Consider the following 72089-nt stretch of genomic DNA (forward strand, 5'->3'; position numbering starts at 1 on the left):
GTGCACCCAATACAGGAGCACCCAGATTCATAAAGCAAGTTCTTAGAGACCTGTAAAGAGACTTAGACTCCCACACAATAATAATCAGAGACTGTCCGATTAACACCCCACTGTCAATATTAGACAGATCAACAAGACAGAAAATTAACAAGGATATCCAGGACTTGAACTCAGCTCTGGACCAAGCAGACCTAATAGACATCTACAGAACTCTCCACCCCAAATTAACACAATATACGTTCTTCTCAGCACCACACCACACTTATTCTAAAATTGACCACATACTTGGAAGTAAAACACTCCTCAGCAAATGTAAAAGAACAGAAATCACAACAAACTGTCTCTCAGATCACAGTGCAATCAAATTAGAACTCAGGATTAAGAAACTCACTCAAAACTGCACAGCTGCATGGAAACTGAACAACCTGCTCCTGAATGACTACTGGGTAAATAATGAAATGAAGGTGAAATAAAGATGTTCTTTGAAACCAATGAGAACAAAGACACAACATACCAGAATCTCTGGGACACATATAAAGTAGTGTGTAGAGGGAAATTTATAGCACTAAATGCCCACATGAGAAAGTAGGAAAGATGTAAAATCAACACCCTAACATCACAATCAAAAGAACTAGAGAAGCAAGAGCAAACAAATTCAACAGCTAGCAGAAGACAAGAAATAACTAAGATCAGAGCAGAACTGAAGGAGATAGAGACACAAAAATCCCTTCAAAGAATCCATGAATCCAGGAGCTGGTTTTTTGAAAAGATCAACAAAATAGATAGACCACTAGCAAGACTAATAAAGAAGAAAACAGAGAATAATCAAATAGATGCAATAAAAAATGGTAAAGGGGATATCACCACCGATCCCACAGAAATACGAACTACCATCAGAGAATACTATAAACACCTCTATGTAAATAAACTAGAAAATCTAGAAGAAGTGAATAAATTCCTGGATTCATACACCCTCCCAAGACTAACTCACAAGAAGTCGAATCTCTGAATACACCAATAACAGGTTCTGAAATTGAGGCAATAATTAATAGCCTACCAACCAAAGAAAGCACAGGACCAGATGGATTCACAGCAGAATTCTAACGGAGGTACAAAGAGGAGCTGGTACCATTCCTTCTGAAACTATTTCAATCAATAGAAAAAGGGAGAATCCTCCCTAACTCATTTTATGAGGCCAGCATCATCCTGATACCAAAGCCTGGCAGAGACACAACAAAAAAAAGAGAATTTTAAGCCAATATCCGTGATGAACATCGATGTGAAAATCCTCAATAAAATACTGGCAAACTCAATCCAGCAGCACATCAAAAAGCTTATCCACCATGATCATGTCGGCTTCATCCCTGGGATGCAAAGCTGTTCAACATACTCAAATCAATAAATGTAATCCATCACATAAACAGAACCAAAGACAAAAACCACAAGATTATCTCAATAGATGCAGAAAACACTTTCGACAAAATTCAACAGCTCTTCTTGCTAAAAACTCTCAATAAACTAGGTATTAATTGAATGTATCTCAAAATAATAAGAGCCATTTATGACAAACCCACAGCCAATATCATACTGAATGGGCAAAACTGGAAGCATTCCCTTTGAAAACAGGCACAAGACAAGGATACCCTCTCTCACCACTCCTATTCAACATAGTATTGGAAATTCTGGCCAGGGCAATCAGGCAAGAGAAAGAAATAAAGAGTATTCAGTTAGGAAAAGAGGAAGTCAAATTGTCTCTGTTTTCAGATGACATGATTTTATATTTAGAAAACCCCATCGTCTCAGCCCAAAGTCTCCTTAAGCTGATAAGCAACTTCAGCAAAGTCTCAGGATAGAAAATCAATGTGCAAAAATCACAAGCATTCGTATACAACAATAACAAACAGAGAGCCAAATCATGAGTAAACCCCCTTCACAATTGCTACAAAGAGAATAAAATACCTAGGAATCCAACTTAGGATGTGAAGGACCTCTTCAAGGAGAACTAAAAACCACTGCTCAACGAAATAAAAGAGGACACAAACAAATGGGAGAGCATTCCATGCTCATGGATAGGAAGAATCAGTATTGTGAAAATGGCCATATTGCCCAAAGTAATTTATAGATTCAATGCTATCCCCATCAAGCTACCAATGACTTTCTTCACAGAATTGGAAAAAACTACTTTAAAGTTAATATGGAACCAAAAAAGAGCCTGCATAGCCAAGACAATCCTAAGCAAAAAGAACAAAGCTGGAGGCATCATGCTACCTTACTTCAAACTATACTACAAGGCTACAGTAACCAAAACAGCTTGGTACTGATACCAAAACAGATATATAGACCAAAGAAGAGAACAGAGGCCTCAGAAATAACACCACACATCTACAGCCATCTGATCTTAGACAAACCTGACAAAAAGAAGCAATGTGGAAAGGATTCCCTATTTAATAAATGGTGCTGGGAAAACTGGCTAGCCATATGTAGAAAGCTGAAACTGGATCCCTTCCTTACATCTTATACAAAAATTATCTCAAGATGGATTAAAGACTTAAATGTAAGACCTAAAACCATAAAAACCCTAGATGAAAACCTAGGCAATACCATTCAGGACACAGGCATGGGCAAAGTCTTCATGACTAAAACACCAAAAGCAATGGCAACAAAAGCCAAAATTGACAAATGGGATCTAATTAAACTAAACAGCTTCTGCATAGCAAAAGAAACTATCATCAGAGTGAACAGGCAACCTACAGAATGGAAAAAAATTTTTGCAATCTATCCTTCTGATAAAGGGCTAATACCCAGAATCTACAAAGAACTTAAACCAATTTACAAGAAAAAAACAAACAAACCCATCAAAAAGTGGATGAAGGATATGAACAGACACTTCTCAAAAGAAGACATTTACGTAGCCAACAGGCACATGAAAAAATGCTCATCATCACTGGTCATCAGAGAAATGCAAATCAAAACCACAATGAGCTACCATCTCACACCAGTTAGAATGGCGATCATTAAAATGTCAGGAAACAACAGATGCTGGAGAGGATGTGGAGAAATAGCAACACTTTTACATTATTGGTGGGACTGTAAACTAGTTCAACCATTGTGGAAGACAGTGTGGTGACTCCTCAAGGATCTAGAACTAGAAATACTGTGTGACCCAGCAATCCTGTTACTGGGTATATACCCAAAGGACTATAAATCATGCTACTATAAAGACACAGGCACTATGTTTACTGTGGCACTATTCCCAATAGCAAAGACTTGGAACCAACCCAAATGTCCATCAATGATAGACTGGATTAAGAAAATGTGGCTCATATACTCCATGGAATCCTATGCAGCCATAAAAAAGGATGAATTCATGTCCTTTGACATGGATGAAGCTGGAAACCATCATTCTCAGCAAACTATCACAAGGACAGAAAACCAAACACCGCATGTTCTCACTCATAAGTGGGAGTTGAATGAGAACACATGGACACAGGAAGGGGAACATCACACACCAAGGCCTGTTGGGGGGTGGAGGGTTGGGGGAGGGATAGCATTAGGAGAAATACCTAATGTAAATGACGAGTTAATGGGTACAGCAAACCAACATGGCACATGTATACCTATCGGGGGAACCAGCCCCCAATATTTCAATGTAGGTTCTTTCTATTTTCCCTAAGTGTTGGCCAGTTTGAGAAATAAAGAGAAAGAGTACAAAGAGAGAAATTTTACAGCTGGTCCTCCAGGGGTGTCATCACATATTGGTAGGACTTTGATGATGACCCCGAGCCGCAAAACCAGCAAGTTTTTATTAGGGATTTTAAAAAGGGGACAGGGTGTACGAACAGGGAGTAGATCACAAGCATCACATGCTTCAAAGGGCCATAAAGATCACAAGGCAAAGGCAAAATTAGAATTACTGATGAGGTTCTATGTCCCACTGTGCACATATTGTTTTGATAAACATCTTAACAGGAAACAGGGCTCGAGAGCAGAGAACTAGTCTGACTAGAATTTACCAGGCTGGAATTTCCCAATCCTAGTAAGCCTGAGGGTACTGCAGGAGACCAGGGCGTATTTCAGTCCTTATCTCAACCATGTAAGACAGACACTCCCAGAGTGGCTGTCTATAGACCTACCCCCAGGAATGCATTCCTTCCCCAGGGTTATTCCTTGCTGGGAAAAGAATTCAGCGATATTTCTCCTACTTGCACATCCGTCTATAGGCTTTCTGTGAGAATAAAAATATGGCTGTATTCTGCCCGTCCCCGCAGGCAGTCAGACCTTATGGTTATCTTCCCTTGTTCCCTGAAAATCACTGTTATTCTGTTTTTTTCAGGGTGCACTGATTTCATATTGATAAAACACGTTTTACAATCAGATTTCATACTGTTCAAACATACATGTTCTACAATCAATTTGTACAATAGTGGTCCTGAGGTGACATACATTCTTGGCCAACAAAGATAACAGGATTAAGAGATTAAAGTAAAGACAGGTGGCTGGGCGCGATGGCTCATGCCTATAATTCCAGCACTTTGGGAGGCCGAGGCAGGGGGATCAAGAGGTCAGGAGATCGAGACCATCCTGGCTAACACGGTGAAATCCCATCTCTACTAAAAAAAATACAAAAAATTAGCTGGGCATGGCGGCGGGTGCCTGTAGTCCCAGATACTCAGGAGGCTGAGGCCGGAGAATGGCGTGAACCCGGGAGGTGGAGCTTGCAGTGAGCTGAGATTGCGCCACTGCACTCCAGCCTGGGTGACAAAGCGAGACTCCGTCTCAAAAAAAAAAAAAAAAAGACAGGCATAAGAAATTATAAGAGTATTTTAGGGAAGTGATAAATGTTCATGAAATCTTCACAATTTATGTTCAGAGACTGCAGTAAAGACAGGTGTAAGAAATTATAAAAGTATTAATTTTGGGAACTGATAAATGTCCATGAAATCTTCACAATTTATGTTTTTGTGACTCGGCTCCGGCTGGGCCCTCCATTCGGGGTCCCTGACTTCCTGCAACATATACCTATGTAACAAACCTGCATATTATGCACATGTACCTGAGAACTTAAAGTATAATAAAAAAAATACTGCTATATTGCCTTCCAAAAGGTTATATCAATTTCTACTTCCACTAAGAGTATGTGAGCCTACTTACTTCTTCACATCCTTGCCAACACTAGATACTATAAAAAGTTTAAATCGGCCAGGCATGGTGGCTCATGTCTGTAATCCCGGTACTTTGGGAGGCCGAGGCAGGTGGATCACATGAGGTCAGGAGCTCGAGACCAGCCTGGCCAACATGGTGAAACCCTGTCTCTACTAATAATACAAAAATTAGCCAGGTGTGGTGGCAGGCGCCTGTAATCCCAGCTAGTTGGGAGGCTGACGCAGGAGTCACTTGAGCCTGGGAGGCGGAGGTTGCAGTGAGCTGAGATCGTGCCATTGCACTCCAGCCTGGATGACAAGAGTGAAACTCCGTCTCCAAGTTTAAATCTTTAGTAATCATATGAAAAATACATCCATTACATCCATTTTATAGGCTTTTTGTGTTAAACTTCCATGCCTTTTGCCTGCTTTTCTATTTAATTATAATTTTCTTGTTGATTTGAAGCAGCTGTTTGTATGGTTTTTAAAAATAGCAATTTCTCACAGTATTAAAAATTGTATCCCCCTGCTTTTGTTATCTTTTTAGTTTTTTATGGTACATTTTTCATGAGAAAGTTTATGCAATTTAATGTACTGATGTTTTCCTTTATTATTACAGGGTATTATTTTATGCCTAGAGTCCTTCCCTCATTCTAAGATAATTATTTAAATTCACCAATATTTTCTTCTAGTAATTTAAGGTTCATATTTGCATTTAAATCTCTGCCCCAAAGGAAGGTTTTTTGCTCTATGCAAATCTGTACTCTTCAATTTTTTGTTATGATGAGCATATATTACTATTATAATTTTTTAAAACATGGTCACAAGCTAGTGTAGTACAGATACATCTTTCTATGAAAATCTTGACAAAAACAAAACCAATAGCAGATGTAATTTGAAAAACACCAATATGGCAAAAGAATGAAAGTATGCTTCCCATACTTTACTTTGAAATTTGAAAGATCACCATATGTGTGCCTCCCCCTGGTACCTTGAAACTGCTCTCTCATGTGTACACACTGTTCAGTACAAGGGGCCTGCCAGCTTGGTACTTACGGCCACCCTCCTCCTTAGTCAGGCTTGATCTCAAGCCATAGAGAAAAAGGAAGAAAATAAGTCTAGAGAAAGAGTAACAAAGTAAGATACAAGTAAACTGTTGGAAGCAGAATCAGCATTTACTGCCAGCCAGTAACAACTCTTTCTGAAATGTCTGAGATGCCCGGTAGTACAATGCATTTCTCTACTTCCACCCTAGGAAACGCTTCAAAGCCTCCAGTACTTCCAGTTTCAGTCTATAAACCTGAAGTGTCTCCACTGCACACAAAGTTAAGAGCATAGGTTTTGGAGCCAGACTGCCTGGTTCACCCTGGACTCTGTCACTAGCTGTTAGGCACATTGCTTGAACATCTCTGAGCCTCAATTTTCTCACCTGTAAAATGGGGATAATAGTAATACTTACCTTGTATGGATGTCCTGTGGATTAATTACCTGAGTTAATACATGTAAAGCACCTACATGCCTGAAATATAATAGTGTTCGATCAATATTTGCTATTATCTTTACCAGAGAATAGTTAAGTCTACATGAGCCACAAGTGCATTGCAGAAGTCCAGTGGAATAGCAGAAAGGAATTATGGGATGTCCCGATATTGCTGTTGACAGGATTGAAAAAATCATGCAAACTCTGCCTTTCTATTTTCCTGAACCTATAACATGTGGATGATTAGTTTCCTATTACAGCTAACAACTAATTGTAAAGTGCAATTAATATGCAGTTTGAGGGCTTCTATTATTCATGGTTCTTACTCACTTGACTTAAGACAGGCTATTTTTTCTCCAACTGACTCAGTGCTCTACTCACTACTATTGTGCAATAAAGTTAGAGAAAGTACTGAATCATTTCAAACCTGCTTATTGATGCTAAGATCTCACCATGTAATGACAAAAAAGATCTTAGTCACACAGCAAGGTAATGGTAGTGCAGTTGAGAATAAAGGAAAGTGTCTTACTTCGTGAGCTGCGCAAATGAGGTTCATCTTGTGATAATAATTCTCACAATAACTCTATGAAGTAAGAATTTTATAAAATTGTCCTAGGAAGTTCCCCTCCTATAAAAAGGAAAAGAAAACGGGACCATTTTAGAAGACTACCTATCGTATCTATCTGTAGGTATAAGTTTTTTCTGTCACCCCCCCCAAAAAACATACAATTATGCAATTAAGATGCATGAACTTATTGTTTTATTCCTTTTTCGGCTGTGCTTTCCGTCTCTGTGTGGTATGCTCCACTTTGGCTGAATTCTTGTGCTCATTTCTCACAGTTCACTATTTTATTCTTTGCTGTATTTATTCTGCTATTTGGTTTATCCAGTAGGCCCCTTATTTCAGTGATCATATTTTTTTTTTCTTTTCTTTTTTTGAGAAAGAGTCTCACTCTGTCGCCCAGGCTAGAGTGCAGTGGCAAGATCCTGGATCACTGCAACTTCCATTTCTGGGGTTCTAGTGATTCTCCAGCCTCAGCCTCCTAAGTAGCTGGGATTACAGGTGTGTGCCACCACACCCAACTAATTTTTGTATTTTTAGATGAAACGGGGTTTCACCATGTTGGCCAGGCTGGTCTCGAACTCCTGACCTCAAGTGATCCATCCACCTTGGCCTCCCAAAGTACTGGGATTACAGGCGTGAGCCATCACGTCTGGCCCATTTTTTTTTTTTTCCTTTGAGATGGAGTCTTTCTCTGTCACCCAGGCTGGAGTGCAGTGGTGCAATCTTGGCTCACTGCAACCCTCACCTCCTGGGTTCAAGCAATTCTCCTGCCTCAGCCTCCTGAGTAGCTGGGACTACAGGCACATGCCACCAGGCCCAGCTAATTTTTGTATTTTTAGTAGAGACAGGGTTTCACCATATTGGCCAGACTGGTCTCGAACTCCTGACCTCAGGTGATCTGTCTGCCTCGGCCTCCCAGTGTGCTGGGATTATAGGTGTGAGCCACCGTGCCTGGCCCCCTGGCCCATATTTTTTATTTTCAAAATCAATAACTGATACTTTAAAAACTACCTGCTATTGTGGTTGCAGTATCCTTTTATAGCTCTAAGGTTTTTAATCATAGTCCAACTTAAAATCTTGTTTGCTCTATTAACTGTTTCCTTGGGCATTCATACTTACATTTATTGGGTTTGGTGCCTGTCTTTCACAGTGTTGGTTTTCCTTAAAAGTCTCGTGATTCTTGGCTTGCTGCTGATCTTTGTGATTGCACAGCCCTGCTTGTGGATGAGCCAGGCCAGAGATGTCAAAACTAGCAGCCCATCCCTTCTTCCACCCCTCTTCTGGGTTACTATGTTCTGGAGCAATGCTTCCCAATCTTTTTTTCATTATCACCCTCCTAAGGAAACTCTGTAGACATTTTTTCCCTAATTACCACCTCTCCTTCATGAAATGTTAGTACCACAGATGGGCTACATCTCTGTGTACGTACTGTGGCCTGTTGGAGCCACAGACTATAGCAATATTTAGGTTTTTTTGTTTTCTTTCCCCAAAATTTCCCACCCAAGACCTAAGTTTTGCCCTGGTGGGAGTAATGTCACCTCCAGCTAAAAATCATGCTCTGAAGAATGTCCCTGTTTTTCTGCATTAAGTGTCCTACCAGTAAATGTTATTTTTGCCTTCTGCTTCCAAAGCAGTTGACCAAAGAACTCTCCTCTTCCTTTATCCAATGCCTAGAACATAAGCTAAATCCAAAGCTTAGAACATGTGAACATTCTTGCAACAACTCCTACCTGTAAAGTCTCTGGTACGCTAGGTTTTTTGTTGTTTTGTTTTTTAAATTAATAGACTTTATTTTTTAGGGTAGTTTTAGGTTCAAAGCAAAATGGAGCCGAAATTACATAATCCACCCACTCCCACACACAGCCTCCACCACCATCGACATCCAGCAGCAGTTTGGTACATTTGTTATCATCTGCACTAGGCTTTACATTATGTTTTAAACTGAGGTTTGCTCTGTTAATCTGATAATATGCTTTCAATATTTCTGGAATTTTAAAAAAATTTAGATATACTGATAGCACATTTTGTTATTTTCAAGCAATAGTATTAATTTTTCTCTCTCTTTATAACTTTTTGCAAACTTAAGGCATTGGAGCAGGTGGGTAGAGAGACTCTTCTGCACAGTCCTCCATTCCAATTTAATCTCCTAGAAAGATAGTTCTACCATAATAACAAAAAGCATGCAGAGAAGAGTGGGCAAGATTTAACTTTATAGACTATTGCTTTAAGTTGTACCAGAAGCCTCCACTTTATAGCTCAGTGATTCTTCTAAATTCTAAACGGCAAGCAAATTATTCTTAACTAAATATTCCATGTTGTTAATCAATAGTATCTACTAGCCTATACATGATAAAAGTAGGATGGTTCTATTTTTTGACTTTTTTAAACAGCTTTGAGTTATAATTCACATATCATACAATTCACTCAAAGTGTAAAATCCAATAGTTTTTAGTATGTTCACAGAGTTGTGAAACCATCACCACTATCATTTGAGAACATGTTCATCCTCCAAAAAAGAAATTTAATAACAATTAGTACTCATTCTCCATTTCTCTCCACCCTCCAAAACCCATCCTTTCTCCTCTACCCCTCCAGCCCTGACCAATCATGTATTTATTTGCCTATTCTGGACATTTTAAAATTCCTCCTATATAGCTGTAATTACATATTCTTTGACCAACATCTCCCAGTCCCCTTGTCCCCTAACTGCGCAAGCTCTGGTAACCACCATTCTATTCTCCTCTTCTACGAGGTCAGCTTTTTTAGATTCCACATATGAGAGAGTTCATGTGGTCTTTCTGTGCCTGACTTATTTGCTTAACACAATGACCTCTAGTTCTATCCATGTTGTTGCAAATGACAGGATTTTGTTCTCTTTTATTTTTTATATTTATTTGTTTATTTATTTATTAATTTTTGCGACAGGGTTTCAACTCTGTCACCCAGGCTGGAGTGCAGTGGCATGATCTTGGTCACTGCAGCCTCAAACTCCCGAGCTCAAGTCATTCTCCTGCTTCAGCCTCCCAAGCAGCTGAGACTACAGGCACATGCCACCACACTCAGCTAATTTTTTGTAGAGATGGGGTTTTGCTATGTTTCCCAGGTTGGTCAAGTGATCTGCCTGACTGCCTTGGCCTCCAAAAGTGTTGGGATTATAGGCATAAGCCACTGCACCTGGCCATGTTTTCTTTTATGGCTTAATAGTACTCCATTGTATATATATACCACATTTTATTTATCCATTCATCCATTGATGGGCACTTAGGTTGATTCCATATCTTGGCTATTATTATTATATATATTAATATATTATTATTCCATATCTTGGGTAATATATATATTCCATATATTGGCTATATGTGCAATAAACAATGGAGTGCAGATATCTCTTCAATATATTGATTTCATTTCCTTTGGATATAAACCCAGTAGTGGGATTGCTGTATCTTTTGTGAGCTCTTTCTTTAATGTATTGTATTTATGATTTTTGGAGTTTGTGATACATTTAATTTATATAGTGTGTTAAAATTATTTATTAGTACCATACATTTAAGCAAGTTCATAGAAAAAAGAACACAATGACCATTCAATTTTATTTCTATTGTTCTCTATTCACTTCTAATCTGTCATTATATATATACACTTGTTGCACAATTCTAGTACTTTATGCATATTATCTTTGTGTTGTTTTGTTAGTGTGTCCATTTACTTATAAGTTTACAAAGTTGCCATTTTTACTATCCATATAATTATTAAACAATATGGAATCACTGTGTTTACTAACTTATTAGTATTTAGAATGCTTCCATATTTTTATATTATTTCAGAGTATGAATACTATCAAGTAGTGTTCAAAAAAACTTAAACCAATTTATAATGTACCTTCAGCCCTGCCAAACGCTGTTCAAAATTTTTAACTCTTTTGGAGATTTTTAATTTAGCATTTTTTACATTGTTACTGCATTTTCCCACCTCACATCTGACTTCCTATCTGTATTGTCTCATGTATAAAAGTGTTTGTGGCAGAGTATATTCTTCCAATCTGTCTGTAGCAACCAAACAACCCACATGCTCTTCTTTGACACTCCTCTCATTCAGAAGTGAGATCTATGTTCTCCTCGATTCTGTCTGGCCTTGTGACTGACAGAACTGACACTGTGTGACCTCCAAGGCTAGGTTATAAAATGCAAAACAACTTCTGCTTGGGTTATTTTAATACCCTTGCTCTTGGAACTGGGCTACCATTCTGTAAGGAAGCCCAAGAAGCCAATGAGGAGGCCTAAGTGGAGCATAACTGAGGGCCCCAGCTTTCAGCCTGGGCTGTGCTGGGTAAGCAGCCAGCAGCAACTTGCTAGCCACATGGGTGAGTCATCTTGAAGGGATATCCTTCAGTGCCCAAACCAGCCACCCTGATGATGCTGTGGGAAAAGGCATCCTTGCTGAGTCTTGCCCAAATTAAAGACTGATGGGCAAGATAAATAAATAATTGTCTTTGTTGTAAACCACAGAATTTGGGGCTGGTTTGCTACTCAGTGACATGGTTCAGATGTGTCCTCACCCAAATCTCATCTTGAATTGTAGTTCCCATAATCCCTGTGTTGTGGGAGGGACCTGGTGGGAGGTAATTGAATCATGGGGGCGGTTACCTCCATGTTGCTCTTGTGATAGTGAGTTCTCACACGATCTGATGGTTTTATAAGGGGCTCTTCTCCTTTTGCTTGGCATTTCTCCTTCCTGAACCATGTGAAGAAAGATGTGTTTGTTTCCCCTTCCACCATGATTGTAAGTTTCCCAAGGCCTCCCCATCTCTGTGGAACTGTAAGTCAATTAAACTTCTTTTCTTTATAAATTACCAGTCTTGGATATGTCTTTTTTTATTTTTTATTTTTTTGAGATGGAGTCTTGCTCTGTTGCCCAGGCTGCAGTGCAATGGTGTGATCTCAGCTCACTGCAACCTCCACCTCCCGGGTTCAAGTGATTCTCCTGCCTCAGCCTCCCAAGAGCTGGCATTTTAGGCATGCACCACCATGCATGGCTAATTTTTGTATTTTTAGTAGAGACGAGGTTTTGCTATGTTGGCCAGGCTGGTCTTGAACTCCTGACCTCAGGTGATCCATGCATCTCAGCCTCCAAATTGTTGGGATTACAGGTGTGAGTCACCATGCCCAGCCTCAGGTATGTCTTAATTAGCAGTGTGAGAACAGACTAATACAGTAAATTGGTACCATAAAGAGTGGAGTGCTGCTGTAAAGATATCAAAAAATGTGGAAGCAACTTTGGAACTGCGTAACAGGCAGAGGCTGTAACAGTCTGGAGGGCTCAGAAGAAGACAGGAAAATGTGGGAAAGTTTGGAACTTCCTAGAGACTTGGAGGGCTCAGAAGACAGGATGATGTGATAAGTTTGGAACTTCCTAGAGACTTGTTGATTTTGACTAACACGCTGATAGAGATATGGACAATTAAGTTCCAGGCTGAGGTGGTCTCAGATGGAGATGAGGAACTTCCTAGGAATTAGAACAAAGGTGACTCTTGGTATGCTTTAGCAAAGAGACTGGCAGCATTTTGCCCCTGCCCTAGAGATCTGTGGAACTTTGAACTTTAGAGAGATTATTTAGAGTCTCTGGTGGAAGAAATTTCTAAGCAGCAAAGCATTTAAGAAGTGAATTTGCAGCCTGACAATGCAGAAGAAAAATACATTTTCTGGAGAGAAATTCAAGCCAGTTGCAGAAATTTGCATAAGTAACAAGGAGCCAAATGCAATCACCAAGACAATGGGGAAAAATGCCTCCAGGACATGTCAGAGACCTTCATGGCAGCCCCTCCCATCGCAGCCTCAGAGGCCTAGGAGGGAAAAATGGTTTCCTGGGCCTATCAAGGGCCTCCCTGCTGTGTGCAGCCTCAGGACTTGGTGCCCTGCATCCCAGCCACTCAGGCTGGGGCTAAAAGGGATCAAGGTACAGCTCAGGGTGTTGCTTCAGAGGTTGCAAGTCCCAAGCCTTGGCAGCTTCCAGGTGGTGTTGAGCCTGCAGGTGCACAGAAGTCAAGAATTGAGGTTTGAGAACCTCTGCCTAGATTTCAGAGGATGTATGGAAATGCCTGGATATCCAGGCAGAACTTTGCTGCAGGGACAGAGCCCTCATGGGGAACTTCTGCTAGGGCAGTGCAGAAGGGAAATTTGGGGCCAGAGCCCCCACATAGAGTCCCACTGGGGCACTGGCCAGTGGAGCTGTGAGAAGAGGGCCACTGTCCTCCAGACCCAAGAATGGTAGATCCACCGACAGCTTGCACCATGCACCTGGAAAAGCTGCAGACACTCAATGCCAGCCTGTGAAAGCAGCCACGTCGGGGGCTGTACCCTGCAAAGCCACAGGGGAGAAGCTGCTCAAGGCCATGGGAGCCCACCTCTTGCATCAGCGTGACCTGGATGTGAGACATGGAGTCAAAGAAGATCATTTTGTAACTTTAAGGTTTAATGACCGGTTAAGTTTTAATGACACTTTTATACATGAGACAATACAAATAGGAACTCAGCTGTGAAGTGGGAAAAATGCAGTCACAATGTAAAAAAAATGCTAACTTAAAAACCTCAAAAATAATTAAAAATTTTGAACACAGCATTTGGCAGGGCTGAAGATACATTATAAGGTTTAAATCCTATTGGATTTTGGACTTGCATGGGGTCTGTGGCCCCTTTGTTTTGGTGAATTTCTCCCATTTGGAGTGGGTGTATTTGCCCAATGCCTGTACCCCCATTATATCTAGAAAATAAATAACTTGCTTTTGATTTTCCAGGCTGATAGGAAGAAGGGACTTGCCTTGTCTCAGATGAGACCTTGGACATGTACTTTTGGGTTAATGCTGGACTAAGTTGAGAGTTTGGGGGACTGTTGGAAAGGTATGATTATGTTTTGAAATGTGAGGAAATGAGATTTGGGCAGGGATGGAATTATATGGTTTGGCTGTGTCCCCACCCAAATCTCACCTTGAATTGTAGTTCCCATAATCCCCATGTGTCATGGGAGGGACCCGGTGGGAGGTAATTGAATCATGGGGGCAGTTACCTCCATGCTGTTCTTGTGATAGCGAGTGAGTTCTCATGAGATATGGTGGTTTTATGAGAGGCTTTTCCCCTTTTGCTTGACACTTCTCTTTCCTGCCGCCATGTGAAGAAGGATGTGTTTGCTTCCCCTTCTGCCATGATTGTAAGTTTCTGAGGCCTCCTCAGCCATGCTGAGCTGTGAGTCAATTAAATCACTTTCCATTATAAATTACCTAGTCTCAGGTATATCTTTATTAGCAGTGTGAGAACAGATTAGTACACTCAGCAATAGATAACTGATACAGCATACATATGTCTTTTAACCACCTATTGAGTGCAATTTGGGATGTTGACATATATTTGTTTAATTATTTGAAATAGCCGCTTTTTACTTTTTTGAGATGGAATCTCACTCTGTTGCCCAGGCTGGAGTGTAGTGGCATGATCTTGGCTCACTGCAACCTCCGCCTTCCGGGTTCAAGCCACTCTTCTGCCTCAGCCTCCCAAGTAGCTGGGACTACAGGCAACTGCCATCACACTCAGCTAATTTTTGTATCTTTGGTAGAGACAGGGTTTCACCATATTGGCCAGGTTGGTCTCGAACTTGTGACCTCGTGATCTGCCCACCTCAGCCTCCCAAAGTGCTGGGATTACAGGCATGAGCCATAGCACCTGGCCCAATAGCCACTTAAAAAAAAAATCAGAGAGGAATAAAGAGAAGCAAGAGGCAGTCTAGCATAATGTATTAGAGCACTGGAATTACAGTGCCTGGAATTAGAGTCTAGAATTTGACTGCCTGGGGTCTAATCCTGGCTCTGCCAATTACTAGCAAATTAACAACAGATACTTTATCATCTCCTAAATGGGGATGATAATGGTAACCACCTAATTAGAAGCACTGTAAAGATTAAATTAGTTAGTATATATAAAGAATTTAGTCCCATGTCCAACCTATAATAAATACCAAATAAATCCCATTTAAGTGTTAACCATTCCTAGCAGTTACATATTTTCATATATATTCTGTATTTTGTTGCTTTCTCTTTTTCAAATTGCATTAAGACATACATGGTTTCTTTATTTTTATACTTTGTATCAGCTAAGATTCTGTATAGTACAATATTAGGAAACCAAATAAAGACTGATTTAAAGAAGAAGGAATTGTCTTAACTCACTTAATAAGAGGTCTGAACAGGGCAAGATCTGCAGTTGCTCAATATATCCTTTCAGTAATGCCATCATACACCAAGTTCTATCCAGCTCTTAGATTTGCAAATATTGGTAGCAAAGTGGCTAAGTAATCCCAAGCATCATATCCAGATATGGCAAAGTCTAGAGGAAGAAGGGACTATCTCCTCCTTGTGGGTACCCAATACAGAAACAAATACCTGGCAATATAACTGGACTGGAACGAATGTTTGGACATCCACTACAATGCCCACTGAACACTTTCAAGCATATACATCTTGTTTCTGGTAATATGCCCCATTTTATCGATAGTTCTGATTCCAGCTGGGTGTGGCGGTTTGCGCCTTTAAGCCTATCACTTTAGGAGGCCAAGGTGGGTGGATAGATTGAGCCCAGGAGCTCAAGACCAGCCTGGGCAACATGGCAAAACCTCATCTCTACAAAGAAAATTACAAAAAATTAGCTGGGCATGGTGGCATGTGCCTGTAGTCCCAGCTACTCATGAGGCTAAGGTGGGAGGATCACCTGAGGCTGGGAGGTCATGGCTTCAGTGAGCTGTAATAGCACCACAGCACTCCAGCCTGGGCAACAGAGTGAGACACTGTCTCAAAAAAAAAAAAGAAATTCATCTTCTACAAACCAATTTGTACTTCAATACAGAGTATCATCAACATCCAATTATAATTAATAACAAAGATGACCAGTTGGATATAAGATACTGCTTCAAGCTTTTGCAAAAGTCAATAATACCACTGATTATTTAATCATCCAGTTTTTTATTCACTTGTGCCTTGTAGGTGTTACAGGTAATTTTATATGGAACTCCCCAAATAGTGAAAAATGTAAATTATCTCTGAAAAACTGCAGGCTTTAAAATTGCTAATATTTTCTATTCTTTTTAAGTAAAGATCTCCTTTATTTGAACTCTTATAGCATTTATAATCTATACTATATGACTATCTTCTGTTTTGTAGAGTTTCTATCTATGTCACTTATGTATGAGTCTTTTCTTCCAACCATATTTGTCTTTTACTTCAAGGCAGAGGTTGTGTTTCATACTTCTTTTGTTTTGCTGCTGCAACTTGGACAGAGCTCAGCACAGAGCAGGTGCTCAATAAGCACTTATTAGTTAGTGTTCTCCAAGTCTTCCAGTGGTGACTCCTAGAATAGTATAGTGTTACTATGAGTGTGAGAGAGAACAGAGTGCATGCCTATAGTAGGCTGAATGATGATCCCAAAGATATAAGGTTCTAATCCCTAGAAACTATAAACATTACCTTACATAGAAGAAGGGTCTTTGCAGATGTGATTAAGAATCTTGAGATGGGGAGATTATCCTGGATTATCCAGTGAGCTGTAAATATCATTATAAGTGTCCTTATAAGAGAGAAGCAGAGGGAGATCTCTCTCTCTCTCTCACACACACACACACACACACACACGCACGCACACACACACACACAGAGAGAGATTGAGACAGCGAGAGGATCATGTGAAGGAGCAGAGAAAAATTTGAAGATGGAGTGAATGAAATGATAAAGCCACAAACCAAAGAATGTCAGGAACTGGAAAAGGCAGGCAACAGATTCTCACCTGGAGCATCTGGAGGGAGGACAGCTCTGCCAGTACCTTGATTTCTGCTTGGTGACACTGATTTAGGACTTCTTGCCTCCAGAACTGTGAGAGAATAAATTTCAGTTGTTTTAAGCCATAAAATTTGTGATAATTTGTTAGAGCAGCCATAGGAATCCTAACACAATGCCAATCAACAATATATTTTATTATTGGGAGGTTTAAGAATCATGCATCTGGGGTCTTCTGGATCCCTATCTGTCTTCCAATTCTGACCTAATGGCACCATTACAAGTCAATCCCACTGTAGACTGTATAAAGGAAGCCACTCTGCAACACCTTTCAACACATGTTATCAGTCATATTGAGTAATTTCTCAAGGAGGCTCAATAATATCTAGACCAGCAGGCATTTCCACCCGCTGCTCTACTAATGCCATATAGGTTGGTTTTTTCCTTTCAAATTCTCTGATCTCTCAGCTAACTATAGGCTTTAGCGGTGCCCTGTGTGATGACAGCAGGGTTTTGGATATAGTAAGTAGGAACCACTTTTGGTATCTAATAGGAAACAAAAGGATCTGTGGAATTGACCCATTGGTAAAGTGAGATTGCCTTCAAACCCACAAGAAAACTCTGCTAGCTTCCTAAATACAATTTGCTTTCATTTTCAAACTAAGAAGAATATAGAAATGCCCCAGTTTCAATAAAACCTGAGTTGAACACAACTTCCTGCCTATAAAATGCCAATCAAATGAAAGCTGAAGGTGGAATGTGGCTATACAGGGATGACATGCCATTCCTCTGCTCACACTGGACACGGCATCTTTGTGTCTAGGTCACTCTAGAACCAGCTGGGGGCCTAGGGGCACTGGAGATAGATGCAAGGGCTTTACTGTTGTTCAACCACTTTTTAAAAATGGTTTGTTTTGTTTTGTTTTGTTTTGAAAACCAGGAAAGCAGTCTGCCTTTCCAAGGTCATTAGCTCCATCACAGTCCTCTTCCTTTCACAAACATATTGTTTTGTTTTCTCTAACCTGGAAGACGACTCAACCACAAATGTAATGTTTATCTTTCAAAATAGCAGCTGAAAAAAAAGTACAGGATGTGTGAGACTAAAAACACTCTTTTGGCTTCCTCTACTTTTTTTGTGACTTTCCTCGGGTTCCTCCCTGAGGGAGAGCCTGCTATATATAAGTAATGTTCTTCGTTTGGCTTAGTGGTGCCCTAAATGAGAGCAGCATCACCTCAGGAACACAACCTTGTCTGCTCTGTATCTGTTGGCGGGCACGGGGTGAACTGCAGTTTAGCAATGATTTCTCACCACCTTGTCTTCCTCATTATTTAATGACTCCAAGTGTATGCATCTTGACTTCTCTCCACAGTTGTTTGAAAATACCATTTGACCATGGACACCAGAGCTTCTGAAACACTGGCTTTCCCTTGGGTACTCTATAAGAAAAACTTCTTAGAAATCTGTCTTCAACCAACTGAGCTGTTTATTTTCTTCTTGGGTGCATTCCATTAGACAACAGGATTTATTAGTTCAAATTCCTGTTTCACAGAATGACTTGTTCTTAATGGCATGTGTCCTTTCTTCTACTTCCCATACCCCACGCCCTCTCTGCCCAATTTCTCTCTTCCTTTATGTCTGTATCTTTGCACAGTCTTCTGCAACCACCCACTTACTTGCCGTTAACAAGGAACCTTTTTCATCTCCATGATGATGAATGTGATTTTTATAAAGTGCATAGGTATGCGGCAAAAGGTTTTTAAACACTGAATTGAATTGCTTTTGATTAAATACCATTAAGACTCCTTGTTTGCAGTATATATGTGTTTGTTTCTGTTATACACAGTCCAATTCTTCATAAAACTAGTGCTGGGGGCCCGGCATGGTGGCTCACGCCTGTAATCCCAGCACTTTGGGAGGCAGAGGTGGGCGGATCACCTGAGGTCAGGAGTCTGAGCCTGGCCTGTAACATGGTGAAACCCCGTCTCTGCTAAAACTACAGAAATTAGCCAGGCGTGGTGGTGAGTGCCTGTGATCCCAGCTACTCGGGAGGCTGAGGCAGGAGAATCACTTGAACCTGGGAGGCGGAGGTTGCAGTGAGCCGAGATCGCGTCACCATACTCCAGCCTGGGCAATAGAGTAAGGCTCCATCAGCCTCAAAACAAAAAACAAAAAACAACAAAATTAGCACTGGGATCTCAGAATGATAGTTGTGCAATTTCTTAGTAATGACTATCACGCAATGTTTTATTATGCCTCCAAGAGTATCCTTTTTCCTTGCAAAACGTAGTTAGTTTCACTTTCAGAAAGAGATGAATATCAAAGTTTAAAAATGAATCAAGCCAAAAAACTAGTTAAGATACATATGAAACAGCAGGCTCCCTCAATAGTATGACCCATAGTGCTAAAGACAAAGGCATTAAAAGAGTCAAGTGGGACAAATGCTAACAGTGCATAGCTACACTGATGTATTATTCCCCTCATTTAGTGACTCACTGGACTTTAACTGAGACTAGACTACTTGAAGAAGTTCCTGACTATATGGGTATTTCTTGAACCACTAGCAATTTTTGTTTCTTTTCTGTTGAGTAGAGGTTTATTTGCAGTTCCATGTAATTTTAGTCTCTTAGGGAATATCTTATTGTGTTTGTTCCTGTAATCCTTCTATGCCTAAAAAATGGCCCCCTGAGCGTTTAGAATGGGAAAGGAGGTACTGACTATTTTCTATTCCTTAGCTGTTCTCACTGGTGAGACCAAAAGCAGACTACTTCCTTAGTATATCTTTTAGCATCTGATCAGATTCTCTTTTATAATTTTTTTTTCCCCTCTGTGTGTGGTCTCTTAAAGCAAATGGCAGTTAAACATGCTATTTCTGCTTTAGGTCATGCACTTTCTCCAAGATGGAATTTACAGGCCTTTTACGCTGTGTGATCAACCAAACCCAAGAATATCCTAAGGAGAAACTTCCATGTTTCTCCCTACATATAAATATACTATATTTATATAATATACTATATTATGTATAATATTGTATACTTAACATGCTGAATTTCCCTTGGTCTTCCAAAGATATATCTTGACACTGTGCTTATTTTTATGTCTAAAACCTCCTCTAAGGAAAACTTTAAAAATTCAAAAAGGAGTTTTTATGTAAATATTTGTATCTTTGTTCTCTGGAATTTTAGTAAATCAAACCTTTCCTCCCTTTTCTGAATATAAGCCAGAGGAAAAGTAGATGAAAGATTATACAGAAACAGTCTTTTTAGATGCTTTCTCACTCAAAGTACAAATTTCTCTTGGGTATATGTTCTCACTGTAATTCAATGATTCCAAGCACAAGGAAGTTGATTATACCAGATTCAAAGTAAAAATCTTCCCAGCACTTTGGGAGGCCAAGGTGGGTGGATCACCTTGGAGGTCAGGAGTTTAAGATCAGCCTGACCAACATGGCGAAACCCTGTCTTTACTGAAAATACAAAAAATTAGCTGGGCGTGGTGGTGCACACCTGTAGTCCCAGCTATTTGGGAGGCTGAGGCAGGAGAATCACTTGAACTCAGGTGGCAGAGGTTGCAGTGAGCTGAGTTCGTGCCACTGTAGTCCAGCCTTGGCAACAAGAGCAAGACGCCATCTAAAACAAACAAACAAACAAAGTAAAAATCCAAGTAGATTTCTCTTGTTTTGGTGGGTTTGTTTGCATTTCTCATATTCTATTTTTTTTTTTTGAGATGGAGTCTCGCTCTGCCGACCCGGCTGGAGTGCAGTGGTGCAATCTCAGCTCACTGCAACTTCCGTCTCCTGGGTTCAAGCGATTCTCCTTTCTCAGCCTCCCAAGTAGCTTTGACTACAGGTGTGCGCCACCATGCCCAGCTAATTTTTGTATTTTTAGTAGAGACGGGGTTTCACCATATCGGCTAGGCTGGTTTCAACTCCTGACCTCGTGATCTGCCCATCTCGGCCTCCCAAAAAAGTGCTGGGATTACAGGCATGAGCCACCGCTCCCGGCCCATGCATTTCTCATATTCTTTCACGAGTTGGTTAAATTAACCTGGAACCCAGGCAGATTTGGGAATAAAATAATCCCCTTTGTATTGAATTGTGCTGTAGGAAGCCATCCGTAATGGGAGGGGCCTCAAACATACTTCTTTCAGGCCTCATTTGGTTCCAGGCATGGGTCACCCAGCACAGTTCATTTCATATACTTTCATCCCACCTGGAGCTCCTTTGGTTATAACCTCCCAATTTGCTTTACAGCTATCACTTCACTAAGGGGACACATTTGTTTAATAGTCTCTTCTTCAACATCAAAACAAATCTTCAGAAATTTTAAAACAGGAAGTATTGGGGCAGAACCCAAGAGAACAAATTCATCGCATCAACCCAAAGATCTTGCAGTTTTCACCAAGTTTGAGAGATGTACCTTTCAAGTACAAGCACTACCCCCGCATTCCCTAGGAAATGATTCAAGGAGTCTGGTCAACACAGACTCACTGTGCCAGTCACTTCTAAGGGTCTGTCAATAACTCATTGTAAGGCCTTTCCCAGTCTGTGTGTCTACTAAGGGCTGGGAATATGGGGGATGGGTTTAACTAGGCATAGTCTATCACGGTGGACTAGGAAATGATCCCAGAGTTAATAGAAAACAGTCTCCTCAACAGTATCTATGGCTAGGTTGCATACCACCCAGAAGCCAGGAAGACTAAATGTGGGATAAAGCTGTTACTGTTTAAATCCCATTAATTATGTTGCTTTATGAATGTTTTTCTTGCTTAATAACTATTGCCAGATGCAATGTGTCTTGGGTCTCAAGTTGGAAAGATCACTTTAGTGTCTGACCACCTATAGCTGCCATTGACAACAGCTCTTCTGGAGATAAAAATAGTTCAAGTTTTCCTTGATTTTTTTGGTATTTTTGTTAAATGATCATAAGAAAAGTAATTCTGTTGTGGCTCAAAAAAAAAAAAAAAGAAGTCTGTCTAAATAAGCATGACCTTCCCATTAGGCTGGGTTGCAATCTGTCCTTGGACTAGGCAGAAAAAGAACTATCAGAAGTCATCTTAAATGTTTTTTGTTTGTTTTGTTTTTTTTCCAGTTCTTTGATTCTATTAGCTAGAACACTGTTTGAACACAAGGCAAAGTCTTCTGGCTATTAAGTCTGAGAAGATGAGACTTCAAATTTATGGTTTTCAGAAATTTGAGTTTCCCATGCCAGCCAAGTTTGTTTTTTGATTTCCTGCCCAGCATTTTTTTTTTCCTATTTTGACTTAGATTTAAATTGCACATATGCCTTAGATATAATAAGTATTTACAAAATACAGTCATCCCTCAGTATCCATGAGGGACTGGTTCCAGGACTCCCCTCAGATACCAAAATCCACAGATGCTCAAGTCCCTTATATAAAATGGCATAGTATTTGCATATAACCTACACACATCCTCCTATATACTTTAAATTATCTCTAGATTACTTACAATACAAAATACAATGTAACTGTTATATAAATTGTTATACTGTATTGTTTAGAAAACCACGACAAGAAAAAAGGTGTGTACATGTTCAGCACAGGCACAACCATCCTTTTTTTTTTTTTAAATATTTTTGACCCCTGGTTGGTTGAATCCATGGATGCAAAACCCACAGATACAGAATACATAGATACGGAGTTCCAACTGTCTAAGACATAACATACAAAAATATTTAAAGATGTGGTATATCATATAACCATGGTTAGTCTCTGTCAGTCTTTCTCATAAGGGTTTTGGGCAAAATTTTAAAGTTAGTTAACAATTAGATTTATCAAATATTTCCAGGAAATAATGTACCTTTTCATATGTTCCACTTATGAAAGCATCCACACTTTAAGAGATATTTTCAGAGTTTAGGTTAAGTGATAACCTTTTCTTTTTTCATTAAAGTGCCATAATGTTAAATAATTCATAGCAACTCACATAAAGTTACCATGGCTTTTGTCCCAGCTCTGGGGAAAAGGTTAAAAAAGAAAAAGAAAAAAAAATTTAGGGATCACATGAGGACTTTAAATTAGATCTTGGGGTAATTGATACATCTTTAAAAATCAAGAATAGATGGAGTCTGCCTTCAGGAACCTTTATGTGTCCTACTACATAAATGTCAGGTTTATCTCATTTTAGAAAAATGGGGGAAAAAGAAAATGGTACTTTGGAAATTTGATCAAGCATCTAAGAAACCCACTGAAAGAAATTTCTTCTTACTAACTTCATATTCCTCTTTTGTTATAACAAAATTTGCTACATGCTTTCTCTATCTTAATTAGAGTAATGATTTTGATAAAGATAATAAGCAAGGCAGATTCCTACACTAAACGCTGGACAGAACAGAGTGGAGAGAGTACATGGGAGATATAAGGTTGGCTTGGTGGGATGTCACCAGGCAGGTTATGGAGGGCCTTAAGAAACATACAGAGGAGTTTAGATCGCACACACACACACGCACGCACACCCCCGCCACATATTTATTATAAATGCAATCATGATAAATATTAATGTCTCCTCCTACAATCCATGTTGTTAAAACAATGGCTATGACAACATCAATGCCTTTATGCCATTTGCCTGGAAGTTCAAAGCCTTCCTGGATGAAGCCCAGTAGGACACTTGGTAAGGTTCAACCAAAGGAGGACAGACTTTTACAATGTTCTGCCAGCCTTGGTGCATATGTCTTTTACGTCACTTGACTTACAAACACAAGTACTGTTTATTAGACATTGTTATTAGTAATGCTGGATTTATTTAGTATTCTTTCTTCCAACATAAATAAAAGGGCATTAGAATCTTATCTCATTTATCCTCATAAAAAAGGAGAGAAGCTATTTGAACTTCTCTTTCTGCTTCTGGTGTTTCCTCCTTCCCACTCACTCAGAAAGCCAGATCAATCTTTATAGAGCAGCCTTTTATTTTAAAAACTGATATTTGCATGGCTGGGTGCAGTGGCTCACGACTGTCTGTAATCCCAGCACTTTGGGAGGCCAAGGTGGGCAGATCACTTGAGGTCAGGCGTTTGAGACTAGCCTGGCCAATATGGTGAAACCTCATCTCTACTGAAAACACAAAAATGAGCCAGCATGGTAGCGCACACCTGTAATCCCAGCTACTCGGGAGGCTGAGGCTGGAGAATCACTTGAACCCAGGAGGCAGAGGCTGCAGTGAGCCGAGATCACACCACTACCCTCCAGCCTGGGCGACAGTGCGAGACTCCGTCTCAAAACATAAATAAATAAAGTAAAAAACAACAACTGATGTTTGCAGAAACTTTCCACAGTCCCTTTGAGGGTAAAGTCCATACTACTAATTCTAACAGGACATGCAGCTTTATCACTCCATTGCCCATCCAGCTGTGTTCCCCACAATTACTCAGCATACACCCTCAGCCTGCGTGGGGCTTCTCTCCTCTTGCCTCAGTCCTCTTTCCTGGTCTCAGTTCTCTTCTTCATGCTCTTCCCCCAACTCAGGCTCCTCTTCCATTTCCTTTGTCTTCGCCGAAACCCTTTCCATTTCTCCAACCAAAATTTTGTCTCTTCTGTGAAACCTTACCAGGCTGCTCCAGCTCATTCTAGACTCCAATATCGTGCTATAAACAGTTGGTTTATTTGCAGAGTATTACCAATGAAAATATGAAGCACGGTGAGGTTCAGACAAGACAAGGGTCTGAGTCTTCTGAGTGGGTTCTATCCATTCGACCACCAACCTTTGTGCATTTCTCTCTCTTTCATTTCAATAAACATTATATTTTGAGCACTTTCAAGTTCCCAGCAAAATTGAGCAAGAAAGTATAGTTTCCATATACCCCGTCTCCACACACATACAACCTCCCCAACTGTCTACAGCCCCCACCAGGCTCATACACTTGTTAAATCAATGAACCTACATTGATACATTCTATGGATTTTGACAAATGGATAATGGCATGTATCCACCATTGTAGTATCATGCAGAACAGTTTCACTGTCTAAAAATCCTCCCTGCTCCTCCTAATCATCCCTTCCTCCCTTGCCACTAACCCTGATCATTTTACTGATTAGTGGTAACCAGTGATCTTTTTACTGTTCCTATAGTTATGCCTTTTCCAAAATGTCATACAGTTGGAATTATACAGTATGTAGCCTTTTCAGTCTGGCTTCTTTGACTTAATGTCTTTACATTTCCTCCATGTCTTTATGGTTTGATGGTTCATTTCTTTTCAGTGCTGAATAATATTTCATTATCTGGATGTACCACAGTTTATCCATTCATCTACTGAAGGATATCTTGGTTGCTTTAACATTTTGGTAATAATGAATAAAGCAGCTATAAACATATATATGCAGCATTTTTTGGTGGACATAAGTTTTCAACTCCTTGGGGTAAATACCAAGGAGCATAATTGTTGGATCTTATGGTAAGAGTGTGTTTAGTTTTGTAAGAAACTGCGGCTGTACTATTTTCCATTTCCATCAGTGATGAATGAGCATTCCTGTTGCCCAGCATCCTCATCAGTAATTGGTGTGGTCGCTGTTGCCAATTTTGGCCATTTTAATAGGTGTTCAAGGTATTTCATTGTAGTTTTAATTTGCAATTCCCTAATGATACAGTTAAAGATAGATGTGGAGTATCTTTTCATATGCTTAATTGCCATCTGTGTATGTTCTTTGGTAAGGGGTCTCTTCAGAACGTTTGCCCATTTTTTAGAAATGTGGTTATTGCAACTAGGGAACTGGATTTTTTGTTTTATTTAATTTTGATTTGTATTTATTTATTTGTTTATTTTTAGGGACTCCTGTGCTCAAGTGATCTTCCTGCTTCAGCCCTCCAAGTAGCTGGGACTATATAGCATGCACCACTATACCCTGTTAAGAAAAATAATTTTTTAAAATAGAGATGGGGTCTTGTTATGTTGCCCAGGCTGGAGTGCAGGGACTATTCAGAGGTACCATCATAATGCACTGCAACCTTGAACTACTGGACTCAAGCAATCCTCCCACCTCAGCTTCCTGAGTAGCTGGGACTATAGGCTTGTGACACCGCACTTGGCTTGGTGGCCTATTTTTTAATGAGGTGGTTTGTTTTCTTATTGTTGAGTTTAAAGAGTTATTTGTGTATTTTAGATTCAAGTCTTTCATCAGATACATCTTTTGCAAATATTTTCTCCTAGTCTGTGGCTTGTCTTGCCATTCTTTTGATTTCACTCTCTTTATGGTTTGTGTTTCTCATCTTTTCCATCTTTTTCCTCCCTTTCTGTCTCTCTTTTTTTTTTTTTAGACGGAGTTTCGCTCTTGTTGTCCAGGCTAGAGTGCAATGGCACAATCTTGGCTCACCGAAACCTCTGCCCCCTGGATTCAAGCAATTCTCCTACCTCAGCCTTCCGAGTAGCTGGAATTACAGGCATGTGCCACCATGCCTGGCTAATTTTTGTATTTTTCGTATTTTTTTTTTTTGAGGCAAAATCTAGCTCTGTTGCCCAGACTGGAATGCAGTGGTGTGATCTTGGCTCACTGCAAGCTCCGCCTCCCAGGTTCACGCCATTCTCCTGCCTCAGCCTCCCAAGTGGCTGGGACTACAGGCGCCCACCACCACACCTGGATAATTTTTTGTATTTTTTTTTTTTTAGTAGAGACGGGGTTCCACCGTGTTAGCCAGGATGGTCTCGATCTCCTGACCTTGTGATCCGCCTGCCTTGGCCTCCTAAAGTGCTGGGATTACAGGCGTGAGCCACCGCGCCTGGTCAATTTTTTGTATTTTTAGTAGAGTCGGGGTTTCTCCATTTTGGTCAGGCTGGTCTCGAACTCCCGACCTCAGGTGATCTGCCTGCCTCGGCCTCCCAAAGTGGTGGGATTGCAGGCGTGACCCACCGCACCCAGCTTCTCCCTCTCTTTCATCAGTGCAGAGCATATCCAGTCTTTTCACAAAGCAAAATAAAAATCCCAAGTGCCACAGCCAGTCAAATCAAAAGAGAGCTGCATTTGTCATTAGGATAATTCCTAAAGGGTCTTGGGATATTATAGAGCCGAAGATTTGAAAAAGAAAAAAAAACGCATCTGCTAGTTCAAGGAAAATAATGATAAATTATTTTAAAATTACATTAAAATAATTTATATAAAATAAAATAATTGAAAAGCATATATAATATTGAAATAGGAAGTCGGTAAGAAAAATAAACAGTGCTTAAGTCTCTGAAGAGGTCAGTCAAAGCCTTCACCTCTCACCTAGAAGAAACACTTCTTTTATGAAAGTTCAGACAAAGCTACAAGATGCCCAGCTAAACTCACACATTGGGTTAAGAGAAGAGGCAACAGGAGCACATTTCAAAGGGCATATTCAGTGACATTGTTTCACCAAGGACCCTATATTTGTGAAAAATAAAATAAAATAAAGTTTTCCAATCATTCTGTAAAACCACAAGAAATTTCTCTGAATAAGGAATTGTTTCTTTGAGAAAGAACAGACAGAATAGAGATGTAAACAACCTAAAAAGAAAAAAAAATCCCTGTTGAAGCACATCACATAAATCCATTAATAAAATATTTTAGAATTCAGTTCCCCACTTCCATTTTTTCCTCCCTCCTTTGGTAAGCATAAAAACAAACATGGTTGCTGGTGATATGCAGAGCTGGAATCAGATTCATCTTGCTCTCTCAAAATCAACGTCAAAAAGGAAAACAAAGGTCCTCTAAGACACTCTTTACATTTGGTAGTTAATAGTAACTTATGTTTTTAACTTTCTTTTGTTGAGTCATGGACTCTCCTCCTCCCTCGCTCCTAAGTTTTCAGGGTCAACGGGCAACCTTTTCTAAATCACAAGACTGGATTTGCTATGTTTGGTCTTGCTCCAGCGTCTTTATTATCCCTGCTGTTGTGCACTACACAGTTCTGTAGACACATGAGATAAAATGGAGAAACAAAACCAGGAGATTATTCCCAGACCGGTTGCCAACTGATTTTAAACTGTTGCTCGCTGCAAGTACACAAAATAATGAATGGTCTTTTATTCATGAATCTTTCAAAATAGAAATCCTGGGGCAGGGGAGGATTTCTAGTTCTGTCACCTCATTTGTTCATCCTTTGCCTCAGCTTCCTAGTCTGTTCAGTAGTGTTGTTCATGAAGAATTTTGTTTTATTTTCTTCTGTAATTCTTTTTTTTCCCCCGGAGTATAATGACAGCCAGATTCTTCTCTATCATCTACTGCAAAATGCCTTGAGTATTTTTCTACCATCTTATCATAGAACGAAGTAGGAAGGATGCACATATAATTATTTATAATCCTCCAGATCTTGCTTCCAGAAATACTTAGTCTTCAACTGTAATGTCTCAGGAAACCTATTAAACTAGGGAGCTGGAAGCAGTCATTAACTTTGAGGAATTAGATAACATTAGATACTATGAAAGGCCAGTCCATAGAGTCAACCTCACAGAGCTGATGCCTGGACAAGGGAGACCCAGGAGTTTAAATAAGTTGCTGCAAGTATGGTTAGCTACGGTTAAAACTCACCAGAACTGGAACCTAACTCATCCTCCCCTCGGTTGAGCACATTTCATTTTGACAGGAATTTCTGAATACCCAAAGCAAACTCAAAGTCTGGCCTGGGTTTCTATCTCAGCCCAGGATGTTTCTGAAATACATGAACAGAAGGATTTGGAGATCTTGGGCTGTTTCCCAGGGACTTATGATCTGACATTCTATGGAGATACCCAACTCCCTCCTTGAGCAGGGCCAAATCCCCAAAGATCTCAGACTCAACCCATTTTTTTCAGGGTTGGCCCAAGGCAGAGCTGACACAGCTGTAACGTTCTAGAGCACACCCACAACTCTGGATGAACCAGGACAGAATGGGGTGGAAGAAGGATACAAGATAACCCATTTGTCCAAGGAGGCCGTCTGTTGACACAGTAATGAATGCAGTAACGACGGGAGCCAGTATTCTACCTCGCATTAGTTGTAAATGAAACGTCTTCAAAACATGAGAATTTTGCATTGTCCTTAATTATTTTTCGTTTTGCAGAAAAATAAAGGGACTCGTCATCGAATACTTTACCTTGAGTCACAAATCAGCCAAGCGTGCATGTGGTTTTTTTCCAAGTACGCACAAGAGTAGAACATTTCGTTTTACGAGTGTGAAATGTTTGAAATACAAATCTGCCAAGAGGCTTCCTCCACACTGGTCTGAGACTAGGCAGAACAGGCCCTGACCTCCCGAGAGAGGGAAGGAAGACCAGGCAGGTCTGAGCCAGGTAAACGCCCTTGGGTGAGGTCCGTGAAAGATAAAGTCAGATCTCAAGGACAGAGAGCTTTAAATATGTTTGTGCTCCACTGAGTCGGTTCCCTAATAAGTGAGAAAATGAAGATGTGGATGCACAAAAATTCCATAGCCTTCAGGCTCGCGGTGGGGACAGAAGACAGAGAAGCGGCAGTCTGCTGCTGCCGAAGGTTAGTCCCTCGTACCCGGCGAACTCAGGAAAGTTCACTCGATTTTGCTACAAACCTGCAGCACTGGGCCTGGAGGTAACCTGGTTGGGAGCGAATTCAGAACTGGAAATTCCAGGCGGCCCAGAGTGACGCCCATCCCTCTCCCAGGCGCGCCGGGACCCAGCGCCCAGCTGCGGGGCGAGGGCAGGGTCCTGCGCAGCGCCCCGCCCCTCCCCGCCCCGCCCCGCCCCGCCCCCGGCCGCTGGCCCCGCCCCCGCCCCGCCTCCCAGGGGATGCGCGAGCCGTCTCCGCCCTCGCGCGGGAGCTGGGAGGCTGCGAGATCCCTACCGCAGTAGCCGCCTCTGCCGCCGCGGAGCCTCCCGAACCTCTTAAGCCGCCCGGAGCCGCTCCCGGAGCTCGGCCGTAGAGGCTGCAATCGCAGCAGGGAGCCTGCAGCCCGCGCCCCGAGCCCGCCGCCGCCCTTCGAGGGCGCCTCAGGCCGCGCCATGGTGAAGGTGACGTTCAACTCCGCTCTGGCCCAGAAGGAGGCCAAGAAGGACGAGCCCAAGAGCGGCGAGGAGGCGCTCATCATCCCCCCCGACGCCGTCGCGGTGGACTGCAAGGTCCGAGCCCGGGGAGGTCGGGGAAGCGGGTGCTGGGCCCGGCCGGGGAGGGCTGCGCGGGCTGGAGCGGCAGTGCGCCCCGAGGTGGCGGGCGCGGGGCTCGCGCCGCGGGGACAAGTACCCGAGAGAGCCCGCCGCTCCCCTTTCCTGTGGGTCCGCAGCTCCTTTGTAAGGAAGTGCGTGTGCTGGAAGCGGTGCCTGACGTGGGGTCGGGGGCTTGGGAGGCCTGGAGAGGGGACGATTGGCTAATTGTGCCGTATTCCCGGTCGTTTGTGCAGTCCGGGGAGCGTGCGTGCAGCCGGGACTTGGCTCGTTCGATCTGGGGACCGGCAGCGACAGGCACAACAACAACAACCGAGTTTGGCACTTCCTTCCCAGTATAAATAATGTACCTAAAATGGCTGACATCATTACAAGCCTAAACCTCTGTTGTTTCCCACTTTCGTTTCTAGGCTTGAACAGCACTGGACTAAGTCCAGCAACTGTAAGCGTCTTAATTTTAAAAGCGTTTCTTTACCTCCTTTTTCCACGGCCCTTCGGTAGTGGCAGGTGAACTTCACCTGGAGAGGGGACGAAGGGACAGTCCGCCCGAAGCAGGTTTGGGCTGTCTCTTACCATTACTGGTAAAGGCCAGTAATGACTATGTGGATGTTAGTGAAAAACCAATTGTTGGCATTTAAATTATATCAGCGTCTTTGTGAGGACTCCTGCTGTGTGAAACTAAACATGAGAAATTTGCCCCCGGGTCCCTAATAGAATTCTCCTTCATTTTACAAAATCTCCCTTTAATCCTAGGAAAATTCATGAAGTGGGGCTGTTACTGTGTTGACTTTTAGTAGGTTACGATCATATTTACTTAAATATGAGTGTAATTGTCTCATAAGTTAAAAAAGCCCACAGCCTCTTAACCAGATCCTTTTTAGGCTGCAAAAATTAAAAATTAACTGTAAAGTTATGTTGCTTATCTAATTTTTTTGTTGTTGTTAGCATTTTTCAAGACCTATTATCAGTAGGGTAAATTTAGTTTTAACTTAAAAAAAATTGGTGTGCTACGTATGAATAATAGGAGTTTTTATATGGACGAATGAAAATTGTTACTGAAAAATAGGCCACTAATATACTGTAAAAAATTCACAATATAATGGTAATCTAGACATTATATTATAATTTATTATATTCTGAATATAATCTATCTTCAGAATATAATGGTAATCTTACTTTCTGGAAATGTTCTGATAAAAACAGACACGTCAGAGGTTGATTTCTAAATGACTTGCCTTGCCTTGAAATAGGAACAGTGAACTGATTCCCTAAAAGGATTAAAGGTTTTGGTTTTCGTATTGGTATTGTTTTCCTGAAGCCATTGCAAACAATCTTGGTCTTTAAAGAAAATGTTTGGAATGCACAGATGAAAATTGCAGTAGCAAATTATTATCTTAGCTCTTTCTTTATCTAACATTCATTGTACCTAAAATAGATTGACAGTCAAGTATCCAGTCACAACAATCTCAAATATATGTAGTCTTAATGCTACCACATATATATATATATACATTTAAAAATCCTATTAACAAATATAACTGCTCTCATTTAGAAAGAGAGAGTGAGCGAGCATTGGATGATGTCACCTCAGACAGCTTTTCTCTGTTCCGCTGTAGTGGAGATTTGAAACTCTGGACAAACATCAGAATTACATTTGCTGAGCACCATTAAATCTGACTTCTGACAATTTTTGTCATTTCTGAAATAGTGACTCTGCCAGATTCTCAAAATTGCTCACGAGTTCACCATATTTAAATTTTGTGGTCATTGCAGCTATAAGTAATCATTGGTAGCTCCGTGCTTTGTTTTCCGTTTTTTATTTTCTCAGATCCTCCATATCCAAAGAAAAATACTATTGGGACTAAAGAGTGAGGGCCAGAGTCGTCTTTGTAAACCACCCAGCAGTCACGGATGAGTTGGTAGATACAAAATGACTAATTCTTTTTCCAGCTATAAGCTGAAAGACTTCTTTAGGGGATGACAAAATACTTCTCTGCATTAAAAGTAGAATCCTTATAATCAGTCAGTCTCTTGACGGGAAAAGGAAAACCTTAATGACAGACTTTTGTGAAAGAAGTTCTGATCTCTTCATTTCAGAGCTTGGGCAGTGATTACATAATGTTCTCTGGCTCCTTGCGGGTGGCTCTGTGGCAGCCACCTTGTCTGACTGCCTGGACTGGGAACAGAATCAGCCTTAATGTGTTTTGCCGAGGGCATTTCCTTTGCCTGGTTGGTTGAAAGAATCAAACCAAGCTAGTTAATGGCCTAGAACTCCTGAACAAGAATTTTTCTTATCTTTAACCCTCCTAGATCACAATATCCCGCAGACCAGTGTTTTCCAAAATGTGCTCATAGGGACCACCTGCTCTGGTTTTAAAATGCAGATTCTGTTACCTTATGCCACAAGAATTCTGATCACTCTAATCAGCTGGCTTATATAACATGCATTCCAGTACTTTTACATTGCTCCTGTCTTTCTGTTTTTTTTCTTCTGCAGGGTGAGAACTCTCCAGAAACAGTTCTATTACCCCATTTTTCAGTCTTATCTTTTCAGCAGCTATTAATCCTAACAGCCATTTCTATTGATTGTTTTATCTCAACTAGCTTGCTGTTTATTCTTTTCCTGCATTTTCCCCTTGTTTTCACCTTCCTCCTCTCCTAGTAGGCATAAAGCTCTTAGAGCTATAGAGACAGCAAAGTTGGGATGTATTTTGGGTAGCAAAAGTGAATTTGAAATTATTTACATGTTTTATGCTATAGGCAACAATTCATTTATTTTTGTGTCAATACTTTGAACCTTGGGAAATTGTTGTATATTTGCAAATAACAAAATACTTGATGTACTGTATCAGAAGTCCCAGTTTTGTCATTACATAACTGCTTGATCTTGGGCTTAAATTTTTAGGTTTTCTGTCTGTAAGATGAGAGGGTAGGACCAGATGGCCTGTAAGGATTCTTCCAGTTTCAAAAATCTATGAAGATGCTAGGATTACATAATTATATTTGGCAGACATTGTTTTAATTGTGAAAAATAACAACTACCTCCTCACTCTAACCAGACTATTCCCTTTCTTCCTTTTGGTGTTTAACATGTTATATTCTTCCCTCATATCAAGTAGCAGTGGGTCAAAGAGAAAGGAGATGGGTAGAGGTATTATGTAATAAAGCACATTGTCACTTTTGTTTACCTCACAGTGAACAGTGAAGTTGTTAGCACCTCTTTGTTGCAATGCCTGCTTATGAAACCCCTTTTCCAGTATCAGGCCACAGAATAGCTTAAGCTTGCTTCATATGTATCCCTGCAAGTTGTTTTGCTGACAAATAGTGTTGCTTTCTCTCTACCCCACTTTGTAGATGTTCTTTAAAAGGAGAGAGAAAAGTAAAGTGCTGATATATATAGGAGAGAAAATAGTGGCAGGGTGAGCGCATGAGAGAAAGTGAAGGCCGACTAACCCAGTATAAGTTTTGAGTTACCCATGACAAATGGCTGTTTAGACCCTGGTTCTTTACCCTTTCTGGTTTTCCCTATTCACACAATCAAGACGGAAGGTTTTGATAATTAAGCTTTTCATTTGTGGTGGTGGTTTTGTTTGTGTGTTTTCGGGGGAGTGAGGAGAAGGGACATAAAATGCATGGCTGGCCATTTACTGTAATGTTGATATAATGCTCTCAAGGGATTGAGAGCCTGGTTCTCTTTAACCAGAGTGCATCTTATTACCTAGTTATGTAATTCCGTATTTGCAGATATTGGCTAGTGAAACTTTTACATTACATTTTGGTTTTCTATGAGGGTATTAATATCTGAATTGAGGATTTAGTGCTGGGAAATAAATGAATTGCCTCTGTGCATCCCAAATGCCTTGGCAGGACCTTCTGTGTACACATCCCTGACACGGCACTGCTGTTGCATATTGGGTGTGCAAGGTTGCATATTGCATAGGATTGTAGTCTTCCCAACTAGACAGAAATGAGTATAATATACTTGGCATAATAAGCCTGAATGACCTCATGGAATTGAGCTCTGACATATGAAAGGTTTATGTGACTGGAAGTATTTTTTAAGCAGAAATATCTCAAATACATTTATGGTACAGGCCTATTTAAATTAATTTAGAATTTGACTTACAAGGTGTTTATTATGCATTACCAAAGCTTGACTTGTGTGTAAATGTACATAGAAAAATGTACTAAGTAGTCATTGGGGGAGATTTTATTTCTCTTAGTTTTATCATACCGTAACCTAAATGTCTGGAGTGTCTATTCAAAACCCACATTCTTTTTCCAAAAGGAAATACTACTTCCTGAATTCCTATTTTAACTAAAGCTTCTTGAACTGCTTTGTATGTCAGTGTCAGTAAAGGAAGATCCAGAAAAAAAAAAATCTTTTTGGGTTACCAGTGAAATCATCCTCTTAAATTTTTTGGCAAATGTGGCATTTTATTAGAGCTTAAAGACCAAAGGAAAAGAAATTAAGGACTTTAGACCGTTACTGAAACCTGTTAAAGGATTTGACAATTCTGAATTTCTGAATGAGGTGATTTTTGCCTAAATGATGTACAAAATATTAACACTGGAGCTGTGCTTCACAATGAAGGTCTTTTACAAAGTAGACAGTTGAAAGTTGAAAATTGGAAATTATAGGTATAACACTAAGGACATCATTTTTGAAAAATTTCCACTTAATTGTGATTATCCCTATTAATTAGTACTTACAACACATATTTTTAATAGCTTTAAGGAGATCTACAATACAACCTCATTTTATAAGTGTTACCAACAATTGAATGAACAAGATTATTTTAAATTATTGCGCATTCTTTAAGCTCTTTTATGAGAGGAAAAAAACTTTTTGCAGTATTTCTATAATTGTACTTGGGGAAAAATCAGGTAAGAATGAACGTAGACTTTTTATTCTTAAACAGAAAAGTTTGAATCTTGAGTTGTAGCGATGAGAAAATTACCCTTGTTTTTATGGTAGAGATATATTCTGATTTTTCACTTAATGTTTTATCTTTCAGTACTGATAAGTTACCAGCAATAATTTTATGATGTTGAACTAACATAAATATGACAAAAGAGAAATAAAATTTGCACAGCTTATATATAATACCACTTCTAAGTTAAATATCCTGGACATTTATTTGGGAAAGTGATACTAAATATGGTGGTGGATATTTTATACTTTGAAATTTTGAAATATTTGCATAAACCGTTTTTGGCATAGTTGAATTTCGTACTTAAAAAAAAACAAGTTTGGTGGATTTTTGTATTTGAATGATTAAGGCTCAAATTATTATTTTTTTTTAGTGAAAGCAAGTTTATTAAGAAAGTAAAGGAGTAAAAGAATGGCACTGCATAGGCAGAGCAGCCAAGGTGCAAATTACTTTTAAAAGTTGTTTGTTTTCAGAATGAGTTAAGGATAAAGCTTAAGTCTGAACTATTTTGTCTGCTTATATATGATTATAATGTTTTAAATTATTTTATATAAAAATTTAAAAAGATGCATTGCTAATTAAATCACTTGAATCTCTGCAATATCCAAAAGCAGACCCATTTTTATGCTGGGGAAAATGATTTTTGAGAGCCAGTCTATTTAGCTTTGCATTATCAGTTTTCAGTTTTTCATTTTATATAACTTTATCCAATTCATTTTTTCCTCCCTTTAATACTGGGACATAAAATTTCCTGTCTATCAGTTTTACCTAGGGCCGTGCTAGGCTTGTTAAGCAGAGAAGGCAAATTCAGTGTCTCCTGGGCTGAAGCAGACGAATTGTTGAAGCCGGGCTTTTTGCATATGAAACAAGTAAGAATATTCTTGGTTTTCCTGCCAGGCGCAAGCCACCGCCTGTAATCCCAGCACTTTGGGATACTGAGGCTGGTGGATCACCTGAGGTCAGGAGTTTGAGATAAGCCTGGCCAACATAGCAAAACTCTGTCTCTACTAAAACAAAAGTTAGCCGGGCGTGGTGGCATGCGCCTGTGATCCCAGCTTTTTGGGAGGCTGAAACAGGAGAATCGCTTGAACCTGGGAGATGGAGGCTGCAGTGAGCTGAGATTGTGCCATTGCGTTCCAGCCTGGGTGACAGAGCAAGACTCTGTCTCAAAAAACAAAAGAATATTCTTGGTTTTCGTTTTTAAAACATGAGTCCAGTGTTGCTCGATCCTCCAATTTTCAAAGGCAAGCTAAAAATCAGTACTATTTTAATTTATACAAGAATTTTAGCCCAAAACACTTAAGGCATGGGCCACTATTTTATAATCTCCTTTAAAGTGGAACACAGGACTGGCAAATTATAGCCTATATCTTCAAATACTGCCTGCCTGCTGTTTTTCTGTAGCCCATGGGGTAAGAATGATTTTTATATTTTTTAATGGTTGGGAAAAATATCAAAGGAATGATATTTCTCCTTTTTGCCCTGTACCCTCACTGAATTGGTGGGGAGGGGCTGCTGCTATTCAGGAAGCAGTAGCACTAGCAGAATTCAGGTTATACAGTCATTCTTCAAAAGATTTAAGTTTTGTCTGTACCACTTACTGTGATACCTTGGGTAAGTTACTTAAGTTCTGTGTGTCTCAGTTTTTTCATCAGCAAAATAGGGAAAATAATAATGTGTAACAACAATAGCACAATGCCTGGAACAGAGTTAAAAATTAGTAGATTTCAGCTACTGTTATTTTTATTTTTTTGTTGTTGAGAAAGAGTCTCGCCCTGTCACCCAGGCAGGAATGCAATGGCGCGATCTCGGCTCACTGCAACCTCTGCCTCCCGGGTTCAAGTGATTCTCCTGCCTCAGCCTCCCAAGTAGCTGGGATTACAGGCGCCTGCCACCATGCCCGGCTAATTTTTTGTATTTTTAGTAGAGATGGGGGTTTCACCATGTTAGCCCGGTTGGTCTCGAACTCCTGACCTCTTGATCAGCTACTATTATTAAAGTCCCAGTTTTCTCTCCTCATCATTCTTGTTTTGGAATATTACTTCTTATATTACTGTTACTGCTTATCCCTGTCTCACATGTGAATAACAATATTGTTGGTACTTTTTTCACAGCTAGGCATTCTGGTAAAGATTCATTCCTGTAACATAAAAACCCTTAGGATTCAGTAACTATACCCATTTCATTTAAAAATGTTATTTATTCATTGCATAATAGATGTTAATAGAATTTGAGTTTTACCAAAGTAATACTAAATTTTAATATGCAAATACATAGTCTTGCCCTATGTCAGAGGAACACTCTTTAAAAAAATTGTAGCATCATTGTATACAGTAAAATGCATAGATATGAGTGTACAGTTAGATAATTTTAAGTCTATATACCTGGGCTCTGACTCCCAATCAAGCTGGAACATTGTCATCAACTCAGAAAGTTATCTCGTGTCCTTTTACAATTTGTTCTCCTTAGAGGTAACCACTATTCTAATTTTTCTCCCCATAGATTAATTCAAAGCAATTATATTAACTTATTAGCTTCTTATGTTCTTTTATTACCATGGTGACCACTAGACCCTCTTCTGCCTTTGTGCAATTTAGAAAAAGATCCCCTCACTGGTGGTTTGGAGAATAGAGCATCAATTGGATTCTAGACCTACTGATTCCCTTGGCCTGGCGTCCTTGTACTGGAAACAACCTGCCCAACCATACATGGCAATCTTAACTCCATGTTTCTCATTTTTTGCCCCTGTGGGGCGTGGTGCGGCGGGCAACAGAGTCTTGCTCTGTCACCCAGGCTCGAGTGCAATGGCATGATCTCGGCTCACTGCAACCTCCACCTCCCAGATTCAAGTGATTCTCCTGCCTCAGCCTCCCGAGTAGCTGGGATTACAGGTGTCCGCCACCACTTCCAGCTAATTTTTGTATTTTTAGTAGAGACGGGGTTTCACCATGTTGACCAGGCTGGTCTGGAATTCTTGACCTCAAGTGATCCACCCACCTCAGCCTCTCAAAGTGCTGGGATTACAGGCTGAGCCACAGCACCTGGCCCTCCATGTTTCTCTTTTAACTCCCTATTTCTCTAAATCAGTGGTTGTTAAACATTTTGCTCTGAGAACCCCTTCATACTCTTAAAAATTGTTCAGGATCCCAAAGAGCTTTTGCTTTATATAGGTTATATATATTTCCAAACAACCAAAAAGATTTAAGAAGACTAACAGTAACATTGTTTTACATTCGGCAATGCCCTTTGCCGAATAGCTTAATAGAAGATAGCCGGATTTTCCTATCAGCTTCTTCATTCAGTCTGTTGTGATATGATGCTTAGCTTCTGGAAAATTGCACTGTATAATTTTTATTGTATATAAACATTGCGAGAGAATGAAAGTGAAAACGACAGTTTTATTATTTAAACTAACACAGTCTTAGTTTTATTATGAAAAAAGTTTGACCTTGTGGACCCCCTGAAAGGGTGTGTTCCTGGACCACATTTGCAGAACATCTACTCTAAATATTTGCTTATACTGCTGTTTCATGGTTTGTTTTCATTTGTTTAATTTTTTGCAGTTTTAGATAATACCTATTGATAATAGCTACATGGGAGGTGAATATTTAGCTTTTTCTGTGTATTTACACACTGCACACATAATCTCTTCTCCTGTTGTAGCAATTTCTGGTTAAATTGATACTTAGTGTTTTTTATTATAATTAACATAAACACTATTTACATTTGAGTATTGTAGTATACTTTTATTTTACTTCCTTTCTTGTATAACAACTTTTTATTTTCCCTGGATTTGATCATGCTTCTTGGGGCAGGAGAGAGGGTTCCTTAATTTTGTTTATACTTACTGCTCATTCATTCCTCAGACTCTGACAGCAGTATAATTGCCTTTCTGTATCTTCAAACTTACCAGGTAACTTACCAAGTTTCTTTCTTTCTTTCTTTCTTTTTTTTTTTTTTGGATGATTTCTGGCCCATCATTCATTAGTTTTCTAGTCCAGACTGGTTGCACTCATACAAATGTCCTGAGAGTCATAATCATCTTGGAAGAATTGCCTTTGTCTTCATCACATGCTAGATCTACAGTTTCATAAATCTGAAGAAAAAGATAAATTTTTAAAAAATCTTACGTGTCTGAGAATTGTTATTCCATCCTCATATTTGGTAATTTATCTGGGTGTTAAATTCTAGGTTAGCATTCATTTTTCTCTCAGCATTTTGATGGCATTGCTCCATTATCTTCTAATGTGATGCCATTCTGATTCCTTGTTTGTACATGACTTTTTTTCCCCCTTTGGTTGTCTACAGGCTGGAGATTTTCTCCTTATACCTTTTTTTTTCTTTTTTCTTTTGCTTTCAGCTTTCAACATTTTTATTGACATGACTTGTCTGCTGTCATTCATTTTCATTCTTTGTGGCTTAAGGTTTATTTGTTTTATCTCTTTACTGTCACTTTATTGAGCTTTCAGGAGGAAGTAAACAAACATTTAACTGGAAATCAATACTAGAGCTTCAACTCAGCTATCTTGATAGCTTTTTAAAGATTTGTTAGAATATTTCCTTTTACATTAAAAATTGACTTAATGATAATTAATAATGGATAATAATGGAAACCATCTGAATTACCATTAGCATTAATTTAAGATCAGACAGGATGGTCTACAAAGATTGATGAGGCATCCTCTGATCGTCCTCTTCAAAGTTCCCAGATTGTCTCCTTCATGAGGAATTTTAGAGGCAACTCATTACCAACTTCGTAGTTTTACTTTGTGGCATTATTACTCCAACTAACTCTTATTAAGTTTCATTTTTGTGATTAATATTTTGCCTTTTTCATTTATGTTGAAATGCTTATGTGCTGGTGTGCCCTAGTTATTTTCCTTTATTGTTTTTAGGTTCACATGTATATGATTTTAATGCTTTTTGCTACCATCCTTTGTAATTTGTTGAACAACAGAGAAAAGCCCTATTGATTTTGACAACATATTAAAAGTAATATTACTGCCTTTGTAATAGTTCACACATGTAGGGCTCATTAGTGTGGGTCAATTTAAGTAAACCTTTTACAACAGTAGAAATTCATGCTGTGGGCTGGGCATGGCGGCTCACATCTATAATTCCAGCACTTTGGGAGGCTGAGGCAGGAGAATTGCTTAAGACCAGCCTGGGCAACATAGTGAGACCTCCACTTCCACAAAAAAATTAAAAAATTAGCCATGTGTGGTGGTGCACATCTGTAGTCCCAGCTACTCAGGGGGCTGAGGTAGGAGGATCACTTGAGCCCAGGAGGTTGAGGCTGCAGTGAGCCATGATTGCACTATTACACTCTAGCTGGCGTGACAGAGCAAGACCCTGTCTCAAAAGAAAAAAATTAATTAATTAAAAAATATATTTAATAAAAAAAAATCAGTCTATGTGGTTTCTGGTTAGAAAGGAGTATTATCCAAGTGTGAGATGGTGTCTGTCACTTCATTTATTACCAGAGTTAATTTGCCTAAGCTGTTTGAGTCAGCTTCCTTAAGCAGCACATGGAGTCAAGATAATATTCAGACTTTATTAGCTCTGTGATATTACATAAAAATTTTACTTCTCTGGGCCTCATATTTATCTGTAAATGATGTATTGGATTAACTACCTTCATGGTACTTCCATAGGAGATCTATTCCTGAGAACTGTATTGATCATATATTCAGAAGCACCTACTGGATAGCCAGGTACTATACCTGGAATTTAAAAATTGCTAAGCACCCTAGCTTTCAAGAAACATTGTGTAGCTAGGAAAGACCAACCAGTTATGGAAACCAAATTAGTCACAACCTATTTAAATGCCTATATTTATTCTTAGAAGAAAATCATACCCCTGGATCCAAGAGCCAGGAGAGTAGTGGAATAAGGGAGCAACATTCAGTATTACTACTGAGTTTTTATTGCACATGCATTCAGTGCTAGGCAGTAGAGCTCATAGGGTCAAAGCACTTCCCACATGTAGAGAGACAAGTATTCCTCATCTCAAGAACTAGAATTATTTTTTCTAGTAGTCATCTTGTTTAACATTTAAAATTCCAAACTTGGACAGAAATTTTCTCTTAACTGCCTGCATTTAAATTATGTTACAATTTCAGATGAATATACTTGGAATTTTCTTACCAAAAGTTCTGCATTTTAAATGAAATTACCCATATTTGAATATGAATGTATAATTATCTTGTTGAAAGACATTAAAAGCCAGCATTTGTATAAAAGTGAGTCTAGAACAGGTTTGTTCTTTTTTTTCTTTAATCTTGACACTGAATTTTATAATGAATTATATAAAATTAGAGCATTCGAATTGTGCTTAAAATTTTTAGGGAAACTGTTGATACTGGTAACAATGTGGACTCGAGTTTCATTCAGCCAGTGGTAGAGAAAATCTGTCTTCACCAGTTTATCCCTGGTAAAGGATGTTATTAACAATAAATAACATTTGTATATAATGCTGTTGTTTATGAACATTTACCTGTTTGTGCTAATCTAGGCTTTCTTTTTGCTATCCCAATGCCTTTTACTCACCAATATGAATTTGAAATTCTGCTAAAATTTCACTTTATAAAACGGATACAAGGCTGGGTGCAGTGGCTCATGCCTGTAATCCCAGCACTTTGGGAGGCCGAGGCGGGCGTATCACTTGAGGTCAGGAGTTCGAGACCAGCCTGGCCAACATGGTGAGATCCCGTCTCTACTGAAAATACAAAAGTTAGCTGGGCCTGGTGGCATGTGCCTGTAATCCCAGCTACTCGGAAGGCTGAGGCAGGAAAATTGCTTGAACCTGGGAGGCAGAGGTTGCAGTGAGCTGAGATGGCACCACTGTACTCCAGCCTGGGTGACAGCGAGACTCTGTCTCAAAAAAAAAAAAAAAAAAAAAGGATACAGTTCTGTTCAGCATAGATTGAATAAACACTGTATAGAAATGATGGTCTTTTTTTTTTTTTTGAGATGGAGTCTCGCTCTGTCGCCCAGGCTGGAGTGCAGTGGCGCCATCTCGGCTCACTGCAAGCTCCGCCTCCCGGGTTCACGCCATTCTCCTGCCTCAGCCTTTCCGAGTAGCTGGGACTACAGGCGCCTGCCACCACGCCCGGCTAATTTTTTTTTTTTTTTGTATTTTTAGTAGAGACAGGGTTTCACCGTGGTCTCGATCTCCTGACCTCGTGATCCGCCCACCTCGGCCTCCTAAAGTGCTAGGATTACAAGCGTAAGCCACCGCGCCCGGCCCATTTTTTAAACTATGTAGAAAAAAGAGTAAGAGATTTTAAATTTATGCATACAAATATTCTACTTTGCACTAGATACTCTGCTTGTCTCTGATACAAAAGTGATTAAGTTATGATCCAGTTCTAAATGCATTGCATTGATAGTCTGCCTTTTTTTTTTTTTCAAGTTCCAACCTGTTTTTGTTTAACCTAAGACTGTGTGCTAGTTTTATGTGATGCTAGTAATTTGGTTCAAGTTTCATAGATTTCTCACAATAGTTACATTATTATGCAATGGCTTTAAATTTTAATTTTTTTCATTCTATATTACTGCTTTTATGTTGCAGGATTTTTTAACAAAAAGGTATGTTAATGAGAAATCTGTTTTATAGACCTTGTAGTTTAAGTTCTCCTTTTTCTTTTTTTTTTTTTTTTTTTGAGACAGTCTTGCTTTGTCGCCCAGGCTGGAGTGCAGTGGCATGTGGTCTCTGCTCACTGCAAGCTCCGCCTCCTGGGTTCACGCCATTCTCCTGCCTCAGCCTACCGTGTAGCTGGGACTACAGGCGCCTGCCACCACCCCCAGCTAATTTTTTATATTTTTAGTAGAGATGGAGTTTCACCATGTTAGCCAGGATGGTCTCAATCTCCTGACCTCATGATCCACCTGCCTCAGCCTCCCAAAGTGTTGGGATTACAGGTGTGAGCCACCGCACCCAACCTAAGTTCTCCTTTTTAAAGCCTTCCTCTGTTCGAATTCTGGTACAGAATAATTCCATAACTTAATTAATCATAACATGTTGATATAATTCCCAATTTTGACTCTAAATACTAATTTAACTTAACTAAATGAAATCCAATATTGACAAAAGGTCAGAGGCCTTTGTGAAATACCGTACTCACAAATATGGAGAGCAGCTTTCTGTATAATGCCGACACTTGGAAAACTGCTTCCTTTTTTATGTGTCAAACATAACATTTATCATGTGGACTTCCTCACTACAGTCAAGACAGCAGCAATCTCATTTCAAAAGGCAAATTAAAAAGCAAAATTCAGATACTGATTTAAGTGAGTAAGAAAAAATGCAAACGAATGTTTGATGTCCTCATGGATTGTTAACTTCTCAGCCAGAGATTTTGTGTCTTACATATAGCAGATATATTTGGTAATCAATGCAGTTAATAATTAGTGGATCACCACATCATGTCCTTTTGATGCTTTCATACTGAGGAAAGAAACCTAATGTAGAAACCAAGTGAATATGTCCCAGTGTACAAAACCCAGAACTCAAAACCCTTTATATGGAGAAGTAGTTTTGATTGATTATTTAATATAGATAGGATCCCAGAAGGAAGTATACCCAGTCATAGCTGGAAATGAAGATCAGAGTTCAAAACCTATATTTGGTCTCCAAGTAGAGAGAAAAAAAAGCTAAGAGAGAAGTTGAAAATACTAGAACATTGATGGGAAATCTAGTTTTTGGTTTTGTTTTGTTTGAAATGGAGTCTCGCTCTGTCACCAGGCCGGAGTGCAATGGCATCATCTCAGCTCACTGCAACCTCTGCCTCCTGGGTTCAAGCGATTCTCGTGCCTCAGCCTCCCGAGTAGTTGGGATTACAGGCACAAGCCACCACACCCAGCTAATTTGTGTATTTTTATTAGAGAAGGGTTTCACCATGTTGGCCAGGATGGTCTCGATCTCCTGACCTTGTGATCTACCTGCCTCAGTCTCCCAAAGTGCTGGGATTACAGGCATGAGCCACTGCGCCCAGCCGGGGAATCCTAGTTTTTAAAAGTGTGAATCACTAAATGTTTTTAATGTCCCAGCTGTTTTTCTGTTTTGGAAAGCATTATACCAGCCAAACAACACATCTGTGGGCAGCTGGCCTGTGCACCCCCATATTTACCTGTGTTGCCCAGCATGTTTCTAAATAACTAAATCTATTTCTGAAGGTTCAGTATATTTTGAGTTGAATAAATTGTATTGGTTCTTTTCTTTATATATATTTTTTGATAATATAATTTTCAACCCTAAGAGATGTTTTCCTCATTAGTATCCTAGTTCCTAAAGCATTGTTGTTGAATTTGATATAGAAATGTAAAATATTGTATCTGAGCACTTTGAAAAATGTCTCTTAAAAGCTTCAGTCATCCTGTAAAAAAACTTTCAAATAGAGGTGCCTAAGAATGTAAAGTGATTTGTTAGTTTGAGAACAGAATTAAAATTATATGAAAAAATATACATTTTATTTAAGTTTATAATTGAAGCACATTTACTAAAGCCTCTTAGGGAACTGATTGAGGTGACCTAATTCTTAACTAATTGAAGTACCAGAAAAGAATTTGTCCTTCATTTTGTTTAAGATATAACTTCTTAAGTAATTTTATTTTATTATCCAATGCTGAGATTTATTTGGACTAGAAATTAGTACTGTGCCAGAGTGAGAGTGCTTCTGAAAGCCAGGTCTTTCTACATCTACTGTTGCAAGGTGGTTATAGGCCAGTGTGTGCTGCAGTGTCTTCATTTATAAACTGGGCTAAAAAACTTGAGGTTTAGGAAGATTAATTAGATGATAATTGTACAGCACCTGTGGGAGTTCTGTTACCTTTTAAGCGTGATGCAAGGTGCACCAATTTTATTGCAGTAGAAGGGAGGAAATGTCTGGGTGACTTGTTTTAAATTAGGCCAGGTAAAATTATATACCCCAGTGAAGAAGCTCTTACTTGTTAGTGTTTTTTCTTTTTCTTTTTTAAATTATGGAATATTTCAAGCACACAAAATATAGAGAATCTGAAGTATATTTTATATGTTTTGAAAGTCTTAAATATCACATACTTACATAACACTTAAATATGTGGTGTTATATATTGTGCAACCTGCCTTTTTTGGGGGGTCAGCAATTACGTTTCTTAGGCTTATCTAAAAATCAGCAGTGCTAGTACATTTGTTTTTTTTTAATTTTTTAAAAGAGATAGGGTCTTGCTATGTTGCGCAGGCTGGTCTGGAACTCCTGGGCTTGAGCAGTCCTCCTGCCTCTGCCTCCCAAAGTGCTGAGAGTGTAGGCACAAGCCACTGGGCCTGGTCACTAGTTGAATCTTTTTAGCAATATTATATGAATCTATAATAATTTATTTCGAATTTTTTTGTTGTTGCTGACAATGTAGTGTATATTCTTGGACATATTTCCTTACATATTCAAAAGTTTATCCAGGATTTATACCTAGGAATGGAATTGCTAGGTCATAAGATAAATGTATGTCAGAGGTGTCCAATCTTTTGGCTTTCCTTGGCTTTCATTGGAAGAAGAATTGTCTTGAGCCACACATAAAATACACTAACAATAGTTGATGAGCTGGAAAAAAAATCACAAAAAAATGTCATAAGGGTTTAAGAAAGTTTATGAATTTCTGTTGGGCCACATTCAAAGCTGTCCTGGGCCACACGTGGCCATGGGCCATGGGTTGGACAAGCTTGATGTATGTTTATTAGATAACTGCCAAATTGTTCTCCAAAGCAATTGGACCTAAATTTCTGTCAATTGAGTGGAAGTTCCCAAGTTCTGTTTGTTACACACTTTTTCTAGCACTTGGTGTTAGACATTCTTTTATTGCCTGGTAGATAGGAACTCAGTTGATTTCTTCCCCACCCTCCATATCAAATATAATTTACATGGAATAAACTCCTGCATTTTATGTGTACAATTTGATTGAATTTATGGTAATTGTATGAAGTTGTATATCTACCCCAACAATCAAGATATGAAACATTTCTATCACCCTAATAATTAGTTTCCTCATGCCGTTTGTAGTCAGTCTCCCCTTCCCCAGCCAGTAAGCTGCTTTTGTCAATATGGTTTTGCCTTTTCTAGAATTTGATAAAGATGCGATCATATAGTGAGTAATCTTTTGTGCTAGACTTCTTTCACTTAGCACGTTTTTGAGATTCAGTCCTGCTGGTGTGTGTTATTTTGTTCCTTTTTATTGCTATCTATTTCATGGTATGAATATACCACAATTAATTTATTCATCAGTTGATGGATATTTGGGTTGTTTCTAGTTTGGGGCTAGTATATAAATAATGATGCTGTAAGTATTCATGTACAAATTTTTGACTCCGTTGATTTTTTATTATTGATCTTTAAAAATCTTGCCACCCTCTGATTAGTTTAAATAATTTGACTTTCTTAGATTTTCTACATAGACAGATTATTTACAAATAAGTTTTGTTTTCTTTTTTCTAATACCTAATCTTGTTATCGTTTGTGTACTTGCTGTAGGATCTCTAGTACAGTGTTCAATGGAAACAGTCAATTTTAGTGGGCATTCCTGTGTTCCTCAATTAAAAGGGTATGGTGAAGTATAAAAGTTTCACCATTAAGTATGAGGCTTTCTGTAGGCTTTTGATTATTAGCCTTACTGATGTTAAAGAATTTCACCCTTTGCTAGTTTGCAAAGATTTTTTTTTAATGGACGTTGAATTTTGTCAAATACATTTTCTGTATATTTTGAGATAGTCATGAGGTTTTTCTTCTTAAATCTTATGTGGCTTTTTCTTTAAGTAAAGCTTACTCTTCAAAGTGTTAAAATTTAATCACTCTAAAAAGACTTTTAATAAATCTCTTAGATTAAAAACTTTAAAATCTTGAGCATACTTTAATCCCTTCTCCATGACTCGGATTGTATTATGGAACTTCATTTATCTATCATACATGATGTTAATTCTTGACTATAAATTGCTCAAGGTATGAGCCATGTCTTAATCACATTTGATTTCCCACAGGATGTAGCACAGTATATTGCAAATAGCAGGCCTTAATAAATGCTGAACTAGGCTACTGCTCTTGCTAAATAGCCACAGTTTGTTTTACATTATGAATTATGTTGCATCTCTCCCTTCCCTCATTATCACGCTGGCTGCTGGTATAACTTTTATGAATCATAAAAAATTAAATAACCAAGCTTTTTAAAAAAATAGATCTAAGTTGGCCGGGTACGGTGGCTCAAGCCTGTAATCCCAGCACTTTGGGAGGCCGAGGCGAGTGAATCACGAGGTCAGGAGATCAAGACCATCCTGGCTACATGGTGAAACCCTGTCTCTACTAAAAATACAAAAAATTAGCTGGGCGTGGTGGCGGGCGCCTGTAGTCTCAGCTACTCAGGAGACAGAGGCAGAAGAATGGCGTGAACCCAGGAGGCGGAGCTTTCAGTGAGCTGAGATTGCGCCACTGCACTCCAGCCTGGGCAACAGAGCGAGACTCCATCTCAAAAAAAAAAAAAAAGATCTAAGTTTTATTCACTCATCAAATATATGAGTGCCAGCTAATGCCAAGCCTAAGCTTGGCTTGGAGCTGCCAGTAATGCAAAATGAATATGAATGGATACTCAAATGATCTTATAGCCTAGTAGAGAGAGATAAGATCTTTATGTGAATTATTCTAATGAAAGAAAAGTGATAACTAGGAATTTAGAAAACAAAGATTAGATAGACTTTGAAGATTTAACAGCTCTTCTATGAAGTACATGATGGTGGTGCATAGGTTTGGGGTCTATAATTTGCCTGACCAAAGACTCTGGTTTATTTCCCGATTCTTAAGCCACGTTTCACGTTGTTGAGGTGCTGAATAAATTGACCTGTGGATAAGTGAAGTATTCTGTAAGTGAAATTCCTCAAGAAATTGAATTTTTTAAAAAATTCAGTAGTGCTGAGAAGTGATTTTTGAATGAACATGAGAAGTTAAACTCTAGCATGGTTTACAAAGGTCTTTTGTGACCTGCACCAGCTTCTTGTCCATCATTTCTCATACCCATCTCCACCATATTGGGTACTCCAGCCAAAGCACATGTGGCTCTTGGAAATGTCATGCATTTTAGCTCCATAATTTTTGAAAAAATTTTGCCGTATATATAATTTCCTTTAACTCTATCTTCTGCTGAGGTAATTAGTATTTGTCCTTTAACATTTCACTGAAGTATTTTCTCCCTTGGGAAGTCTTCCTGAAACTCATCCCCTCTTATGTGCTCTCTGTGCATTTTCCTATTAGAGTTCGTATCATATTTATTTTCTTTTTGTATATTTATCTGTTTTCCGGACTGATCCAACAGGTCTCTTTCTTGGCAGAGCATACATTTCCAGTGCCTAGCACAGCTCTTGGCACATAGTAGACATTTATAATTTATTCTCAAAATGATTGTTGAACAGTTAAAAATGATATATTACAATGCCTTGAAACTTGTCATCAATTTGCCAGTTGGGGCTGCATATTCTTCTACAGATGTCTGCCTGTGCTGTTTGGCTATTCATTTATGTACTATTGGAAGAGAAAGCCCGCCAAATGGGGTGGGTGTGTGCGCACATTTGGCTGTCTCAGCAGCTGATACCAAATGTTGGAAATAACTATTTCCATCTGTCATTTTCATCCCCCCCACTCTCCTTCCACTCTAAAATTAATTATGTTAGGAACGATTTCTTACCTCCTTAGATATTTATGTCAGACAAGGGCTCAAGCAAAAGATGTATACTTTATCATTAAAGTTTCATAATACCTTATGACTCCATGGAATTCTTGTAGCTTTCTTTTCACAGCTGGGATACCTTACATGGCTTGATAAAATCTTCAGATTTATTCTCATTACATACTTTTCTTCCTTGCAATACACTCATTGTCTTACACACATAGTATATTGACAAGTGCTACAGAAACCATGACATTCTCATAGCAGTGCACTGATTCTTAGAATAAACAGTATTTGTTGTTCAATGTTAAATTCTGTGTTTGAAATCTCAACCTAGGAACACACTATATCGTATCACATTGTTCTTGGTTGCTTCAACATCTGGGATTAGACCTTTCTCAGTTGTATCATGTTAAAGTTCCTCATCTTAGAATTAAAAACATAATCTTAGGTTTCATTCGTAACTGAATTCTTGCTTCAACCAAATCTATGTTCTAATACCGGGGTCCCCAACCGCCAGGCCACAGACCAGTACCGGCACTGGTCTTGGCTAGGAAGTTGGCTGCACAGTGAGCATTGCTGCCTGAGCTCCGCCTCCTCTCAGATCAGCCGGGCATTAGATTCTCTTAGGAGCGCAAACCCTATTGTGAACTGTGCATGTTAGGGATCTAGATTGTGCGCTCCTTATGAGAATCTAATGCCTGATGATCTTCTGAGGTGGAACGGTTTCACCCCAAAACCATACCCCAACCCCCCTCAGTCTGTCTGTGGAAAAATAGTCTTCCACGAAACTGGTCCCTGGTGCCAAAAAAGGTTGTGGAGTGCTGTTCCAATGACCGACCGATCCTGTTTTTGTGCATCATTCAGTTTTTCTTCCTAATTTTATATCCTATTATATAGGTTTAGGTGAAGTCTACTTTCTCCCTTAAGCCCACCCCATATTGGGTTTTCCAAGTAAAGGACAGAGTCTTGTACTTCAAGAGGCTGTTCATGTATACTATGAATTTTTGCATAAATACTATTTATTGAGTGACTGCTTATTTAAGTATCTTTGTTTTCTTAGCTCTTTGCACATGAACTTGGGTACAAATCAGAAATTTCCTGTAATTCTAAAGTGGCAGAATAGAGGGATCAGGTTAGAAGGGCACAGGGAGGGAGTATCTAGGAATTATGAATGTCATGACCCCAAATAGTGTTCTAATGCTAAATTGTTTTCTTAAGTGGATAAAAATGAAAATTCTATAAAATTTTGTGCTAGTTTTGTTTCTTGAATTTATAAGTAAATTTTTATCATTGAATATTTTCTCATTTTTTTTCTACTGCTTCTATCTTTAAAAGAAAGTGAAGAATTTTATCAGACCATGGTTTAGGGTAGAGTAGTGGGATAATAGGATTATGTATTTCTGTGTATATAATTTTGTCCTATTTTTTGAAATTCTAATTGTTTAAATAATTTTAGTATCATTGTTCTGTTCCTTATTTTCCTGTAATTTTTTTCTTGTGGATGGTTTAGAACAGTTTTATACCTCGTATGAAATATAAACCACCTGTAGCAGGCCTAACACATAATTTCATAAATGATCAGATAGAGAGATGCCCTGGATTTATAATTTACAAGGCTCATCATCATATTATATGACTAAGTTGTAGCATAACCTCTTCTAAATTATTAAATTTTAGAATATATCACCACAAGTGCATGGAAAATAAAAATTATGGAGTGTATCATTGCTTGAGGCAGGGTTAGCAGGTGGGGTGTTGAGATTAGAAGTAGACAACTCTCCTAGAGACCAGTGTCCCAGTCCAAGAACCATTAAGATGAGCCCTGGAGCTACCACTTAATCATTCCTGGGTTGATTTTGATGAGAGACACAACTAATTTGGTCTTTATGTCTTCATTTATTAAAATGATAATCCTTAAGGTTTTTCCAATCCTGAGCCTTCTGTTATTCTGTCTGGAGATAAGATATTTAACTGTCTTCTTCATATTTTAGGACCCAGATGATGTGGTACCAGTTGGCCAAAGAAGAGCCTGGTGTTGGTGCATGTGCTTTGGACTAGCATTTATGCTTGCAGGTGTTATTCTAGGAGGCGCATACTTGTACAAATATTTTGCACTTCAAGTAAGTGGAAAAATTATTTTGTGTCTCTGATTTTTTTTTTGCCTCTCCTGATGTGCATTACAAAATTGTTTACAATTTGCGCTAAGCTTGTACTTTTTATCTGTGACCTTCAGCCAGAGTGGTAGTTCTATTTTAAAGCTGTGTTTAAACATCTCTCCATGATATGTTTGCTGAGCCCATCACACACAGTCACTAAAAGCAGAGTAACTTGAAATGTTGCTGACTAAAGGATTTATATAGGTCATTGGGTGATTTTACTAACCTTTATTTTCCTACTATAATTAAGGGTTGAGAGGAATAGTATTATCAATTGCCAGTTGAATTAATACATCGGCCACAAATGTTGTCATGTTGATAGGCCATAACTTGATAGTCAGCTTGGACTTCCCTGTGGTCCTGCTGTACCCTTGGGCCCAGAATACAGTAAGACTGTGTCTCTGCTTCTTTTCCAGACATGGTTTCACTAAAGAACTGGGTGACTTCAGCAGTGATACTGAAATAACATAGGATGAAAGTTGTTTATAACTTTGAGTGTTTAATAGTAATCCCAGTGGGTTAAGACAAAGGTCTTCCTTCTGATTAATTATAATTTACAATCTATTTTGTGATATATTTCTCTTGGCAATAATTCAGAAGTTTTTTTTTTTTTTTAGGAGTTTTGAAGGGGAAATTACTTTCAAGGTTTATGACTACTTCATCTGTTTCAAAATTTGGAGAAACAGTTGACAACTAGACTTATTAAAATAATTTAACTAAGTTTGAAACATTCTCAATTTCATGCTCATTTTCTGTGTTGTTCAAGATAATCACATGTTGATAGACATTACCAAAATACTAGTCATCTTTTTAAATGTAGTTTTTTTTACAAGAAATACATATAGTATAGGAAAAATCATTGCAATTCCATTTTCCAGAGATAACATTTGGTGCATTAACTTTTTTTTTGAGGCAGAGTTTCTCTCCTGTTGCCCAGGCTGGAGTCCAATGGCGTGATCTCGGCTCACTGCACCCTCTGCCTCCCGGGTTCAGGCAGTTCTCCTCCCTCTGCCTCCCAAGTAGCTGCGATTACAGGCGCTTGCCACCAGTCCTGGCTAATTTTTGTACTTTACGTAGAGACAGGGTTTCACCATGTTGGCCAGGCTGGTCTCGAACTCCTGACCTCAGGTGATCCACCCATCTTGGCCTCCCAAAGTGCTAGGATTACAGGCGTGACACACCACGCCTGGCCCGCTGCATTCACATTTTATATACCCTTAGTCTTTATTGTGTGTGTAGTGTGTGTGTGTGTGTGTGTGTGTGTGTGTACATGTAGTGTTTGTTTGGCTTTTTTTGAGATGGGGTCTCACTTTGTCACCCAGGCTGGAGTGCAGTGGTGCAATCACAGCTCACTGCAGCCTCAACCTCTTGGGCTCAGGCAATCCTCCCGCCTCAACCTCCCCAATAGTAGCTAGGACTACAGGTGCGTGGCACCGTGCCCAGCTCATTTTTTTATTTTTTGTGGAGACAGGGTCTCACCATGTTGCCCAGGCTGGTCTTGAACTCCTGGGCTCAAGCAGTCCATCTGTCTCAGGCCTCCTCCCCTCAAAGTATTAGGATTACAGGCATGAGTTACTGCACCCGACCATATATACTGTTTTTTCTTTTTGTAAAAGTGAGACAGTAGCATAAAGATGTGCTGTAATCTAATTTTCCACTGAACTGTGATATAAAGGGAAAAGTAGAACTACCTATATGCATATGGAAATTTCAGAAAAATTATCCCTTTTTTGGCTAATAAGAAAAAAGTAATTAGTAGACCATCTCAAAACTTTTTAATATATTCTTTCAGAAAAAACTTGACTAGTTTTGGAATATATTCTTCTATAAAAACTGCTGACAGGTAGAGTAGGTCTGTTGTTTCTTTATATTTATTTGTTACTGGATAGCTAATTATTTTTATGTTCTATTTTCACCTACCATGAAAAGTAAAGAGAAAACCAGCTGCCTTTCTTCTGAAGCTGTTCTTTTACAGTGCTTCAAAACCTGATCTTAAAGAATATGTTAACTCTGTAATTAAACTGTCTGACTTGTCATCTAAAAGCGAGAGTTTGCAAGCAAAATGCTATTTAGATAAAGGTGGCAGCTTAAGTAATGCTTATTTAAAAACCTGTCTCATGCTAAATTGCTGAAATGAGTCTTTAAACTCTCTATAGCCAGATGACGTGTACTACTGTGGAATAAAGTACATCAAAGATGATGTCATCTTAAATGAGCCCTCCGCAGATGCCCCAGCTGCTCTCTACCAGACAATTGAAGAAAATATTAAAATCTTTGAAGAAGAGGAAGTTGAATTTATCAGTGTGCCTGTCCCAGAGTTTGCAGATAGTGATCCTGCCAACATTGTTCATGACTTTAACAAGGTGAGCCAAGTGTCCAGAATTGTAGAAAGAATGCAAGTTCTGTAGTTTATGCTTTTTGTAGTTTTAATTTCAATATTTGCTAATTTATTATATTTAGAGTTTAGTTTAATAAACTGTCAGCATTTGGTGGGCTCTGCTTTGTCTGAAGCAGACCCTGCTGACGCAGCCTTCTCATATCTTGTCTTTCCTTCCCCATGCCTTACCTACTCCTAAAGCCCACCTCATGACTGTTCCTCCTTTGCTGGCAAACTAATATTTTTTATATGTTCCCACATTTTCTTAGATAAGAGGTAATTTATGTTCCTGTTTCTTGGTAGCATTTTCAAAATCAATAATTTTATTAATCTGTTCTTAAGTTCTCATTCTATATTTTCCCCAGCTTTTGAGCATTTTTATGCAGTGCAGAAAAGTTGAATACCCAAAATCCTCCACTTTGTTCCAAATATTGCCATATTTGCTTCATCTCTTTTACTGTCATTTGACATAAGTACTTATGCTATTATCTCTCAAGAATGAGTTGTCCTCCTACGTAACCACATCATTATCACATCTAAGAAAATTAACATCTTGTAGGACAGTAGTCCCCCATTATCCGTGGGGGATACATGCTAAGACCCCCAGTGGATGTCTGAAACTGCATATGGTACCAAACCCTGTATATACTGTTTTTTTTTTCTATTAGTGTACATAGATACATATGTTAAAATTTAATTTACAAATTAGCGACAGTAATAGATTAACGACAATAATTAATAATAAAACAGTTATAACAAAATACTATAATAAAAGTTATGTGAAAGTGGTTTCTCAAAATATTTTATTATACTGTACTCACCTAGGTATTTGTGGACTGTAGTTAACTAAAGGTAACTGAAACTCAGGAAGCACAACCTCAGATAAGAGGGACTACTGTATTTAATATGTTTACATTTCTGTTTATGTTTACATTTCCCCAATTTTTGTCCCAAGAATTTTTTGTTTTTTCAAATCAGGATTCATAGATTCAGAAGTTCATGTATCACCTGTGATTTTTATGTCTCTCTGTAAGCTTGCCATTTTGAACACTCGAATATATTACTGAAGTTAGCTTTGCAAACATTTCGTGCCTGATAAATACATCTGATGGATGTTTATAAACCAGTTTGAAAATTTACTTATTTCAAGGAAATAAACATCCAAAGCAAATAGTAAATAATAATAGTTAACACTTACTGAGCTCTTAGGAATCAAAATGTTGACATTGTTTGGTTTAAGTTATTCTTAAAAACCGTTCTATGAGACAGTCTTTCTCAACCAGCGTTTCTCATTTGAACCACAGAACACAAAATCATTTAAATGACTGTTTTTCCAATGTTCTAAGGATGGTAGTAGTATTCAAGATACATATGAGAAAAGTTAATCTTTACATACGATGGACAGATAACCTTAGAGGGCATTTGAGCTTATAAGTTGAGGAAGTTAAATTGCTTAATTATATAATGAGTATTTGCAGTTAATTTGAATAGGTATTATTACTTATTATAGAAATATACCCTTGATGAGCATTTTGTTTACTGGTAGCAATATTTTTTCCTCTCCCATTCCCACTTCCAACTTTATCCAGCCAAATTCTGAATTTGTTGAAATGCAAGTGATTTATACATTCTAAAGCCAATTCATTTTAATTATACAAATTATTCTTAAAAATCCAGTTGCTGCCTGTTTTGCAAGTATTACTGTAACTACACTGTATTTTTTTCTTCCCAGAAACTTACAGCCTATTTAGATCTTAACCTGGATAAGTGCTATGTGATCCCTCTGAACACTTCCATTGTTATGCCACCCAGAAACCTACTGGAGTTACTTATTAACATCAAGGTATAAGAATGTTGACTATTTTTGATGAATGATGCCTTTATAGTGTTTTGGAATTCCCTATTGAGAAATTAGCCCTATAGAGCCCATTTTATCAGACTGTAGTTAAGAATTTTACAAGGAGGAACTAATACTCATGGTTTTTGTTTTTAATGTTTTGTATCTTGAAATTGAAATAAATTTCTCAAATAATGTTTTAAGTTTTCCTAAAGAGCCAGGGAGTAAATATTAGCCAACTACTTAATTCTGGTGCCATAGACAATACGTAAAACAGATGAACATGACTATATTCCAAAAAAAATTCTACTTATAAAAACAAGCCGGGGGCAGTGGCTCATGCCTGTAATCCCAGGACTTTGGGAGACCTAGGTGGGAGGATCGCTTGAGGCCGGGAATTTGAGACCAGCCTGGACAACATAGTGAGAACATAAAACAAACAAACAGTTGGTGGGTAGTAGTTTGGCAACCTGTTCCATACCATAATGTGTAAGAATTTTCTCTTGTTACTCTAGTCTACTCAGTGTATGTTCTGAGATAGTCATGTCGTGTATTCTTTTCTGAATGTAGGCTGGAACCTATTTGCCTCAGTCCTATCTGATTCATGAGCACATGGTTATTACCGATCGCATTGAAAACATTGATCACCTGGGTTTCTTTATTTATCGACTGTGTCATGACAAGGAAACTTACAAACTGCAACGCAGAGAAACTATTAAAGGTAATACTTTTAAAATATTAAAGTGTTGGGCAGAAAAGTTCAGTGCGTTAAACTAGATTTAGGTAAAGCCTAGTCATTGTTACCAATATACCTGCCATGAATGAGGTAATATTGTGTCGTTATATATAATATTTCCAGGTTTCTATAGAATTATCTTAATTCCATTTAATAAGTCTACTCTTTTCAGATGGAGAGAAAAGGTCAATGTGAAATGTGATTGCCTTGAGATGCTGGTACCTCATTTTCCATCTAGTTAGTCACCCTGTCCAACTTCCCATCCTACCACTTTGGTTCAGCCATACTGAAAGGGTTTTTATTATCCAGAGGGTCTCTTGGGACCAGCTCTTCAGCTGTGTTTTCAGGGATCTGGATTCTAAGCAGGCTGTTTGCCTTCTGGATCATATTGGGAATAATCACTGTCAGAGTAGGTGGAAAGGAATTTGGGTGAAGAACTAAGAGCATTGATACAACTAATGTTGTAGCTTTGCCAAATCATTTAACTTTTATTTTCTTACCTGAAATATAAGAATTACAATATCTCCCCATTTCCTTTTAAGAGCATTATGAAAATAAAAAGAAAGTACATGTGGCAGCTGTGGAAAGTAAGAAGTGCCATTCAGATACACTGTGGTGTGATTTCTTTGGAATTGTGTCACCCAGTAAAAGTGCTTTCCTGGCTTTTTGCTAGCATTTAAAATAATACTGTTCTCTCATCTCCGGCTTTTGAGTCATCTGAAACCAATTTGATTTCTTTTTTTTTTTTTTTTCCAACTTTTGTTTTAGATTCAGGGGTACATGTGCAGGTTTGTTACAAAGGGTATATTATCTGATGTGAGGTTTGGGGTACAGATGATCCCGTCACTCAGGTAGTGAGCATAGTACCCAATAGGTAGTTTTTCTTTTCTTTTTTTTATTGTACTTTAAGTTCTGCATCACGTGTGTACAATATGCAGGTTTGTTACATAGGTATACAGGTGCCATGGTGGTTTGCTGCACCCATCAACCTGTCACCAAATTAGATATTTCTCCTAATGTTATCCCTCCCCTAGGCCCCCACCTCCCGACAGGCCCCAGTGTGTGATGTTCCCCTCTCTGTGTCCATGTGTTCTTATTGTTCACCTCCCACTTATGAGTGAGAACATGCAGTGTTTGGTTTTCTGATCTTGTGATAGTTTGCTGAGAATGATGATTTCCAGCTTCATCCATGTCCCTGCAAAGGACATGAACTCATCCTTTTTTATGGCTGCATAAAATTCCATGGTGTATATGTGCCACATTTTCTTAATCCAGTCTATCTTTGATGGACATTTGGGTTGGTTCCAAGTCTTTGCTATTGTGAATAGTGCCTCAGTAAACGTACATGTGCATGTGTCTTTATAGCAGCATGATTTATAATCCTTTGGGTATATACCAGTAAGGAGATTGCTGGGTCAAATGGTATTTTTGGTTCTAGATCCTTGAGGAATTGCCACACTCTCCTCCACAATGGTTGAACTAATTTACATTCCCACCAACAGTGTAAAAGCATTCCCCAATAGGTAGTTTTTCAACCCTTACCTCCTCCCTCCCTCCCTCCCTCCCTTCCTTATAGTCCTCAGTATGTATCATTCCCATCTTTATGTCAGTGAGTACCCAGTGTTTAAGCTCCTGCTTATAAGTGAGAGCACCGTAAGGTAAGTATTTGGTTTTCTGTTTCTGTGTTAATTCATTTATGATAATGGCCTCCAGCTGCATCCATATTGCTGCAAAGGACATGATTTCATTCTTTTTTATTGCTGTGTTGATTTCTTACATTTTAAAATTCTCTTGGTTCATAATTTTTTTTAAAGTCAGCCTTACACGTGCCATGAAATTTACCCTTTTTAGTGTGCAACTCTTGAGTTTCCACAAAGATACACATGGTCTTGCAAGCACCACCATAGTCAAGATACAAAACATTTTCAATACCTTCAAGTTCATGAATTTGTAAGCAGTCTGTATAGCATTATTAATGTTGCTGTGATCTGTCAAGATATTAATACTTGGTTCAGAAAAGGGAGAAAAATTACTTTTCTTCAGTGTAAACATTCAAACTGTAGAAGTTTTTATGGAGTATAGAGTGAAATACTTCTATATGTCTAAATAATAACTATAAAAATGATGTGAATATTTATTATTTAAAGAACAAAAATTTTAAAAAACTTTTTTCCCCTCTCTAACAGGTATTCAGAAACGTGAAGCCAGCAATTGTTTCGCAATTCGGCATTTTGAAAACAAATTTGCCGTGGAAACTTTAATTTGTTCTTGAACAGTCAAGAAAAACATTATTGAGGAAAATTAATATCACAGCATAACCCCACCCTTTACATTTTGTGCAGTGATTATTTTTTAAAATCTTCTTTCATGTAAGTAGCAAACAGGGCTTTACTATCTTTTCATCTCATTAATTCAATTAAAACCATTACTTTAAAATTTTTTTCTTTCGAAGTGTGGTGTCTTTTATATTTGAATTAGTAACTGTATGAAGTCATAGATAATAGTACATGTCACCTTAGGTAGTAGGAAGAATTACAATTTCTTTTAATCATTTATCTGGATTTTTATGTTTTATTAGCATTTTCAAGAAGATGGATTATCTAGAGAATAATCATATATATGCATACGTAAAAATGGACCACGGTGACTTATTTGTAGTTGTTAGTTGCCCTGCTACCTAGTTTGTTAGCGCATTTGAGCACACATTTTAATTTTCCTCTAATTAAAATGTGCAGTATTTTCAGTATCATATTTAACTATTTAGAGAATGATTTCCACCTTTATGTTTTAATATCCTAGGCATCTGCTGTAATAATATTTTAGAAATGTTTGGAATTTAAGAAATAACTTGTGTTACTAATTTGTATAACCCATATCTGTGCAATGGAATATAAATATCACAAAGTTGTTTAACTAGACTGCGTGTTGTTTTTCCCGTATAATAAAACCAAAGAATAGTTCGGTTCTTCATATCTCAAGAGAATCCACATAAAAGAAGAAACTATTTTTTAAAAATTCACTTCTATATATACAATGAGTAAAATCACGATTTTTTCTTTAAATAAAAATAAGTCATTTTAATAACTAAACCAGATTCTTTGTGGATACTATTAAAGTAACATTTAAGCCTCAACCTTGAATCATGTTGTTTAATATAAAATGGTTTTATTTTTGATGGAAGGGCAATCAAAGCCTAAAGTTTCCAAGGAACATAAAATAACTGTGCTTCTCTGAGAATACCCCCTTCACAAATGAAACATTTTGAGTTAATGATGATTTTTATATTTCTAAGGTTGCTTCCTCTCTGAAATAATTCAGAATCCACCCCCATTTAATAAAATATCTATGATTCATTTCACCTCAAATTCCTAAGACAAAAAATTTCAATTCTGACTTTAGGAGGTCAGAGTTTTTTAAAGCTTCAAACTCTTAAAGGATTTGGCCTAGAAACCAATTCTAATTCGAAAGGATATTATTTACTCATGGCTTTTCATTTCATTTCAGTAATATTGTCAGAGCTTTAAGTCAGTGAGTTGGGTATTCAGGAATTAACAATTTTAGAAGATAATATGTTTCAATAAAATGAGAATTGGTTTTTCCTACTTTCCAGGCTCTAAAATTACATGAATTTTTAGGGAGCTGTGAACATTTAGGAGCACATTATTCATTCAGCATCTTTTATATGCCCAACATACGATATTGTGTTGAAGATAATCTGCAAAGAAGAAAAAAAGCCACTGCCATCGTGGAGACTCACAGCCTAGGAAAAGGGAGGGACAGCAACCAACTAGTTACAATACAGTGGGATCAGTAGTGTGAGGGAGAACAGGTCTAGGTTCTTTGGAAAACATTTAGGAGAGTCAGTGAGACTTTCAGAATGTGAAGTGCATGGGATTAGGTCATGGAAGACCGTGTATGTCATCTTATGGACTTCATTCAGTAGACCATGGGCCACTATTGAAGGTTTGCATTTTGGAAGGAGCTTATTAGTTTGTTTTCCTGTTGATTATAGTAGTAATGCAGTATCAGGGTAGCTGAACTGTAATAATAATCCCAACATCTCACTGGCTTAATGCAGTAGGAATATGCTTTCATCACAGTCCAGTATGGCAGGCAACCTCCAGACTCCCAGGGACCCAAACTTACACTTTACTAAATATAATTGTTTCATTTGAATTTTTAAAGGTTTTTGTGTAATCATCTTAGTAAAACATTTGATAATTCTTCACAACATTTGCAATCATTGATTTGGCCAGATTGGTCTAACATGGTACCCATGATTTTACTTCATTTCCATTACTATTCTGATAATTTCCTTTAGAGTCAATTGAGTAGAGAATACGCCTCTCACCGAAGCTTAGTCATGTCCCAGGAATTTTGGAACTCCAACTGAGATTTCAGGCTCATTATTCGTTCTAGGCCTGAATGAATAATGTGCCCTTTGAACTCTTGTGCCATGCTGGAAACTGTGGTCTTGGTGTGGCATGGAAAAACCAGAGAGTGAAGGATGTGGATGAGAAGATGACAGAGAATCAGACATGCAGAGAGAACTGCCAGGTCTCCCAGTGGGTTCCAGGGAGACTTGGCTATCCTTCCCTGTTCTTGAGTTCTGTCTTAGTCCATTCGGGCTACTACAACAAAATACCGCAGACTGAGTGGTTTTAAACAACAAAAGCTTATTTCTCGCAGTTCTGGAAGCTGGAAAGTTCAAGATCAAGTCACCTGCAGATTCAGTGTCTGATAAGGTCCTCCTTCCTCACAGACAGCTCTCTTCTCTCTGTGACCTTATATCACAGATTACTCTGGGTTCCTTTTACAAGGACACTAGTTCCATTCACGGGAGTTCCACTCTTACGACCTAACACCTCTCAAAGGCCCCATTTCCTAATACTATCACCTTGGGGGTAAGGATTTCAACATGAATTTTAGGGGGACACAAACATTCAAACCATAGCAAGTTCCATAATGCACCCCATCGTGTGTGTGTGTGTGTGTGTGTATTAATTTATTTATCTAAGATAGCTCTAGTTTGCTGCTTTGCAACACATTCTGCCCCTATTGCATTGGTTTAAAAAAAGAGTACAGAAGTCAAGATGAGACTATATAAATCTTGACAAGTTGTTGGCCGTGATTGCTCATTTGTGACGCAGGAGTGAGAATCTGGCTCAAAAGGTGGCTGAGAATTAAAATAATAGGCATGAAAGTACTTCATACAGCTCTGTACAGTTGTTGACAGTGCCTTTTTTGAAACCTATCACTGCTATATGTTAGCAAGCAAACACTGATCTTGTTTTGTAATGTGTAATTGTTCATTTCTGCTTTCCCTGTATCCCTTTTTAGACTCCACACCCATATTAGTGAGAAGCAAGAAACAAAAATGTACACAGTGTCCTAAATGTTGTTTATCTCGAATAATAGAAGTAGGAGTGTAAAACTTAAAGGCTGATTAATAATGCAAATGAAAAGGCAAATGGATTATTGAATAGAAAAGGTCTAGATTCTATGTTTGAATGTGGTTATGAATTAATGTTGGCAGAATCTCTAAGATTCTGCTAAGTGCACATTTAATAGTTTGCTAGACATCTTCTCTTCCACCTAGGAAGAGTTTGTTGCCCAGAGTTACATAAATCCTACTCTATTGGACACTAATCTTTACATGTTTAACTCTTTGGGACTTAGATTCCTAGATAAGGACTTCATATGTCTCTATTTAGAAAAAGAACATTTCTTCATCTCCACAAAGCTACACAGCCATCAGTTTGTTGAATAGCTTGTCCAAAGTTATTGCTAGCTTGCTTCTTTCTGAGTCTTTGTGGCTAATGCTTTTTTGAGGAAGAAGCATGATTTAGTCTCAGCTCTCTATTGATCATTTTAGGCTTTTATCTTACTGAAAAAATTAAGCACAATTTAAGATTTTTTTTGAAATATTTACTGAATTTTGAGGCCATAAATTATTTCCTGATAGCACACATGTATGGATTGTAGATTCCACACTTTTGATCTTCCAGCCACCTATTGCAGATTGGTTCTGAGAAGCAGGATGAGTGGGAGTGGGCTTAGGGGTCAAAATTGAGACCTAAGTGGTATGAAACAAGATAATCCTAGCTTCCTCCCAATTATAACAATTTGATGGGACTTCTGTATCTGACTTTTAAGCTTGCATTTGTGTTTATATTTTCATTGTAAAAATAACAATACAGCTTTTGAAGGTAAAAAGTAAATGTTCCCCCCCTTCTACCATCCTCCTTCCTCAGTCCCATTCCCCAACAGTTTAACGTGCGATACAATAATGTGTGATACAAAATGACCTAGTTCTTGCCCTAGTGACTAAGAAGATGCAAACGCCTTCTTCTTTTCAAATGATGTGGTCTTACCCCCATCGCAAATGGAGTATATTTAAGAAACCCAAGCCAGAAACCCCACAGTCTTCACAGTCACTGTGTCCTCCACCTCCTAATAGCTTCCTGCTGTTGTGCTCTAGTGGTTCTCTCTACTTCCCCACACCCACCCGTGAGCCACAACAATCTTTCCAAAACACAAATTTGATGGTTTCATTGTCACACCCCAGCTTAAAACACTTTCCTGGCTTCCCCTGGTTCTTAGGATAAAGACCAAAATACTTAATGCTGCGCAGTCCAGTCCCAACCCACTCTCCAGCTTCATCTTAATCACACCTCTCTTTGCTCCTAGTGTCCTACCGCATTGCCTGACTTACTGTTTCTTGGTAAATACTATTCCTACTTCCCGAAGATTATTTCCATCTGTTCCCCCGACACCCTTCAGTTAGCTTCCACTCAACCTTCAGAATTTAGTTCAGGTGACCCTTCCTCAAGAGAAACCTTTCCTGAATCATTAGGAAAGGCTTCTCTTGTTTCTCAGTCTCATAGCATCATCTGTCTCTTTTTTTTGTGACTTGAATATAATTAATATTTTATATTTTGTCCTTGTTGCTTGTTTGGTTAATATATTTCCCCCACTAGACTACTCAATACCTTAGTAGGGCACCTGACACATAGTTGGAGCTCTTATTTATTGAATGAATGAATGATTCCTTCCTGTACCACTCTAGTCTTGCCCACTGTCATTTTTATTCTGGGTATTATATTTCCCAACCAGTTGTCTGGCTTTCTCCTCAGATCTCATCCCCATGGGTCTGAGTGAGTTGCCTTGAATATAAATCTAATCATGTCTTCTGCAAGATTCAGTGATGGTGTCCTGCTGCACTTAAGAGAAAATCCTTTTTTCAAGCTCTAAAATCCTGCCCTCACTAGACTTCTCTCACCATTTCTCTGTTTGCATCCTAACCTTTCAGTTTTGGCTTCATATAAGCTTGCAGCCCTGCCTGAAACGGTTGTCTCTGTCCCCACTCCACCCCCTGCCCTCCACAAAGATAAGTTAACTCTTACTCATCTTTCAGATCTCAGACTAAAAGTTTCCTCAGAGATGCCACCATTGCTCTCTATTTCTCCTATCTTTCATGATACCTTATCACCTGTCTTCATGCAGTCCTCCTCTAGACTATTAGCAAAATGCTCATACTGTGTCCTCAGTATTTGGCACATAATAGGTTTTCTTGACATTGAAGGAAGGAATAACCATCTTGGTAACTATAGCTAGAAAAAAAGAAAATACGGTATCTACTTCACTAAAACCAAAGGGGTTTTTTTTGGGCAGACAATCTTCATTATTCAGATGGAAATTAATGTTTGTTGAATGAATGAGCTACATTTTATGGATTAACTCGTTCAGCTGGTAAGGGTTATACTTGGAGGCTATTTCATCTTGGTGGGCTTGTTCAAAGTTAGAGCCTCATTTTAAGTAAAATGTTCTGTGGGGGCCATATTAAGATTTTTATATGACAGAAGTATATATATATCTACAAATGTTTCAAGCCAAGATTATGTCTTCTTCCATAATGCCACCTTCTTCCAGGATAGTATTTTGGGCCAGATGGTTTTCCACATTTAAAACATACCAACATTCTTTTAAGGCCCAGTGATTATCAAAAGGGATTGGCACTACATTTTAAAATGTAGGGGGACTTTTTGATTGTCACAGGACTAGAGGATGCCATTTGTATTTAGTAGGTGAGGCCAGGCAGGATGCTAAATGTCTTAAAAGTCCAGGAGTCCTGCACAACAAATTACTGCCCTTCCTGATTTGCCAATTATGCCCCTGCTAGGAAGCATGAAAGGAGAGAGAAGAGCTTTCAGAATGTCAGGGATAAATATATCCATTAAGCCTTCAGACTAAGATGCAGGAATAGGTTTCCATTTGGGTATGAATACGGTAAGTTCTTAGAACATTTCTTAAAACATATAATTAGCCAAATACTAGTTTAACAGCTAAAACCTAGTTTTAATCAACTCCAGGGAACATTACACTTTATTTAACCCCTAATTATCTGATACCCGAGTTCTGTCAGAAACACTGCTGAGGCATCCAGGAAGATGAGCCTGTGAAATCTGAGAATCCTTCATGTCTCTGGAATGAGTCCCTAGATTCTAGCCCTGCAGCTAGTTGACACTCTAAAAAACTACTATGAGTGCCTTCCTTTAGCTGACCATAGAAATGTCTTTGTATAACCATGGCATATTATTGTCTTGACTTTCGTTGAGGATTGATAGAAATAAAAATGAGCCAGAAATGTTTCTTCAGCTTTTGTAAAAGTGCTGTTAAAAGCATTATGTCATATCTAGTACTTCTTATCCAAGTATTTAAAAATTTAGTGTTAGGAAAATTTTTTTCCTTAGGATACATGTTAATATTAGGTAGTACATCTAAATAATTTATTTGCTTCCCTTTTGCCATGGTTACTGGGAAACTAAGAGCCAAGCTTGGTGCTTAGATTAATTACTTTCAGCCTAGGTTTTTCTGTATATTACCCTTTCGGTAGGGCTTGAAGTAACCCTTCAGTTTGCTCATATTTTGTTGTGAGTTTTATAGATAGTTTACATGCAATGAAATGCATATATCTTAAGTGTTCAACTCGGTGAGTTTTGACACTTCTCTTTGTCCATGTTAACAATCATCAAAACATTTTCATTGCCCCAGAAAATACCATTGTGCTCCTTTCCGGCAAATATTCCTTCCCTCTCCTAAAACTACTTTTTCATTTCTATGACCATAGTTTAGTTTTTGGCTATTCTTGAACTTTATTTGAATGGAATCGTACATATATAATCTTTTTGTTTGGCTTTTAAAATTCAATATAACGTTTTGACATTTCTCCATGTTGTAGCATGACTCAGCAGTTCTTTCTTTTCAGTTGCTGTGTAGTAGTACATTTCTTTTGGGTTTTTTGTGTGTGTGTCTGCTTTTGAAATTTATTTATTTTTTTTGAGACAGAGTCTGGCTCTGTCAACTCAGGCTGGAGTGCAGTGGCATCATCTCAGCTCACTGCAATTTCTGTCTCCCAGGCTCAAGCCATCCTCCAACCTCAGCCTCCCGAGTAGCTAAGACTCTACAGGCATATGCCACCGTACCTAGTTAGTTTTTGTATTTTTTTTAGTAGGGACGGGATTTTGCCATGTTGTCCAGGCTGGTCTCAAACTCCTGGTCTCAAAGCAATCCGCCTTCCTCAGCCTCCCAAAGTGCTAGGATTACAAGCATGAGCCACTGTGCCCTGCCAGTATTCCATTTTTTGTGTATACCACAATTTATCATTTTTTTCAGTGTAGGTATTTTGATTGTTTCCAAGTTGGGAAGTATGAATAAAGTTGCTATGAACATGCATGTACAAGTCTTTGTAGACAGCTCATGTTTTAAAAAGTATTTAATGATTTCATTGCAAAATCATCTTTATTGTAAACATATCTTTTTGAGGGTAGATTGGTAAAATGTAAATAATAAATACATCATAATGCAGGATTCCAAGTATTACTAGCTTTACAGTCATAACAAACACTAAGAACCGTTTATAAATTTCAGTTTCTCATTGTTTTAGAATGGAAGGTCTAACCAAATATGTAATGTATCCCTTCAAGTAAACTAGCATAACTTGGGTACCTTCTCATATAAATTCCCCTTAAGGCATACGTTGCTGTCTTTTCCAAATTCCCATTTTGCTTGTCCAATAGGCATTATCAGATACAACATGTTCAAAGGCAAACTTGATTTTCTTCCCATGGTTTCCTCATCTCAGCTCCTTTTTTTTTTCCAGTTGCACAGGCTAAAAATAGGAAGTCATTCTAGATTCCTCTCTTTTTCATAAACCTCACATCAAATCCATCAGCAAATCTGGTGTGCTCTAACTTCAAGATACAGATTATCCAGAAATCAGCCGCTTCTCACTGTCTCTACTGCTAACATACTAGTCAAAGCTGCTATCATCTCTTGCTTGGATTGGTGTAATGGCCTCACAACTGATCTTCCTGCTTCTATACTTGGCCCCTAGAGCCTCTTCTAAACAGAGTAGCTAGAGCGATCTTTTCTAAATCTAAGCCACATCATGTCACTCCCCTGCTCAAATCCCAACATTTTATTCAGAATAAAAGTCGAACAATGCCCTACCTGTAGGCAACCTAGGCCTCCAAAGCTCTTCTTACATCACCTCCTATAACTCTTTCCCTTTCTCACTCCTCTACAGCCACACAGCTGCCTCACTTTCCTTTGAACGTACCAAGGGCAATCCTGCTTCAGAGCCTTTGCACTTGCTGTTTCTGGGCCAGGAATTCCACACTCTCCCTCCCTCACATATATCCCAAGGCTCACTGCCTTCCTTCAGTTAAGTCTGCTGGAATGTCACTTCGTTAGGTATTGCCTGATCACCTTTTCTAAAGTGAGTCTCACCTCCACCCTCAATGCTGGCAATGTCTGTTTGTAGTGTATTCTTAACGATACAGATTAGAACAATGCAGGCCAGACCATGAAGACTGCTTCAAGTTCGAGGATGGGCAAAAATAATGACTAGGACTTGGCTCAAGATTCCTAAAACAGCTAATAAGAAATGCAAAGAATAAATGAGAGAGTAATTGGAGACAAGCTTTCCCTTGTCTTCCCTTCTTTTCTCACAGAGGCTCCTCCAGAAGGTGGTCGTTTCCATGGCCCATGTGGAGTGAGATGTCCACTAGGGCAGAGAAGCACAGAACCGTGGGCACTGCTTCCCTTCCTTTAACCCCATCATATTGCTGCCCAGTGAGCTGATCAAGAAGGCTTATGCCCGGGTATCCCTGTGGCTATGAGCATTGCTCCTTATCTATGCCTCTGCTCTTAGACTTTTCCATTCTGCCCTCTTAGGGGCCTTCCTGGCCATGACCACACTACCTTATTTTTCTCTATAGTACTTATGACCATCTGACATATATTTATGTTTGTATTTGTTTATTGTCTGTCTCTACAAATAAAATGTAAATTCCCTAAAAACAGAGACTTTATTATTTTTGTTCATGTTACATCCTCAGCACCTAGTAAAGCACCTGGCACGTATTAGGTACTCACTAAATATTTACTGAATGAATTTTGTTCAATAAATTTAACATGGTTCTATGTAGCCTCCTTTTCAAAAATTGGCTCTGTTATATAGACTTCAGGGGCAACTGATAACAAACAAAACCAAACTTGGCTTTCTTCCCTTTTTTTTTTCTTTAATTGTAGTTTCAGAATTTCATCTAGGACTGGGAATGGCCACAGGAATGCAAGTTATATACACCTCAGATTTGGTGCTAGTGATGTTGCCATGTTAAGAAAGTGAGCTGGGCCTTGTGCCTTCAGTAGACAGAATCAAAATCTATTACCTTATTTTAATATCTGAAGTTCAAATTACCTCTAATGTAGGGATCCCTTAAATGTGATAGTGCTGAATCACAATGGAGAAAAAAAATGGCAAAGAGTATACTGAAATTCAGAGTGATTCACAAGTAAAAGGCCTCTTGGAGACAACACTCTGAGAAAGGGACTGCTTTTTAAAAAAATCTGCATGTTTTGGGGTCTGAATGGGTTTGAATAGTAGAGACACAAAATAGAAACGGTAGCTGCTTCTCATTGATTCATTCTAACATAATTTTTAAATTTTAATTTTTTTTTTTTTTTGAGACGGAGTCTCTCTGTCGCCCAGGCTGGAGTGCAGTGGCATGATCTTGGCTCACTGCAACCTCTGCCTCTCAGGTTCAAGCAATTCTCCTGCCTCAGCCTCCCAAGTAGCTGGGACTACAGGTGCCTGCCACCATGCCCAACTAATTTTTTTTCTTTTATTATTATTATACTTTAAGTTTTAGGGTACATGTGCACAATGTGCAGGTTTGTTACATATGTATACATGTGCCATGTTGGTGTGCCGGACCCATTAACTCGTCATTTAGCATTAGGTATATCTCTTAATGCTATCCCTCCTCCCTCCCCCCACACCCGGCTAATTTTTGTATTTTTAGTAGAGATGAGGTTTCATCATATTGGCCAGGCTGGTCTCAAACCCCTGACCTTGTGATCCACTCGCCTCGACCTCTCAAAGTGCTGGGATTACAGGCGTAAGCCACTGCGCCCGGTCAAATTTTTAAATTAAAGAAATAAATATTTTTATTTTTATTTTTTGTAGCAATGAGGTCTTGCCTACATTATGTTGCCCAGCCTGGTCTCATACTCCTAGTCTCAAGAGATTCTCCCACATCAGCCTCCCAAAGTGCTCGGATTACAGGCATGAACCACTACAACCAACCCAACAAATAATTTTGTCATGTATCTAGTGTAATTCTATTTTTTGGAAGTCAACATTGTTATTAGAGTGAAATAGTTTCTACAACATGACCCAGAAGTTCAAATTTCCTGGTAGTTGATTAGTAACATATAGTGAGCACCCATATGTGCAGATTACAGCACTAAACTCTGCCCTAAAGGAGGTTGCAGGTCTTATCTGCCTGGGAGTATTGGTTGAAAGGAGAATAATAAACGTGGCTATCTTTCTCTGGGGAGTTGATCATAATCCCCAAAAATAATCCTCGAGGCCATAATCCCAAATATCGAAATCCTGAAAGAGCAAAATCCCAAAAATATAATTCTGGAAAAAATAACTTTAAATAATTATTTAAAAGTTGCTTGTTTACATTTTTCAAAGGGGATTTATTTGAGAAACATAAAAATATGACAGAATACTTCATAGGCCACTCTACACGTTAAAATAGGTAAGAGTAACATATTTTTGCAAGCATAAACACTCAGGCATACTAATGGCAGTTGCACAGGTCTGACAATTATGAGAAGATGAACCATATTCATAAATAGCTTATATAACTGTGGTCATCTGAAATACCATGATGGACAACCTAAGTCTTTTGAGGAGATCAATCGAAATCCATGATGGGTCATCACCACATAGGCAGTCGTCCAAAGAACCAAAATCTCAAGAGATTTTACCTTTCACAAATGCAGATGTACGAAAAGGACATCTTATCACTTATTGAGGAAGTTTCAATATCTTTACACAAAAATGTACATACAAAGTACAATGTTTACACACAAAGTCGTTGTGAGAACACTTGTGGAGTCAAATTTGCAAAAAAAAAAGCATAAAATGAGTTAGAACTCTAAAAGTCTTTACGCAGTTCTTATCTCAGGTATTGGAAATGATTCAAAGCATAGCAAATTGTAAAATCCAATGCTGACAATTTAAAATAGTGGGAAAAAAACTAAAAAAAAAAAAATCCCAACACACAAATAATAAGAAAATTTAACATATGAAAAAGTATATTACAGGGATAGAGTATGAGCAATTGCACCAGAGCTAATTTCTAAGAGCTGGCCAACTTTCATGATCATTTTGAAGTCTTGGGTCTCTATGAATAGCTGCCTTTTTTTTTCTTTTAAAGCATACCTCTCTTTCACATTCATTTTCTATTTGGCACTACTCTTTTTGAAATTATTCTAGGATTCAGTATACATGGACATAAGCATTCCCTATAAAATTTTTGCATTTTCTGTGCCATGCTTCTTTGTTGTTTTGTGCACGTGGAAATAAATCCATTTCACATGCACTCATATACAGACCACAAATTCAGGAGAAATAATATTGGTGCTTGAACAGCAACACCATCATGTAAGTGTCTTCTTATTCTACCACGCACTTAATTATTTTTGAACCAGTCGACTTTTTCAGGCACACGCTGCTTTAATTTATTGAAAGCTCCTGCCATGTCATCAGCTACAGGGAATGCCAATGCAGGCAAGTGGCACATTTTTAAACTGAAGTTTTCATCATTGTTGTATTGCATGACCGATTCACTCATCTGAATTTTCAAATGCAAACACATTTGGTTGAAAGTAAGAAACAAACTTTGTTGGCAACCCCTCATAATTTGCTTTTAGAAACCTTGGTTTTACCTAATTCCAAATCTGTCATTATGGTTTGGGGATTCAATTAAAATATATTTTCTTCTACACTAAATCTTCGAATAAGCATTTATGAAGTGTTCCACTTTTTCCAGTCATTAATACATAAATGAGCAAAGAAGTTCTAGAATTTTCAGATTCCACAGGGGCATGAGTTGTATGTAGTTAATAAGAAACAGTTTTGAAAGTGCCATCCATTAGCCAAAGTGAAGCATATGCTAGTTTTTCTATGTTAGATTTAATGGTAAATATAAGTCTATTTTATTTGGCAGTCAAATCCCTAATTAATAGTTCGACATTTAATGTGATTTTTAACACTGGAAGAACCTCAATATCAGCAAGTGTCTTTGGTTCAGAAAGTCACTGAGCTTGTCAAATTCTTTTTATTCGCCAATGAAGGGCATTGTTTAAGATAAGCATGGTGCTTTGTGTGAAGGCACAGAAGTTGTACACGATTGGATAATTTAACAGGAGACATTCCTTGTATTTTTTGCCTGCATTTTAACTTCTGTGATCTGTGAAACAGTTACCGCACTTGTATTTGGAAAGTGGTTGTGGTCCACGAATTTTGTAGGTATATGATGTCTATTTAAAGTCGGGTTCCTGCCTGGACATTGCGGTTAAGTGATTTTCTGCTTTTGCAGTACCAATAATGATTAGCTTTTAAACTTTCATCTTTACCATTGGTAAGTAGACTTATCACAGCATTTTTGTGAGGGGACAATTTCACAGATCTCTTCCATTGTGTTGTAAGCAATACAGTTAGAAAGGTTGATATTTGGCTCCCCAATACCAAATCCATATTAGTCAGGGTTCTCCAGGGACACAACCAATAAGATATGTATATGGATATATGAGAGAGGATGTATTAGAGGAATTGGCTCACACAAATATGGTGGCTGAGAAGTCCCACAACAGGCTGTCGCAAGATGGAGACCCTGGAATGCCAGCAACATGGCTTAGTCCAAGTCCCAAGGCCTCAGGACCAGGGAAGCTAATGGTTAATTCTCAGTCTAAGGCTGAAAGCCCCAGAACCTGGGGGGGCCATTGGTGTAAGTCGTGGAGTCCAAAAGCCAGCAAACCTGTCTGTCATTCTGATGTCCAAGGCAACAGAAGAAAAATCCATCCCCGCTCTCAGAGGGAGACCAATTTGCCTCCCATATTTGTTCTCTCTGGGCCCCAGGCAATTGGATGGTGCTTGCCAATGTTCAGGGCACATCTTCACCACTAAATCTACTCAGTTTCACACACTAACCTCCCCTGGAAACACCCTCACAGACACACTCAAAATAATGTTTTACCAGCTCTCTTGGTATTCCTTAATCCAGTTAAGTTGACACCTAAAATTAGGTCCACAGTCTACCCCTTGTCAACTTGGCACCCATATGCCTCTCCTTCAACCATATTTAATTTCCAAACAAAGACAATAGCAAGGTAATAGTTCCACCCAACATGATATACCTACCCTGTGATTGTGATTTTTGGGATTTTAGATTTTAGGGATTTTTTGATTTTAAGGGATTTCAGCATTTAGGGTTATGGCGTTCAGGACTCTGTCTTTTGGGATTATGATTCAAACTCCTTTCTCTGTAAAGCTATTGCTTCCAGTGGAAGAAAAGATATTGACATATCAGATTTGATATAATGTCTGCTCATTTTGGAGTCAGACATGAGGCTCAAGCCTGAGAGGGTTGTGAATCTTGAATATGTAGCTCATCCTCCCCAGATACTTAAAGAACATGGTCAGGAAGATGGTTATTATGGTCTTGCAAGCACAAGGGCATTCTACCCACCAAATTCTAATCAGAATAAATAGAGACAACAAAGCAACCCACTTTTTAAGTATCAGAGTATACACAAAGTCTGAATCTGCAAAGTAAAAAATACATATTAATCATTTGCTCAATCAAAATCTAGTACAGACCAACTCCAGGCACAGGGAGTTTGGCCAAAGATGGGGAGGACTGGCTCTGGTT

At 38.7% G+C, this 72089-nt stretch overlaps 1 protein-coding gene across 1 annotated transcript; it reads left to right on the top strand.

Moving 5' to 3' along the window:
• The first annotated feature begins 29697 nt into the window (after positions 1–29697).
• On the top strand, positions 29698–58883 carry ITM2B (integral membrane protein 2B). Its single transcript, XM_030813379.1, has 6 exons — positions 29698–30032; positions 50680–50808; positions 53001–53207; positions 54954–55064; positions 55629–55779; positions 57981–58883. Exons 1-6 carry the CDS (start codon positions 29916–29918, stop codon positions 58064–58066), a joined length of 801 nt encoding a protein of 266 aa, XP_030669239.1. The 5' UTR covers positions 29698–29915; the 3' UTR covers positions 58067–58883.
• The last annotated feature ends 13206 nt before the right edge of the window (positions 58884–72089 follow it).

The sequence above is a fragment of the Nomascus leucogenys genome, chromosome 5 (assembly GCF_006542625.1).
Source record: "Nomascus leucogenys isolate Asia chromosome 5, Asia_NLE_v1, whole genome shotgun sequence".
Taxonomy (NCBI): domain Eukaryota; kingdom Metazoa; phylum Chordata; class Mammalia; order Primates; family Hylobatidae; genus Nomascus; species Nomascus leucogenys.

Coding starts and splice junctions, on each gene's coding strand:
- ITM2B (XM_030813379.1), top strand. CDS start 29,916: ATGGTGAAGGTGACGTTCAACTCCGCTCTGGCCCAGAAGGAGGCCAAG. Junction 30,033..50,679: donor CCGTCGCGGTGGACTGCAAG/GTCCGAGCCCGG, acceptor TTCATATTTTAG/GACCCAGATGATGTGGTACC. Junction 55,065..55,628: donor AGTTACTTATTAACATCAAG/GTATAAGAATGT, acceptor TTCTGAATGTAG/GCTGGAACCTATTTGCCTCA.